The 72,089-nt window shown below is 38.5% G+C and overlaps 1 protein-coding gene and 1 long non-coding RNA gene across 3 annotated transcripts; one reads left to right on the forward strand and one right to left on the reverse strand.

Moving 5' to 3' along the window:
- Window positions 1-358: 358 nt before the first annotated feature.
- LOC139941261 (uncharacterized) lies at window positions 359-32,141 on the reverse strand. Of its 2 annotated transcripts, XR_011786584.1 has the most exons (19): window positions 32,036-32,141; window positions 27,705-27,891; window positions 27,181-27,360; window positions 21,468-21,611; window positions 19,707-20,688; window positions 13,904-14,007; window positions 13,353-13,462; window positions 11,843-11,950; window positions 10,447-10,558; window positions 9,891-10,043; window positions 9,122-9,230; window positions 8,203-8,310; window positions 5,980-6,088; window positions 5,602-5,786; window positions 5,047-5,155; window positions 4,486-4,592; window positions 2,968-3,076; window positions 2,407-2,514; window positions 359-1,813 (listed from the first exon to the last, which is right to left on the reverse strand). XR_011786584.1 is itself a non-coding variant. In XM_071937739.1 (5 exons), exons 3-5 carry the CDS (start codon window positions 27,317-27,319, stop codon window positions 20,555-20,557), a joined length of 417 nt encoding a protein of 138 aa, XP_071793840.1. In that variant the 5' UTR covers window positions 27,320-27,360; window positions 27,705-27,891; window positions 32,036-32,141; the 3' UTR covers window positions 19,004-20,554. The 2 variants fall into 2 exon arrangements, 1 of the variants encoding a protein (XP_071793840.1); XM_071937739.1 differs by lacking the exons at window positions 359-1,813; window positions 2,407-2,514; window positions 2,968-3,076; ... (9 more) ...; window positions 13,353-13,462; window positions 13,904-14,007 and having other exon boundaries at window positions 19,004-20,688.
- LOC139941308 (uncharacterized) lies at window positions 21,702-24,120 on the forward strand. Its single transcript, XR_011786594.1, has 3 exons — window positions 21,702-22,290; window positions 23,043-23,155; window positions 23,606-24,120. It is a non-coding gene; the product is annotated as an uncharacterized lncRNA (long non-coding RNA).
- Window positions 32,142-72,089: the final 39,948 nt, after the last annotated feature.

The raw sequence follows: 72,089 nt of genomic DNA on the forward strand, positions 1-72,089 counted from the left end.
CAAGCAACTTCAGTGATTTCATTAAACTTTATAAATCTGTTTGGGCTCTAGTCCAAATAGTATCTTTAAACAAAACACCTATTGTTCAAACTTTCATCAGTTGACAATTTATTGCTTTATGTCTTGATTTCAATACTTCTAACCATAACACAATATTTGTACAAAAAAGTACATAAAATAAGGAAATGAGAGAGAATTTTGCTACCTTTATAGAGTCTTTTTATTTGACAACTCCAAATAATTAATTACAAACAATATAATTTTTGAATACAAATATTAATTTACTTTAGCAAAATAACATCAAATCTTTTAAGAATGATAATTTCTATACTATCTTGACAAAGTTTTATTTGTCTATCAGTAAGTAATTGACACTACTAAGTTTCTTGAAACTTCAACATTTGTTTGGGCACGTTTTTAGGTAAATCCAAAATCTTTGTGCAAAAGTATATCCACCAGTAAAAATGTCAACAAATGAAATATAGTAAACCATAATCAAGTATTGTCCCAGATATTATGTGTAAATTCCTGGTTTTGATTTGTCTGTAAAATTAATCTTTTTTTTGCAATTACCAAAAATATGTAACACCCAAGTAAAGGTCAACATTTGCCCCTAGGGACTAATATGAGATTTCCATGTCACCATAAAGAGCATTCTAATAATGGAGAAATACAGTGAACCTTGTCACTTTCAAAATAAAGTATAAAACTATTGTCCTTTAATATTGGGTCAAAGTTCGAGGTTTTACCAGTGGCCAGTCACAAACAAGACCTACTGGCTTGTGAAGGACATTATTTTTTCACAAAATGTAGACTTTTGGGTTGATTTTTGTTTTGTTTTAACATTTCAAATGATTGGTCTTTGTCCATCAAGAAACCTTAACAGTTGACAAAATATGTGACCCCTTTAAAATTAAATTTGTGGAATAAATTAAGTGCACCATACAAAGTGCTGTTATTTTTATATAAATTTAATCATCCTGGTAAGGATTGTCTAATGCTTATTGATATCCAACTTCGGGAGTTAAAAATACACACAATGTGTTCTTTGTTTGTAAATGGTGAGCTTACTTTGTACAATAACATTCCTGAGATGTAAGATTGCATCAGGGATTTACGCTACATCATTAATTTAAGTCTTAAATCTTACAAATGAAATCAACCAGTATTCAAGATTACTTGATATTTCGAATGCCTTAACGATATTTTACGATGCCATTATTGGTTGCTCCCCTCTAAACCCTGAAGCCTTCAAGATTGTTATGCTTTAAAAGTTCCTAACGTATGTGCATGAAAATGGTTGAGTTTTTTTGAGAAAGGCCTGAGAAGTTCAGCAAACTTTCTGGTTCTTCAGCATAACATCTCAATAGTATTCATTGCAAACTATATAATTAGTGTTACACAAAACTGTGAATACTTTATTTAACATTTTCATCTTAAACTGATCTACAAAACATCCATATCTGTACCATACAACCAACTTTTGATAATTCACCATAGGCATGATAGGCGGTATGCTTTAAGGAAGGGGTGTTAATCAAAAAACATGTTTACTATTTTTTAAATCTGTAATCAATCTGTAGGGACCAGCCACGCAAAATGGGTTGGACTGGCGTCCGCATAATTTCCCCATTAATGTTGTGGCATGTGAGATATTATGTTGTATAAGTGCTGCAAAAACAGACCACTTTTTGATGTTAGTGAAAACCATCCACAGGGATTTAACATATACCTCTGTTCGGTTGAAAGGCACTTGATGAGCACTTGCAGGTCTCAAGAATCGACAGGTAGATATCATCTGCAGATGGCACACCTTCAAAATATAAATAAATTACATCAATTACCAATAAGCCAAACAAAACTTTATTTTATCAACTAATAAACCACAAGTGAAACTGATTGGGTTAGTTTGTAATCATTTTGGGTTGAACAAAGAAAAGTTGACTAAAGCAGGACTTGAAAATGTCGGCGCTACACAAACTGAGCGATAGCCATATTTTAGGCATATCGACACTCCAGACTACTGTTTTTGTTTCTACTAATCACTCTAGCCGATGTTTTTGATACAGTAGAAATCAGATTACAAATCATTTCTTTGCCTCTCAGTTGCCCTTTCCCAACCCCAAACATTTGAGTCAGGCACCGAGGCTAGTCAATGGTTTGAAGACTTTTTTAGTTAGAGGTGTTTTAGGAGAACTGCAATGTCCTTCAAGCATGTGTTAAAGAGAAATTATTCCTTGAATATCAGCCAAAACCTGCTCTTCATTGAGATTTCATTGTGGATTCACAACAGAGATTGGGCAGTCCAGAAACAAGAAATACCTGAACTCATTCTCAAAGCCTATTCTTATCAAACTATCCAAAATCTCTTGATCCATTTCAAATTGATGCTTTTCACAAATTTACCTGTTGATGTAGAAGACATCGTTGAATCCTCAGCTGGGCTGTATTCCCATCATGCATCTACTTCTGTAGAGGTAGACTTCACCAGACAATGGTGTGTCTGTAGCTAGCCTAAATAGGAATAAAGAATATGATACAATATTTTGTGAAAAGGACACTACTGTACAGGTCTATGAGGGGCTTGAACAAAGAAAACAAAAGAAGCTGGAGGATTTGTTGACAAAGGAACTATTATGTGAGCTTTCAAAGCATTCACTAGGGAAGCACATTATGGTGGCGCAACTTGCTGCCAAACTATACCAGAAACACAGGAACAAGCCCCTCACTTTCACTGGGAGTGTTCTGGGTTCTTTTACATGTAGAACAAACAAGACCTACAGCTGTATGAACCTTCCAGAGGATTAAGCAAAAGTGCCTTTCTCATCAAAATGACACGCCACAACCATGTTTTGAACCCAGTCGTAAGTGGTTCGTACATGTTGGCATATTTTTTCTCAAAGCCTAGTGTCATCAACCTTCCCTAAAATCTCTTCTACATTTCAAATTAAAGGTTTATAAGTGTACCTGTTGATGGAGAAGACATCATTGAATCTGGAGGCTTGGCTGTATTCCCATCGTGCATCTACTTCTGGAGTGGTAGACTTCATCTGACAATGGTGTGTCTGTAGCTAGCCTAAATGGGAATAAAATAAAACAATGTTTTGTGAAATAGGTGTGATTTGGCTGAGGAGAAGAGCACCAGACTCAAGCTCAGGTGTTTCTGTTCAGCAGAGTGTGGGTTCGAATCCTGGTCATGATATTTGTGTCCCTGAGCAAGACACTCAACTATAATTGCTTCTCTCCACCCAGGGACCCAGGGGTAAATGGGTACCTGTGAGGGCAGAGATGGTTCTTGTGGTTGGTTAGCTTAGTGCGCAACATTTTTGGCAGCACAGGCTGTATACTCCACAGGGAGCTGAGATGGTTTAAAGGCAGTGGACACTATTGGTAATTACTCAAAATAATTATTAGCATAAAACTTTTCTTGGTGACAAGTAATGGGGAGAGGTTGGTGGTATAAAACATTGTGAGAAACAGCTCCCTCTGAAGTGCCGTAGTTTTGGAGAAAGAAGTAATTTTCCACGAATTTGATTTCGAGACCTCATCTAAACACACACAACTTCGTGTGACAAGGGTGTTTTCTTATTTCATTATTTTGCAACTTTGATGACCGACTGAGCTCAAATTTTCACAGGTTTGTTATTTTATGCATATGTTGAGATACACCAACTGTGAAGGCTAGTCTTTGAAAATACCAATAGTGGCCACTGCCTTTAAGGAATGATTTAAGGCCAGTTGACCAGGGGTAATAATGTTGGAAGCGATATAAAAAGCCCTTACCGTGTGGAAATGTGATGTAAAAAACGATGAATATTATTCATGAGGAAATTCGTTCATCAACGTACTTGGATAAGTTTGTAATCATTTGGGTTGAACAATAAACTGGACTAGAGCGGGACTTGAAAATGTCTGTGCTACATCCAGTTATAATCCTATATTGGCCGTCTCCACACTCCAGACTACCAGTTTTGTTTCTACTAGTCACTCTCGTCTATGTTTTTGATACAGTGGAAATCAGATATATTCAAATGCCCAGTTGCCCTTTCCCAACCCCCAAACACTTTAGTCTGGCACCGAGGCCAGTCATAATTCAAGGTGTTTTAAGAAAATTGCAATTCCCTTCAAGCATGGGTCAAAGAGAAATTATTCCTGTAATTTCAGCCAAACCTGCTCTTCATTGAGATGTCATTGTGGTTTCGCAACAGGGATTTCTCACCCCAGGGACAAGACAACTTGAACTCATGCTCATAGCATACTATTATCAAACTATCCAAAATCTCTTGATCCATTTCAAATCGATGCTTTTCATAAATTTACCTCCAGAAGACGATCAGAGCATACTGATCAAAACGTTGAGTTAACCCAACGGTTCTTTTCAGAACCACCCCAACTCATTTAGAGATTGTTATTAAATGGTGTTACCGCAAACTCTTCTATATCTTATCTCCACCATGCAAAGTTTCAAATTCTACATAAATTTACCTGTTGATGTAGAAGACATCGTTGAATCCTCAGCTAGCTGTATTCCCATCATGGATGTACTTCTGGAGAGGTAGACTTCATCAGACAATGGTGTGTCTGTAGCCAGCCTAAATGGATATAAAATATACACAATATTTTGTGAAAGGGAAACTACTGATTAGGATTATAAGACACTCGAACAAAGAGAAGAGGGAAGCTGGAGGATTTGTTGACAAAGGAACTATTATGTGAGCTTTCAAAGCACTCACTAGGGAAGCACATTATGGTGGCGCAACTGGCTGCCAAACTATACCAGAAACACAGGAACAAGCCCCTCACTTTCACTGTGAGTGTTCTTGGCTCTTTAACATGTGTTTCATAACATACAAGACCTACAGCTGTATGCACCTTAAAGATTATGAAGCAAAAGTGCCTAGCTCATCAAAATGACACGCCACAATTGGGATTTGAACCCAGTTGTATGTGGTTTGTACATCTTGACATATTTTTTCTCAAAGCCTAGTGTCATCAACCTTCCCTAAAATCTCTTCTAAATTTCAAATTAAAGGTTTATAAGTGTACCTGTTGATGGAGAAGACATCATTGAATCTGGAGGCTTGGCTGTATTCCCATCATGCATCTACTTCTGAAGTGGTAGACTTCATCTCACAATGACGTGCCTGCAACTAGCCTAAATGGGAATAAAGTATGAACAATACTCTGTGAACACAGTGTGTCTTATCCGAGCAGGTAAAAGCACCAGAGCTGAGCTCTGATGCTTCTGTTCAGCAGAGTGTTGGTTCGAATCCCAGTTTTGAAACTTGTGTTCGTAAGCACCCACTCAACTATAATTGCATCCACCCAGGAGTAAATGGGTACCTGTGAGGGCAGAGATGGTTCTTGTGATTGATTTAGCACAGTAGCGCATCTTTGTTGCACAGGCTGCATACTCCCGAGGGAGCTGAGATGGTTCAAAGAATGGATTGAATGGCCCAGTGACCAGGGTTAATAATGTTTGAGTGCTTTGAGAAGCCCATCCTACTTGAAAAGTGTGAAATGAAAACCGCTTAATAGTGTTATTCAAAATAGAGTTAAAGGAATATTAAGTTCAAATCATAAGGGATTGGTTCAACGTACTTGTTCCTGGATGAACCATCCTCATCATCTTTAATTTTGGCTGGTAGCCTCCTCAATCTCAACATCTTCTTCATCATTGGATGAACCATCCTCGTCATCTTCCTCGCTGTCTCCCAGACCATCCAGATCTTTAAGTTTAGCCGATCCCTGAGAGCTCTGCATCATCTGCTGGTAGGCTTTGGTTTCTGTAAGAGACACAAGTTTTTTTTATTAAAGATTATGAAGCAAAAGTGCCTAGCTCATCAAAAAGACACGCCACAACCATGTTTTGAACCCAGGTAAGTGGTTAGTACATATTGACATATTTTTCTCAAAGCCTAGTGTCATCAACCAGTCCAAAAATCTTCTAAATTTAAAACTCAAAGTTTATAAATTTACCTGTTGATGGAGAAGACATCGTTGAATTTTGAAGCTGGGTTGCATTCCCATCGTGCATCTACTTCTGGAGAGGTAGACTTCATCTGACAATGGTGTGTCTGTAGCTAGCCTAAATGGAAACAAAATAAAAACAATATTCTGTGAAAGAGGTGTGATTTGGCCGAGGAGAAGAGCACCAGACTCAAGCTCTGGTGTTTCTGTTTAGCAGCAGTGTTAGTCCAGGAGCCAAACCCCAAAATTCAGGTAAAGCGTGACATTGCGTACAACTAAGATTTTTTTGCAGAAATATGTTCTTCAAGGTGTCTAGTATGCAATTCCAATGCATGCCCAGCTGGCAGGGTTGAGCATTTTTTTTTTATTGCAAAAAATTACTTTTCCCATATGTTTTGTGCACAAGTGCTCATCAATGTGTTTTATATGATAACAACAAAACTGTTCACATGTTTTCTCGACAAGGAATACTTTTAGGTGTGTACTACCCAGATATTTCACGTAGATATTAATTCAGACAAATGGTTAATAATATAACTTATTTACTTTCACCTCACTTTGGTGAAATTACATACTCAATAGGTTGCTTTGTTTCTGATCTGAACTTTGGCCTGGAGCAACACTTCCTAACATTTCTTTAAGGAACAGCCACAGTTGAATGGTAATTTTGGCTAGAGTTGATGGCATTTGGTTGAGACTTAATTTGTTTACTGAGATAGTTGCATCACTGTATAATCATAGTTAAATATGACACCACAAAACTGTTTTAGGTACACACACCCCAAAAACTGCAAGTAATGGCTTGATACATTGGCATATATCTTGTTATACTGAGAAGCAGGACGACTGGTGAAGGTCAATGAGAACATGATTTTGTCCCCTTTAGACAAATTTTTAAGGGTAAACCACTCATGTTGGACTATTTTTGTTAGTTTACTCATGTAATAATTACATAGAAATGTTGCGAAATGTTGCACCCAAGTCAAAGGTTAGATCATAAACAAAGTAACATATTGATTACATAATTTCACTAAAGTGAGGTGAAAGTAAATAAATAATATTATTAACCACTTGTCTGAATTAATATCTACATATGTAATATCTGGTATGTGCACACCTCAAAGTATTCCTTGTCGAGAAAACATGTGAAGAGTGCTGTCGTTATCATAATAACCAAAAATGCTCAACCCTGCCCCCTGGTGGACTCCTTTCAGCAAACAAATGTTAGTTGTATTCAATGTCACGGTTCATGTTCAGTTCTGCTGGACTAAATGGGTTCAAACCATTTTGGGTTGAACAAAGAAAAGTTTACTAAAGCAGGACTTGAAAATGTCTGTGCTACACCAACTGAACCAAAGGCCTATATTGGCCGTCTCCACACTCCAGACTACTGTTTTTGTTTCTACTATTTAATAGATGTTAAATTTGCATCGAGAATAAAGAATATTAATTTTTGGTTTTTACCCATATACACCGATGTGTGTAGCACTGTATACTCAGTACTTTCCCGAGTCCTGTGAAAAAAAATCACAGGCATTTTACTCGGGTGGGATTCGAACCCACGACCTTTGCAATTCTAGAGCAGTGACATACCAACTAGACCACCGAGAATCGTTTGCAGTGACCGCTGCTAAATCGTTTGCAGTACCCGCTGCTAAAACATAGGGATTCGAACTGCCTCTAGCTACCAGGCAATCTCGGTGGTCTAGTTGGTATTACACTGCTCTAGAATTGCAAAGGTCGTGGGTTCGAATCCCACCCGAGTAAAATGCCTGTGATTTTTTTCACAGGACTCGGGAAAGTACTGAGTATACAGTGCTACACACATCGGTGTATATGGGTAAAAACCAAAAATTTATATTGTTTCTACTAGTCGCTCTTGCCGATGTTTTTGATAGAGTAGAAAAAAAAGATATTCAAATGCCCTGAAATCTTTTCTTTGCCCCTCAGTTGCCCTTGCCCATAATATTTGAGTCAGGCACCGAGGCCAGTCATTATTCTGGAGATTCTTTTTTCAAGGTGTTTTTAAGGTAATTGCAATACCCTGAAAGTTGGGTGAAAGAGAAATGATTTGCCAAATTTCAGCCAAAACCTGCTCTTCATTGAAATTTCATGATGGTTTTACAACAGACATTTTTCAAGAAATACTTGAACTCATGCTCAAAGCCTGTTATTATCAATCTATCCAAAATCTCTTGATCCATTTCAAATTGATGCTTTTAATAAATTTACCTGTTGATGTAGAAGACATCGTTGAATCCTCAGCTGGGCTGTATTCCCATCATGCATCTACTTCTTGAGAGGTAGACTTTATCTGACAATGGCATGTCTGTAGCTAGACTAAACGGAAATAAAATAAAAAATAATATTTTGTGAAAAGGGAAACTACTGATTTGGTCTATGAGGCACTTGAACAAAGATTTAAAAAAAATGGAGCTGTAGAATTGGTTGACACAGGAACTATTAATGAAAGCTTTCAAGCAACCACCAAGGAAGGGAAGCACAGTATGGTGACGCAACTTGCTGCCAAACCATACCAGAAACACAAGAACAAGCCCCCCACTTTCACAGCAAGTGTTCTGGGTTCTTTAACATGTTTACAAACAAACAAGACCTACAGCTGTATGCACCTTCCAGAGGATGAAGCAAAAGTGCCTAGCTCATCAAAATGACACACCACAATTGGGATTTGAACCCAGCTGTAAGTGGTTCGTACATTTTTTCTCAATGCCTAGTGCCATCAACCTTCCTTAAAGTCTCTTCTACATTTTAAATTAAAGGCAGGGGACACTATTGGTAATTGTCAAAGACCAGTTTTCTCACTTGGTAAATCTCAACATATGCATAAAATAACAAACCTGAAGTTGCGATATATCAACGAAAGGAAAAACACCCTTGTAACACAAAGTTTTGTGCTTTCAGATACTTCATTTCGAGATCTCAAATTCTAAATCTGAGGTCTAAAAGTAAATTCGATGAAAATTACTTCTTTCTCGAAAATTACGTCACTTCAGAGGGAGCCGTTTCTCACAATTTTTATGCCATCAACCTCTTCCCATTACTCATTACCAAGTGAGGTTTTATGCTAATAATTATTTTGAGTAATTACCAATAGTGTCCACTGAGTGCCTTAAAAAGGTTTATAATTTACCTGTTGATGTAGAAGACATCGTTTAATCTTGGAGCTGGGCTGTATTCCCATCATGCATCTACTTCTGGAGAGGTGGACTTCATCTGACAATGGTGTCTCCGCAGCTGGCCTAATATGGGAACAAAATATAAATAATGTTTTGTGAAGGGAAGTCTATAAGGGCACTCGAATAAAGAGAAAAAGGAATAATAATAATAATAACTGAAGTCTTATACAGCGCCGGTATCCGCCAATGCAGGTGCTGGAGGATTTGTTGACAAAGGAACTATTATGTGAGCTTTCAAAGCATTCACTAGGGAAGCACATTATGGTGGCACAACTGGCTGCCAAACTATACCAGAAACACAGGAACAAGCCCCTCACTTTCACTGAGAGTGTTCTGGGTTCTTTAACATGTTTCATAACAAACAAGACCTACAGCTGTATGCACCTTCCAGAGGATGAAGCAAAAGTGCCTTGCTCATCAAAAGGAAATGCCACAACCGGAATTCAAACCCAGTGGTAAGTGGTTGAAAATAACATTACGTTCATGTAATGGTTCCGACTTTGAATATAATAAATTAAATGAATGAAAGAAAGAATTTTGTGAAAGGGACACCTCTCGATTAGGTCAATAAGGAACTATGTGAGTTTTTAAGGCACTCAGGAAGTATCTGTAGATTGTAATAGCTTCAATTTTAGGTTCTTGGTTTTCTATAAAGCATTTTGCTCTCGTTAAAGGCGCTATAAAAGGACACATTATTATTATTATTGATTTGAGTGTACCTACCTGTACATGGATTTGTTGGCAGAACTCTGTACGTGATGGTTGACTTGATTGAGGACACAGTCTAAACTCCACCAATGGTGAGCTGCCATCAGGTTGATGTCTCAGACATGTAATGGTTCGGACTTTGATACCAACACCACAAGTTACTGAACACTGGAACCAAACAAGATGAGAAAATCACGTCAAGTTATGAAGTTGATTAATGATTTAATAATGCATCAGTAGAGCCCACTGCATCATTTTAGAGCATATGTTTAATCAATTTTGGGCCTTTTTTTTCAAGTTTCAATTTTCCCCCAAATAAAGCTCATATCAAGGTTCAAGTTGCATAAGTTTGGGTTCTTTTACAAGTTTACAAACAAACAAGACCTACAGCTGTATAAACCTTCCAGAGGATGAAGCAAAAGTGCCTTGCTCATCAAAAGGAAATGCCAAACCGGGATTTGAACCAAGTTGTAAGTGGTTAGTACATATTTACATATTTTTCTCAAAGCCTAGTATAATCAACCTGCCCCAAGGTCTCTTCTACATTTCAAATTAAAGGTTTAGAATTTACCTATTGTTGGAGAAGACATTTTTGAATTCTAATCTGGGCTGCATTCCCTCCATGCATCTACTTCTGGAGAGGCAGACTTCATCTGACAATGGTGTGTCTGTAGCTGGCCTAACTGGAAATAAAATATAAACAATATTCTGTAAAAGGGGTGTGTCATGGCTGAGGAGATTAGAGCACCAATCTCAAGCTCTGGTGTTTCTGTTTAGTAGAGTGTGGGTTCCAATCCCGGTCATGATACTTGTGTCCCTCCCCAACCAGGGATAAATGAGTACCTGTTAGGAAAGAGATGGTTCTTGTGATTATATATATTTGGTTTACGGTAACACCATGTGTGTATCTACTTGCCAGGTTGAGTTTGTTCTTAAAGAACTGTCTTGCAGGTTTTTTGCGCCTGGTTTCTGATCGAGGAATTTTGTTTATTGGAGTTGCTAGAGCTGAGATTATTCAACTGGTAGGGGATACATCCCCTCCTGTGACACCATGGCCCAATGTCATAAAGCTGCTAAGCACAAAATCTTTCTGATAAGCAGGTTTTTCCTATTTTAGGCAAGTAAGTTTTGCCAACAGGAGTGTGAGTGTGGGGAACAAAGGCACGGAACACCAGGGCTCGATTTCATAAAGCTGCTAAAGCACAACAAGCTGCTACGCCTAACAATAACACAAAGCTTAGCAGAATTAGATTACCAGCTAAAATACCATTAACATGCACTACGTGTGTCACTGGTATCCTACTTTATGTTGTAGGCAGAAAATGTGTCGCAATCAGGGTGGTAGCTAGACCAATTTTAGTGGTGGACAATAAATCAAATTTTGTTGGAAGTCTACCGAGGACAAGGGGGTCAACATGTATTATTAAGAGCCATTATTGATGAATGGCCTTTTGATTGTGTTCTTTCTCCGTTACATGTGATACTCCTTATCATAAGCTGCGTCTCAGTTCAACGCAGTGGACAGTATTTCAAATGTGTGCTGGGCGGCATAATGTATTTTGCTCTGAGTGCTTTTTGAGTCCTGGGCAGACCCGCCCAGCACCGCCCACCGCGGCTACCATGGCTGTATCTGAATTGTTAGCTGTGCTACGGTTTTTGCGTTGGGCGTTCAATGAATCAATGCATGTTAATCTGGTGATTCAGACATATAAAACCATTAAAGCCATGCCAAACCATACCAGAAACACAGGAACAAGCCCATCACATTCACTGCAAAACAAGACCTACAGCTGTATGCGTCTTCCAGAGGATGAAGCAAAAGTGCCTTGCTCATCAAAAGGAAATGCCACAACCGGGATTTGAACCAAGTGGTAAGTGTGGTTAGAACATGTTGAGATATTTTTCTGAAAGCCTAGTATCATCAAACTGTCTTAAATCTCTTCATGCATCTCAAATTAAAGGTTTACCCATTGATGGAGAAGACATCGTTGAATCCTAAGCTGGGCTGCATTCACATCATGCATCTACTTCTGGAGTGGTGGACTTCATCTGACAATGGTGTGTCTGTAGCTGGCCTAAATGTAAACAAAATGTATACAAAATTCTGTAAAAAGGGTGTATTGCTGTTATTCTCAAGAGCAGCAAAAGTTTCATAATGATTTGACCAAAAGAGGATGCCATACAGTTAATCTCAAAACACTTGCTTTACAGCTTGTGTTATCAAACACTACACGTTTCAAAGATGGCATCATTTCCCCCTGGCTGCCACTGGGGGTGTATTGTTGGGTGGGGTTTCAGTGAGGATTTCATTCTTTACAGGTGAAGCAAAACATTGGTGTAGATTTTTTTATAACCTTTTTCAACTACAATTTAATGTACAATTTTTGGAGGGAAAGAAAATCTCCCCTTTTCTGGATACTATAGGGAAGTTATCAATTCTAGACCTTAGTGATACAAATGATTCTTATAAGAAATTAATAAGCTGTCACCATTGTATTCGGCATGGGAGGTAAAGGCTTACAACCAAGGCTTAGGCAATTCACAATATGAGTAAAGGAATTCCAAAATTTCTCAAACGAGAAAGGGAAATCCTGGTACAATGAATGAGAGCGTTTTTTTTGTCTTTGTATGGCGATGTCATAACTTTATTGTGACAAGCATTCTAAAAAAATAAATTGATTTCAAAATATTTTGCAGAATTTCCAGCGACAAGCAGTTACCTTCAGAAACAAACTTAGTTAACCGCGTAACATATTTTCCTCAGCAAAGACTATTATCATCGAACTAGATGACTGGATGTCCAATATTTTTTTATGCATCTCAAACTAATGCTCTGTCTTGAAGAAGGAGTAAAAATCCACTTGACTCCTTGAAATTGTAAGTTTCCCTTTTTACATTGTTTTCATTGAGTTCTCATCTAACGAGTGAAGCCTATATTCATTTTGTTTTGACATTGTTTCACTGTGTTGTGATTCTGAAAACAGTCCAAGGGTTATCTTGGGTGTGTGTGTATAGTCAGGTTTAATTCAATGAGTATTAACCTAGTTTTCACTGTGTCCTTGGTTAGGACCACAGCTGGATTATGGATAGATTACTGTTTAATGAGGGGAAGTCAACCTAATAGATTGTTAATTGCTCAGCCCTTTGGTTTGACCTTGTTTCAGGTCAGCAATGTACTGTTCAGCACATTGTGGATATAAACCCATGTTTACATTTAGAGTAGAGCCTAATAACCCCCATGAGACCATGGAGTGGGGGAAGTGGGAAATGACATCCCAGAGAATTATTCACCAATTAGAGAGGTCTGGGCTTAGATGGGGAGCATTCCCTGATGAAGTTAGGCTGAAATTCATGAGGCAGACAATGGTCTAGAGAACTTTTTTTCAAGAGAAATACTTGAATTCATGCTCAAAGCATAGCCTATATTATCAAAAATCTCTTGATGCATTTCAAATCGATGCTTTTTCATAAATTTACCTGTTGATGTAGAAGACATTGTTGAATCTTGAAGCTGGGCTGCATTCACATCATGCATCTACTTCTGGAGAGGTAGACTTTATGACAGTGGTGAGAATAAAGTCAATATTCTGCGAAAGGGAAACTATTGATTAGGTCTATGAGACGCCTGAACAAAGAAAAAGGAAGCTGGAGGATTTGTTGACAAAAAAACTATTATGTGAGCTTTCAAAATCACTCAGTAGGGAAGCACATTATGGTGGCGAAACTTGCTGCCAAACTATACCAGAAACACAGGAACAAGCCCCCCACCCCACTTTCACTGCTAGTGTTCTGGGTTCTTTTACATGTGATACATAATAAACAAGAACCACAGCTGTATGCACCTTCCAGAGGATGAAGCAAAAGTGCCCTGTTCATCAAAAAGAAATGACACAACTGTGATTTTAACCCAGTTGTAAGTGGTTTAAAATAACATGTCGTACACTTTTACATACTTTTCTCAAAGCCCAATATCATCAAACTGCCTAAAATCTCTTCATGCATCTCAAATTGAAGGTTTATAAATTTACCGGTTGATGGTGAAGACATCGTTGAATCTTGAAGCTGTGCTGTAGTCCCATGCATCTGCTTTTGGAGAGGTAGACTTCATTTGACAATGGCGTCTGTAGCTAGCCTATAAATACAAACAAAAAATACAAACAATATGCTTTGACCACAAGACTAGTGGACGGCGCCATTTTAAAAGGGATGTTTTCTACAATCATCATGTCAGTTTTTTGTTAATCTGTGATCTTAGACAAGTTTTTTTCTTACCAATTCTGAAATGTTCCTTGAAAGTGTTGATGTATTATTATCAAAGTCTATCATCAAACTCTCCCATTCTCTTAATGCATATCAGTGTGTGACAATGGCCCGTCGTTCTGTGTGGCTAGCCTTAATGCAAACAAAATAAAAACAACATTTTTTGAAAGGGGTGTTTTTCTTCAATATTGCTGCCACAAGTTGATATTGCTTGAAAATTGTTTTATTTGAAAACGCCCCCTAAACCCACACGCAGGGTCCTTAAATAGTCTGATGAACAGTCAATGAAGAATATAAGAACGAAAGTGTAGCTCCTTATATGTCCACATTAATAAAAAATAAAAAATGGATAACTTTCCGTTCCGTATGGCGCCACCAGTTTTTCATTCATTTTTACAAAAAGGGATATCTCATTGAGGAAAATTAGATAGGGCCTACTATATTATTTCATATCAAATGAAAAAGTGGTGGCGCCATATGGAAAATTTTCCATTAAAAATCTATTCGCACTGTAGAGTAAGCTTAATACCCCCTTGTCCTGCTTTCGAGGTACTATGCCTTTTTTCTTTGAATTGGAAAAAAATAATGATGCCAAATATATCGACTGATGCCCTAATTACCTTCATTTGTTCATAAGGAGTATGCAAACATATTTTTTTGTTTTTTTGTTATGCAAGTCGCCAGACACACAAGGCCGGAAGGCCACTTCAAGGTGTGGGCTACAATTATTTTTTTCAGGAGCCATTGCCACCTACTCCTAGGGCTGAAACAGGGTTACCCCTTTTACAGTCCATACCGATGTAGGGTTGGGTATCATCAGTCCGAAGCCTGGCTGGTAGAGCAGAAAGCACTACCTCCCCAATTTTACGTAGCAAGTGTCATGACCGGGATTCGAACCCACACTCTGCTGATCAAACACCAGAGCTTGAATTTGGTGCTCTTAACCGCACGGCCATAACACGCCACATATATATTAAACTTGATGGTCATTAAAATTTTCACACCACACACTGATCTTCAATGACTTCAACAGCGTCCCATTTGTTTTTAGCTTTTCCTGTTTTCGAGGCAAACAAAAAAGTATGGTTTCCCAGTAAAGCCATACGTGGAGAAAACATATGCAGTGAGTGACTACAAGCTTCTGTGAGACTTTGTGGTCGACTCTTAAGTCAGCAGTTGTCTTCATTTTACTCAAAATATTTTTTACTACATTAAAAAAAATACCATGGTAATTTGCAAAACCAAAAAAATATTTAAAAAAATTAATCAAAAGTGTAATTATTGGCTTTCAAATCTGATTTTTTTAAATTTTATATGTGTGTCTTTCTATTTTTCAAGTGTATCCTCCTCTTACCAGTTTTCATGCTATTATGCCTTTTTCTTTGAATTGGGAAAAAAATAATGATGCCATATATCAACCGATGCCCTAATTATCTTCATTTGTTAATATGAAGTATGCAAACATATATTAAAACTTGATGGACATTGAAATATTCACACTACACACCGATCTTCGATGACTTCAACTGGCCCCATTTGTTTTGAGTTTTTCCTGTTTTCACTGCAACAAGAAAGTATGGTTTCCCGGTGAAGCCATACATGGAAGAAACATCTGCAGTGACTACAAGTGTTCTTTGAGACTCTGTGTATGACTCTATAGCCAGCAGTTGTCTTTGTTTTGTTCAAAATATTTTTAATGAAATTTTAAAAATTACCATGGTAATTTGCAAAAAATAACAAAAATAAATAATTTAATAAAAAGTGTGAATAATTATTGGCTTTCAAATCTTATTTTTATTTATTTGTTTCCCCTTTTTTCTTAAAATGTATAATAAAGCGTATTAACAAACTGTGATAATTGAATCAACAAGCTGATGTTTAAATTTTAGTATTAATAATATTGATATGAGGGTTACAAAATAAAAATCTCCAAAAATATCAGAAAATGATATAAAGCACATGGCTTCTTTAAGTCTGTATTTTTTTTCCAGAATCCACAGCAAAATATTCAGTCACATGATTTGATCATCATGAATTGTGAATTGAAATAGTGTTTGATGAAACTTTTTGGGTGGGCAAATATTTTTATATGGCCTAAACATTATGACATATTTTTCGTACCTTGTAGAAATGCATAAAATACCAAACATTTTGCATTTACAAGTGCAAATAACCAGTGGAGCCTTGCGTGTTTCTAAGTTTTGGTCAAGGGAGAGGAGACTCTTTGCTTGGCAAATAAAGCCACAATTTCTTTTATCTAGGGACTGTTTACATCGCGCACAGAGAGGCAAAAGATTTGCCACGATTTTAGGGACACCTCGAAAACAGGACCTCCTACGATATAAATAAACCGTGATAATTGAACCACCAAGCTGATGTTTAAGTATTAACAATAATGATAAGAGGGCTACAGACAAAATTCTCCAGATAATAATAAAGGCACAAGGCTGTTTAAAAGGCAGTGGGCACTTTTGTTTTCAAAAAAGAAGTAATTTTCCACGAATTGGATTTCGAGACCTCAGATTTAGAATTTGAGGTTTTAAAATCAAGCATCTGAAAGCACACAACTTCGTGTGACAAGGGCACGTTTTTTTCTCTTTCATTATTATCTCGCAACTTCGACTACCGATTGAGCTCAAATTCTCACAGGTTTGTTATTTTATGCATATGTTGAGATACACTCAAGTGATAAGACTGATCTTTGACAATTACCAATATGGCAATAGTGTCCAGTGTCTTTATACATATAAGCCTCTGTATTTTTCAGAATGTTCAGTCACATGATTTGATCATCGTGAATTGTGGATTGAAAAAGTGTTTGATGATATTGTTGGGATGAAATTTTTTGGAGGGCAATTTTTGTTTATATGGCCCCCAACTTTATGACATATTTTGTACCCTTGTAAAAATCGCTAAAACACTAAAACTTTTTGTCTTTACAAGTGCAACCATGGTCACTATGGTGCAACTATACTAAGGAGCCTTACCATGCTTATGTGTTTCTAAGTTTTGGTCAAGAGGAGATAGGTGACACTTTGATTTTATATTTAATGGCAAGTCCGTCAAAACCACAAAAACGTTATCTAGGATTCTAGGAACTGTTTATATCGCGCTCAGAGAGGTAACAGATATGCCGATTTTAGGGACACCTTGAAAACAGGACGTCCTACATGTGCGATACACTGGACTAGTAGTAGACTACCATTCCAACCAAGTGCCGGGGTTTGGACACACTTCCCCGGCAGCGCACTCCGATTCCGCGGGCACCCGCGCTCCACAAGTTCGGAGTTTTAGAATTTGACAACGGGGTCACAGTTAGCCCACACATTATCTCAAATTCGTGAAGTGAAAATCTTTAAAAAGAAAATCAGCAACATCACAATCTAATAGCAACTCACCATTACAGTTGTGTGGAAGTTGTGTCCTTAGAACTCGGTAAAAACTTAATTTTGTTTGAGAAACAGCCACAGCAACTTTTGACACAGTCGAGTTTGTCTTTAAAAATGGCGGTGGAATCTGCATGCTGCTTGTGCATGTGTCATGTGATTGCAAGGGGGTGGGGCTTCCACAAACAAATTTGCATAACAAAACGCGACGTTCTCATTGGACAACTCTGGTCACTGACAGTTTTTGTTTCTTATCTGAATTAAACGATGCAGGTGATCATACGCCAAGAATTTTGGAAACTTATTTGCATTACAAGTTGCATAATACAAGTTCACCTCATTATTTAAAATAACAACAAAGAATAAGATAATTTCTTTTTAAAAGACATTGATCCAGTTTTTGCCACAATTGTTGATAGGAATCAGAATGTTGGAAGTCAGTCCTGTAGCTTTAAATCTTTTTTAACTAAATAAAATTTTGCAGTCAATCAATAAAACTGAGATGAGTGTGGGATTTGAACCTGGTACATCTACAGTGGCGTAACTAAGGGGGCGAGGTCATAGGGTGGGGCACACCCTCTCAGCAGCGGCAGCGGCACCAGACCTGTTACTCTGGGGGGGGGGGGGGGGAAGAGGGGGCAAACTTAAATTTAGGGGGGGGCAAAACAAATCTGTAATGTAATTTTTGTATTGCAGAAAAGCATCGACTTCAAATTGATCATCTGGGACGTGTACAGCAATATTAACTTCAATCCTGGGGTGTTTGTCTTTGGGTTCAGGATTCTCATCGCTTGATTCAGAATCAGATCTGTGCCATGCCTATCATGGCATGGAGGTCGTTTGGATTTCTTGCAAGACTTTCTAATATCCATTTTAACTAACTTTTGTATTCACTCAAGAAATAAGACTTTGCACTGTGAGCAAAACTGCATGTACAATGGCTGCGCACTGTGAGCAAAACTGCAGGTACAATGGCTGCGCACTGTGAGTAAAACTGCAGGTACAATGGCTGCGCACTGTGAGCAAAACTGCGTGTACAATGGCTGCTTGCGGTTTTGGGCAGACAATGCATTTCTATTTGTAGCAAGTTCACAAGCTTGTACAGATAAATAAATCCACATTTTATTAACATTGCCGGAGATGGAAAGTGTATTGGGCTTTTTTGGTGGTGCCAGCTAATTATAATGGATGAAATTGAGTTTATTATTTCCAGCACAAACAACATTGTAACAAATTGGGTGCAATGGTTTGGGATTAAACTCAATTTCCGCCATCGGGGAAAAAACTGGGGGGGGGGGCAAACAAAATAACTGGGGGGGGGGAATTTGCCCCCCCCCCCCCCCCCGTAGCGCCGCTGCTGCCTCTCAGTTATGTCCCCCCCCCCCCCACAACTTATGTCCTGGTGTGTCCCCCCCCAATTGATGTCCCTGATCCCTACCCACCCCACCCCCCCCCCACCCCCTCCCGGCACAATCTGCTGCCTTGTGTCATGTCAATTGGGCTTTTCATAAACAAATTTGCATAAAAAACAAGACGTTCTCATTGGACAACTCAATATTAATTGGTCACCAACAGTTTGGGGTGTTATTTTAAGCAACCAATCATAAAGAGATAATTTAAGTAGTTTTTCGTTTTGGTACATACATTGTATTCCTATTCTTCTGTACACAATAAATCAATTGGACACAATACATGTAACTCAGTAACAAATTGTCTGGGTTTAAGGTTATGCTATGTTGTCAGAAAACATACTATCATAATACAACTTAACACAGGTAAAACTCCTTAAACCTGTTCTTCAACTGTTCATCGGTAGATACGCACTGGGAGTGTAAACGACAAAATCGCGGCAGTGCCAGTAGCCAGTTGATCCGACGCTGGCAATGTTTCCATCGGAACCTGGTACACAGCTGGCTGGGAGGGGGAGAAATCATTGTGAACATTTTGCTAACAGTCTTGTTAACAACTCCCATTTAACATCTCTTTCCAAACAATATTTCACTTCCAATGATGAGAATCACCTGTTTCCAAAACAGTCCAGTTTCTTATTTTATTTTGTTGATGTATTGATATGTATTTCTTTATTTGAAATTTTAAACTTCATTCTCTGTACAGTCACATGCAATTTGGCCCTTGGGCCACAATTTGTGTTTTTTAATAAAATACAAATAATAACAATACTAACAGCTCAACCAAGCGTCATTGAGTGCTTCTGGTGGAGGTGCTGCATGTGGGTCTGGCACGTTGTCGTCGCTGTTGCTGAGCTGTAGTGGAGGCTGCTGGTCCTACTGCCACCTGGCATTGGGGTCTATCAGATATTCTGTTTTAAAGCCTTGGTGGGTGCTATACCCAAGCAGGGACTTCAGGTCTTCCTTCTTCTTCAACTCCATTGATTGGTCTGCGTCTAGCGTGGTTGTCAGTAACTCCTTCATGGCGCAGGAGCACCTCTGCCGTTCTGAACATCTGGGTTGCCTGGAGGATGTAGTCGTCACTGGTTATAAACTTCTTCTTTACAGTGGTGCAAGGCATGGCCACGATCAAGATTGAAAGGAAGGGCAATGACGAAGTGATGGATGGCCTCTGGTAGGGTGCCCTTGAAGATCGTTACTTCGAAGTGGAGGGCACCCAGCCTCCCCTGGTTTCCTTCCATTAGCTGAAGCACCTTCTTCATGTTTGAGAGCTTCTTCGCTGCTGAGTGGTTATTCACGGGCCGACTCATGCCATACTGGTGGGCTCCTCAGATGAAGTGATACATTTCATTCTAGACTTTGAGTCTAGGGGGCGACCAGATCTCCGCAGCTTAGCGTGAGAGACCCTCTGTGGTTCGCTCTGGGGGCTGGACGGTTGTCGGTGGTGTCATCATTGGGTAAAGTGTCCTGTAGCGTCCTGGGTGGTAGCAGGTACTGGATGCAGTAGATCCTCTGGGACATATGCTTAAAGCCTATGTCCCAGAGATTCTCTGGGTACCCCTCTTACGCAACAGGGGGCCAGCAATGGGCGGGAATTTGCCGACAGCCTGCTTCATTCCGTAGTTCACCAGACGGACGTACTGCACATTGGTGTCTCTATGAGAAGGGTCTCGGTGGGCACACTGATCTCATGCCCTGAGAGCAAATATTCTTGGTCGTCAGGTGTGATGGGGCAATGGTGACAGAGATTACAGAGTGCTGTAAAAACAACAAACCCAACAAACTGACTAAAAAAACACAGTTTAAAATTTGTCTCAAGTAATAAAAACTGTCAGCTGGTGGTCATTAGTTTTGGCATGATTTGGTACCAACTTCTAACAACAAAATACTGCCTGAAAAAATAAGTTTGCTAAGCAAAAAATGAGTGGAAACCAGTAACAACATGGTGAACTTAATAGAACAGTGCAAAAATTAAACCAACTTTGGCATTAAGGACACTGGACACTATTGGTAATTGTCAAAGACCAGTCTTCTCACTTGGTGCACCTCAACATATGCAAAAAATAACAAACCTGTGAAAATTTGAGCTCAATTGGTCGTCGAAGTTGCGAGATAATAATGAAAGAAAAAACACCGTTGTCACACGATAATGTGTGCTTTCACAAAAGCAAATATAATACACAAGAATAAATAAGTTTCAAGGTTGTGTTTGAAAGCTAAAACTGTTGGAGAAGATCTTATGGTATGTGGTAATTTGTTCCAGAGAGTTAATTCATAGGTAACTAAGAAACCCAAAATGTTAAATAGATTGACACAATCTAGAATAGCAAATAACAAACATCACAGGTGGTGTGTCACAAGACCCATGCTGGTATTGTTAGCAGCAGAGAGTGTGGGTTCAAATCCCGGTCATGAAACTTTTCCTCTTGAGCAAGGCACTTAACCATAAGTTGGGAAGGTAGTTCATTCTGCTCTACCAGCCAGTTTCCTAGTGGATGATCCCGTACCTGACATTGATGTACACAACTTCAACTCACCAGTTCCTTGATGATGCCTTGTACAGATGGAGGTATGGGATCGTTGAGTCAAAGTTAAACTGAAAGTTCTTGAGAACGTTTTTTCTTTTTGCTCTCCATCGATCCTTTCTACATAACTGGTACTTCTTAGGCTCCTTCTGGAAACTGATCAAGAAAAACAGGATTTGAGTTTTAAAGATGGACTATAATGGTACTCCTACATTAAAATCACTATCAGATCTTGTTTATGTTGTGTTCAGCTATCAATTCATTGTTGTGGTCATGTTTTTCTCCAAATAATTTTGCTACAATTTGACCGAAAAAATTTGACCTCGATTCTTCGATTTTGAAATTTCCCGCCCTGTACTGGTTCCCGGCTATTAAACCAACACTGAAATCCAAGCGGATTTGTAAACCAGCGGACGTCATGAACGCGGTCAAAAAATGGTGATGTCATACCCATGAAGCAACGAGAGTAAACAAAGATTACGCCATGTTACTCCGTGTGTTGTGTATGCATTTTCATCCACACTATAGGCGTGCGTGTGTGCTACGAAGCTTTTTGTTTCTAATGTATCAGCTATAAATACTGCCGATTATTTGGTTGTTTGTGGATGCACTAGAAGTTTCAAAGTTTGTGTAAGAAGCCTGGATCGATTCCGAAATTTAAACCTCTAAGCACTGAGAGAATTCAGGGGGATCTTCTACAACCAGGCCCCAGCCAGTGCTGCTTGTGCATGCTACGACGTCGGCGGGGTCCCTCTGCCGTGGCCCTGGTCGCAAGTGGCCGTGGAACAGCAAAAGAATCAAATGGCATTACAGAAAAGAGAGGGAGAAAAGCCTGGTAAGTACTTGTTAATAATTTTTACAAATCTACTACTGAGAAACTATCTCCATTATTAATTCAGGCCTAATACATGTACATGTAATTGTAATAAGAAAAATAGTAAACAATCTCTACCCTTTTCATGCAAGGAACAATCATCTTGTTGTCAAATTAGATCATGCTCTGAATCTGACCCGACTACCATAAAATAGCTACATAGTGTATTGACTCTGTTGAGTGATGAATCCATGTAGCCACCCAAGAGCTTTAGGCATGTTTATGCCCTGGTTTACACTTTCTGGCATGTTCATGCTCAACCATGTGTGAACACTATATTAATCCATTTAAAAAGTTGATTGTTACAGTTAACAGTTTATTGGCCTCGCTGACATGTATTTATATTGGTCTATACTGGATTGCTGGACATGTATTTATATTGGTCGATACTGGATTGCTGGACATTGTTTTTGCCAAAGCTGCCTAAGAATTGTTCGCTTTTTTTTTTTAAGGCACAGCTCAAAAATATGTTCAAACTCCCATCCATATAATTGCCCATCCATGGTCATTCAGAATTTTTCCCTCCTAATTCAGGAATTACCAATTCCAGAGAAGTTTAGTCTGAAGTTTTCCTATAGCTGTGTTTATTGGCTTGGCACGGTTAATTATGGAGTGTTTACTATATTTGCATTTGTAAAATAAGGCCAGTTCTTTTTCAGCACTAGTTTTTTTATTTATTTATTTATTTTTTGTTTTTATATTTTTTTGTACAGAAATAACTCGCAGCTCTACACTACAATGAGAATGCAGGACGAAGACAATGCAGTACGGAGACATGCTAGCCAGAACTAGAAATGGAGACCTAAGATTCTCAATAGCACTTTAGGTAAGTAGTAGGCAAATGCATGCAAATTTTCAGAGGATCAGATGATTTCTTCATTTTTAGTTTTTCAGCTGCCCCTTTGAAAACTGTTCACGTTGGAGGGGGGGGGGGGGATGGGGTGTTGAATCGCAAGAACACCCCCCCCCCACCCGATCTGTACCTGAACAGTTTTGTACTAGGTGTAGATCTGGGGGAGGGGGGTGGTTGGAGGTCATGTTTTCTATCTGACATAAAGAAAACCTGCCCCCTTGGTTTTGTTGCATGTGGACTCCTTTTGTACTGGTTTTGCGTTAACTCCTGTAAGGTTCTTTTTAAAACTACGCCAACTCAAAGAGAGATTGTCAGTACATGGTGTTACGTCAAACCTTCCGAGATTGTATTTCTGCCTTGTAAATTTTCAAGAAATCCCACATAACGATTATTTGGTTTTGTTTTTTATTTTTCATTAAACAGATAGGCATAGAATGCATGCACAATGCACTTGTTCATTGTCAGCAGGGTGACAAGACATGAAAACAACTCCATCCGCAGCTGATGTGTAACCCCCGTGTCATTGACATCAACCTTCACCAACCGGAAAAGGATGCAACAGCTTTTTTTTGGGGGGGGGGGGTGGGGGTTCAAAGGTAGTGGGTTCAACTTTGTTTGAAGAAAGAATGACCTGTGCCCAATTTCATGGATCTGTTCACCACCAAAATGTGCGCTATGATCACGGTTCTCTGCTTACGTCCAAAGGCTAAATTTCTGCGCTTAATACTTTGTAAGCGTAGAATGCCTGGTATAAACCAAGTATGCACCCATGACCCGCAAAAGGCAAAATTTGCTGGTAACCTGTGAAACACGCTTGACGTAAGCACAGAATTTCCTGCTTCCGCAAGTGTCGATTCTTTGTTTACAGTAAGCAGATCCATAAAATTGGGCCCAAGCTTGTACACATTGATGTGGGTTTTTATTTTATTTTTTATATATATTTTTTTTTTGGGGGGGGGGGGGTAACCAGGGTAGTACAATCAACTTTGTTTAAAAACAGATTGACATGGTCTGTACACAATGATTTTATTATATTCTTTTAATGTACAACTTAATTTACAATTTACAAAGAGAACCACAGCTAACTAGGTACATAACATGGCTTAGGTTTTCTTTTTTTTGGGGGGGAAGGGCGTTGACAGGGTTGTATAGTTAACTTTTTTTGATGATGGAATGTTCAGATGATTTCGCTATCCCTAGGCAACCTTTTTTCAATTTTGATATTTTAAACTCAAAAATAAACTATTGTCGTTTGCAAATACATACAGTTTTAGTGTTGTCGTTATTATGGAGGTGTACATGGCTTCTGTTTTTTTGTTTTGTTTTTATATTTCTGCTAACCAAGTTGAATGTTGTTACCATGTTAATCATAGTGTATTGTTGACAACAGGGGACAAGTTTATTGCACATAAGTGCTAAATTAATCAATTTGAACCACACACCTAATTTTATAAGTCATAGTAATTTACATTTGGTGTCTTTCAGAGGGGTGGGTGGTTCAAATTAAATTAATCAATTTGAACCACCCACCCATCTGAAAGGAACAAAATGAAATAATATACATGTACATTTATACGTAAATTATTATGGCTTATCAAATTATTTCTCACTCCCTCTGGATCATTATAACTTGGAAAATTGTTACGACTGAAGACAAATAAACCAAAGCAAAGCTGCCTAATCCGTTGGTGGATACGAAAATCCTTCCACTGTACTGTACACGAGGGTTTGGAAACGTCCTTCGTGTTGCTGCCATCAAACATGATGTCAGTGGCAGCGGTTGAACGGACAAGATAGTCCTAAGCTCACCACTTGCTGATAATCATCACTGCAGTGTTTTCTGTAAAACAAAACAAAGAATTCATACAAAATTATTAACAAAAGAATTCATACAAAATTATTAACAACAGATTTGTGGGTTGCATAGTGAAGTGTTAATATTGCATGTGTGTACCTGAATTGCTTTAAAACTATACCCATGCCAGAAGGCAATCATAATCTAAAGTAGCAGTTACATACATGTACATGAGATATTTGTGTAGATGCACATGTGTCAACCACCACGCAGTTACTTTGTGGAGAAAAACAACAACACAGGTTATCTACAATGTCAGTTTAAATTGATAATGTATGAATTTTGCCAACAAAGTATAAAACGCAAGACAAAAATTACCCCTCCCCTCACATTTCTACTGCCTAAGTCAGTGCATGTGTTGTTCACATACATGTATTATAACGTGAATTGAGGTAAACAATAAACCTTGTCCATCATGTTCGTTCATGTTTTAATTTAGTCAAGGATAGCCTTCAACTATTTTTGGGAGCAGAAATAAACTGATCAAACGAAGCATCATTCAGTATAATTCATGAAACGTTTTGTGGCCTTACCAGTCTGTCTTTAGCCGTCGATCATCAGGGTTTGGCTCATCGTCTTCGGCCTGACGATCATCGTCTCCGGGCTGGTTAACTACATGTACTCATAACACGTCTTCGGCTTCTCTCTCGTCCGGTGAGCTCCCCTTATCGCTAGAGCCCTCACTTTCCTCTGAAGTGCCTCCCTGAAATGCCTTTTCCTCATATATACTGTGGTTTTCCCAAGACCCGCTGCCATCGGACAGTTTCGCTGTTTTTTGTGTCAAAAAAATGCAGCCTATAGTGTCCGATGTTATTCCACATTCAATGTACATGTAAAATGCACGCACACGATCGACCTGACACACTGTGTACAGAGCTTCGGTACGTGGTGTGACGTCACACACTGTGTATGAATGGTTCGTGGGTCACCGGCTTTTGCCGAAACTGAGTTTTCTGGGTCGGAGTACGCCGCGCGAATTTGTGTTTTTTTTGCATGAAGGTAAAGGTTTTATTGAATACTACTAAAATATCAGTCCTTATTTTACATTTCTTGTACAAAAATAGTAATATTGGCTATATCAATAATCTGTTATAGTCCACCTTTAAAGATTACTCTGCACAGCCACTCCTCCACTCACACAAATATTTGCCCAACTTTTGTTCCGCTTCTTATAAATAGAGGAGCTTGCACTGGTGCTGCTGTCTGTTACTAAGGAAATAAAAGAGTAGCCGACGAGTTCTTAAACGGCTGTTTACAACCGGCAGGGTCATGGCCATGTGACAAAGGCCTGAACCGAAGGCAAGGGTTTTATTGCACAGCCAGTTGCCGTCAGCCACGACCCTGCGAGGTCTTAAACGGCCGTTTAATAACGAGTCACTACTTCTATATTCCCATTCATAAATGCCCTAATGTTAAAAAGCGAGATAACTTCACAAATACACAATTTCTGACACTTGTTATTTTTGCGAGGTTTTCAAATTTTAAAAAACTATTGAATAAATGTTTGGATCGGTCGGTGTGTATACGCGCTTGAACACACATTACGAATTGCTATGAATTGCGTTCCACGTAACTTAAATTGGCGAACATTAGCTTACGCACCCAACACATGGAGCCAGCCGGTCTTAAACAGCTGTATCTTTATCAACCGTTTAAACACCCCACGTGACGCGCTCTCCACCAATAGGAATAGCGAAACTGTCTGAGGTATTTACCCTCTATGGCCATTGGATGTCCAGAACAATAGTTGACGTTTGGAGCAATGCCACGACTTTAGCTTTTTTTTTAAAGTCCATATATATCCAAATTGGCGACTACAGCTACGACTACAACTGTTGCTGAGGTTGATACATAGAATATACTATATTTCAATACTTGCCGTAGCCGCTAATTTGTATAAGGCCTCAGTGTTGTTTTTAAAACTCAGAAATGCACTTTGGAAATAACTACACGAAACAAACAATCCTCCCAACCGTTTTGCAAATGCTTTGGAAACATTTTCTACCTTCAACCGTTTAGCAAACAGTCTGAAGCATCTGCTCCATTATGTCTGTTGATTGAAGATTGAGGAGGGGGTAGCATAATAATGTTATTTACATCATCCTTTGGATGGTTTCAATGTGTTATCAAAACTTATATATACCTGGTACTATGGAAGACGGAAGCATCCTGCCAATCTTGTCACTGCTAAGCAAATTGAAGTTCATGCACTTCAGGAGCACTGGACACATACTGTACTGGACCTTTTGATGATTAAAAGGGTCGAAGTAATCTGCACTCATCTTGAATGTCAGGCAGCGGTTGTCTCTCTTGGAAACGCCATCTATATGTCATACAAATTACAATAAATAAAAAAACTTTGACCAAAGTACAACATTTACCTGATTTCAGCCATACACAGGGTCCATGCAAGTTTTCCTCGGATCAGCTGATATCCTTTTTTTTAATCTCAGTTTTGCCGTTCAAAAATACTATACAAAAACCATTTAAATTTTGTAATTTTCTTCTTTTTGGTGAAGTTACATTTGCATGCCCGACTATACTCCACAAAATAAATATTATTTGTATGGGCTTACAGCTTACTTCAAGAGAGTTTAGACGACCCTAAAAGTTTAAAAAAGGATTAGAAAAAACACAAAATATCAGGCATTCAGTACTGAATTATACCTTTTGCATGTCCATTTTCATCCAGGCAGGGGACATGTGAAGGTCATTCAATGGATACTGTTCTGGCACTGACTTGTATTGCTGTAAGATACTTGTAATAGCCAGGATGTTAAACCAATGTAGAGGCCTTGGGATAAGGGGTGTATATGAAAAGTCCTTCTCCAGAACCTTTGTACCATCCTTGCACCTTTCAAATGAAAAAGGGAAAAGCCAACGACTTAATAATGGTTTGCAAAGAGGCAATATTCAATCCAATCTCATTTCTTTTTTTGTCAAAGGGAATTTGCAAAATGTTTGGGTTTTTTTTCCAAATATTTTTTGACTTGGAACAACTACATGTATAGGGAATCGTTACAACGAGGGTATGTCAGTTGATAAAATTTTTTTTTTAGCAACAGCCCCCTTTGAAGTTATGTAGTTTTAGAAAAAAATGGTATTTTTTTCACAAAGTTGAATCTGAGAAAGGCTTCAGGCATGAACCTTTCTCAAGCATCTGAAAGCATCGTTAGCAAAGCACGACCCCCTTCGAAAATGTAGTCTTAGGCATTAACCTATCTTAGGCATCTGAAAGCAAACCCATTACCCTTTTATTCAACAAGTGTTTTTTTCTTCTTTCATTGTTTATTTGCAACTACGATGACCAAGTAAACCAATATTTTACAGGTTTGTTGTTGTGCGTATGTTGGAATAAACCAAGTGAGGACACTAGTCTGTGATAGTTACCCAAAGTATATCATGCTTTTAATGTATGTAATTATTAAGATAGGGCATTGTTCTAGGTCACAGTTCTTTCCATCAAACACAATGTGGTCGTTTGGACAAACAGAGAGTCTCTTTATCGGTATCAGAAAGTTCTTAACCAATGCCTTTGCAGAAGTAAATGTGCTAAGCAGCACATTCCCTGAAGGGTTGCAGCTAGCCTAAATGTAAACAAAATAAAAATAATATTCTGTGAAAGGGGTGTTGCTACCAATAAAGTATTCAAGGCGCTGCAACAAAGAGAAACATTAAGGTATGGGCACTATATTATGCAAAGCATCAAAGTATAAGGGATGCAAGATGAACAACTTGCTCCCAAAAGCAGTCTTTTGTCTTTTCCAGAGGATGAAGCAAAAACTCCATGCTCAAGTGCCACAAATAGGATTCAAACCCAGTGGTTAAGTGGTTAAATTAAAAAGTAACATTACATGTTTACATATTTTTCACAAAGACTAGTATCATCAAAGCCAAACTGTCTCAAATATCTAGATGTATCCCAACTTAAAGGCAAAATAATTATTAGCATAAACCTTACTTGGTAATGAGTAATGGGGACCTGTTGGTAGTAAAAAAACCTTGTGAGAAACAGTTCCCTCTGACTCTGAAGTATTGTAACTTTTGAGAAAGAAATAATTTGCTTTTGAGACCTCAGAATAAGATTGATGTCTCGAAATCAAGCATCTGAAAGCACACAGCTTTGTGTGACAAGGGTGTTTTTTCTTTCATCTCGCAACTTTGACGACTAATTGAGGTCAAATTTTCGCAAGTTTGCTATATGAGCATATGTGGAGATGCACCAAGTGAGAAGACTGGTCTTTGACAATTACCTATCTTTAAAGGAACATTACAGAATTGGTTATGCTAGCAAAAAAGTTGCTAGCAATGTAAGCACAATTCACCATATACATAAACTGTAGAAGTTTGAGATCGATCAGCCATCAGGGTCACGAGAGAATAGAGAAAACCGATTACAAATCTTGCATTGTATCAATGCCGAAACAAAAATGAACCAAAAATGAACTCCGAACGCGAAATTTCATTGTTTATTTCTCATCAAATATGAAATTTCAGACAGAACAGAAATATTTCAAGGGATGTTTTCTACTATAATCATGATTAGACCGTAACGGTGTAAGTTTTATGTAAATCTGAGATATTCACGATTTTTGTTTCTTACCAATTCTGTAACGTTCCTTTAAAGGTTTGGAATGATAAATTTTGCCATCCTGCAATGATATTATGTGGTGAATGCATCCACCCTGTCCACACTGTACACATTCAACCCTCCTACTGTCTGACAATTTTATCTCAGCCACTACTAAAAAAATACAGTCAACCCTCCTACTGGGTGTCCTACTGTGACTGTCCGACAGCAGAAAAACAACAGTGAATACCGATCAGAAAATTGCATTTTTTGGCGATCATTTTTTAATTTCACTCAACAAAAAGGAAATACAAGCATTATGAATGTAATTGTGTATGTAGGGAATGTTTTGGTAGTGTAGCACAAAAAAAACTAAAGCTATTGCTGGGTAACGGTCGTAAAACTTTCACCTATCAACGTTGACTTGAAAAAACGTATAGCATTAAGTTAAAGTAGGCCCAAAATATTAGACCCCTAAAGGCTCACAGGGGAATCTTATATAGTTAGTTTAGTTGCGATAACGTAACCCTCCTGCCGATAGAGTAGCCGGAGGATACGAAGCTTTCACAATGTGTGCAGGGCGAAATGGTCTAGCTAGCCTAGGAACACGAACTCGATCCTCAATGTCTAATAAATCCTATTTATCACTCAAATCAAAACACCATTGACTCAATGATTGAGGAAATAATTTGAAGAAAAGGGACAAAAACTTACCAGATCCCCGAGCGAAAGAGTAAAAAATGTCCCAGGTTGTCACACACAACCAACGTTCCGATCTATGCACGGCAAAAACTGTACATATCGTAGCGTCATACGTTATCGACCCTCATATGTTTTCGGTCCCAAACTTTGATTCCCGTTTACCGCGAGATTGTGCAAGCTGCACCAGTGACAGAAGCTATGCAGTTTACTCACAGTCTGTATTTTCATCAGACTTAATCATGCTGAGAAAAAAGTTTCCTGTCGTTGGTTATGCTCAAACATTTATAAAATGATTGATTTTTGGTACTAATCACTAGTACATTATTATGCCAACATTCAAATGAGTCAAAGAAACATCATCCAACCTCAAATGTTCAAAACAAAATTACTATCTGCTAGATTGAGTTTCATTCTGCTTTAGTCACTAGATGGATCACGTGAGGTGGTTACTATTTGGGATTCTATGGTGTGCCAATATGGGGAAAATATTAAAATATTTTAAGTGAAAATGACCCCAATTTTTTTTTTTGATTTACTGAATACTGTAATAAATTCCGATAAGCGTAATAAATATTAAGTCTACATTAAAGAGAAAATATCATAGATTGGTTTCTTATCTCCTGAAACCAAACATCTCCTGAAATGGTGGAAAACGGATTGTTATGAAGTGTGTGTGTTTCAAGGGGGGGTGGGGTGTTTTACTTTCATGCCTTATGATATCTCTGGATTCTAATATAGTAGCCAAAATGCCTTTGGACAAAAATGTAATTAAATTTGTTAAGTAGTAATTGAATAATATTTTTGATTTATTTTGCACGCCATACTAGCTTCTGAATATTCAATAAAATACCAACCAATGAAAGGTGTGAAAACATGCACAAGCACTGTTAATGGCGGACTGTCTCTCGCAACGTATTAACCAAAACTTGAAAAATTTCAACACACCATGAAGTGTAAGTGTTAAAGCCATTATACACTTTCGGTAAACAGTATTGTCCAAGTCCCACACTTCGTGTATCACAACTTATATATAAAATAACGGATAACTTTCCGTATGGCGCCACCACTTTTTCACTCATTTTTACAAAAAGGGATATATCAATCAGGTAAAGTAGATACTATGTTATTTTATTTCGAATGAAAAAGTGGTGGCGCCATACGGAAACTTTTCCAAAATAACAATCCTGTGGAAATTTAGGCTCAATCGGACATCGGAGTCGGGAGAAAATAACGGGAAAACCCACTCCTGTTTTCGCGCGTTTCGCCGTGTCATGACATGTGTTTATAACAAATCCGTAATTCTCGTTAACGAGAATTTATATTGTTTTACCGTTTTCTCAAAAAGTAAAGCATTTCATAGACTAATATTTCAAGAGAAGTCTTTCACCATTACCTTCTGTAAACCCTGTAAATTATTTGTAAATCTGTGAACTTTTTTTTTTTTTTCTGTACCGAAAGGGTCCAATGGCTTTAATGTTAAAAAATTGGATAGATGATTTGAAAAAAAAAAAATTAGTTTTTGATTAAGTGAACAATTTTCCTGTTATCCTACTGAAAACACATGACACCAGGATACATGCATTGAATTTGAACAGTGTTTTTCAGACTACACAAATTGCAATGCCATAGTCATTGCACATGAAAATTATCCCTAGCCTAGCAAGCGTCATAAGTCACTATTCCATACGTATTTGTACGATCGAGTAAAATAACACAAACTACTTACAAAACTGAAGCGGTTTTAAAAAGCGAAGAAACACAACAGCGCTCAATATTGTAGAATGTTCATGAACGCTGTGAACGTCAAAATAATGAAAGTCAATGTACTTTTCTGATGAAAATAATTGACATCCTCGGACCTATGCTTTACTCCGTAACGCGTCGGACAGTAAAGTGGGGTCGAACGCAAGAAGGAGGTACGAGATGGCTGCAAAAGAATAGTCGGGTTGCCCTTCCACACAGAGAAAAATCACACACTAATTGTCATTGCAAAATAGCGTACTACGGCCTGCGATTTCACGTGCTGAGGGCTACGTTGCGGTCGTCATTGAGCAAATGCACGCAAGTTTTTCATGTTGGTGGGAAGGGTTGAAAAGTAGATTATTCTAGAGACAAGTGTAGACAACCTGGGCCTGATTTATAAAAGCAGCTTAATCAGAACTTTTTGTTTGTGACATGGTACAGTCGTTTGACCAGTTCTGGATCACTTTTTGAATTCACATTGTTTTTTGTTGCAATCTCTTTGATATCTTAAACAAAAAAGTTTATCAGTTTACCTAAACATGACATAAAACTCACCAAGTATTCACTGACAAAAAAAGATTAGTTCTTTTGAAGAGGCTTTAAGAAAAGTATCGTCACCGGTTTGACCAGTTCAGGATCAGTTGAATCTATTCTGAATCAGTAGAGTGCCCTTTATTGCAAACCCATACTCCCATCCATAAAACTGTCTCTCAAGGACACGAAACTTCAGAGGTGTGTTGGCATGGACTTGGACTTCCTTTCTTTAGTGAATGTCATGCAAGTGTCTTCAATAGCAGCGCAAAAACCCAACGACAAAACCACAAAACAACAGCAAAGGCAAATGAAAAAGTGAAGCGAACCTAAAAATCATTATTGGCCCCTCCAGGTTTAATTTTCTCACAAAACAAAAAATCTACAAAAATTTGTTGAAGTAATGTTTCTCAAAATCAACTAAATAAACTTTCTACTGCAGTAGTATGATTTTACCTTGCTTAGTAAGTTAGTGCGTCACCATTTGACGCAATGAGATGTTGAGTGATCCCGAACTGGTCAAGGGTAAGTTGCCCCCCCAAAGAAGATTTTGGTAACTTCGTCTCCTCAAAACAACAAGATGACTGCACAGTATTTACAGGAATTTGTTTGAACACATTCTTATCATTTTACATAAATATTTTTTGCCCCGGCACTCGAATTCTGAAGGTAAGAAGTTTTAACAGTGTTTTTCAACCAAAATTTTTAAACAAAAAAATGATAAATTTCGCAGACAACCTTCAGGAAAACAGCCAAAACTTATTTGCTGGTGATGTTTGGCACCTTATTTTGGGTTTGTTGGTTTAATGGGTGTTAATCTTCACATTTATCAACAGAAAGTGGTATTAATGAGAGGTTATATAACTATTTGGTTATTGCAAAGTTGAAGTGTTCCCGAACCGGTCAATGATCCCGAACTGGTCAAGTGACTGTATTACTATTTTGGCTGGTAACCGCATTCTGGTGAGCGAATTTTGTGTGTGCTAAACCACTTTTAGCCCATGCTTATAAGGCATACGCTTCCTTACACAGACCATACCACGTTCTCTGTGCATATACCTACGCGGCCCCTACACGCTTCAGTTGCGTATAATAAATGTAAACACTACAAAAATCTTCGACAAAACTTCTCTTGCATCTTTAATACGGGTTGTCTGCGCAGACAACCTGTTTCACACCGAGTGACAAGATTATCGTCTGCTAATTGCCGTTCCTATTACGTCATTGGGACGCGTCACAAGTTCTAACCAATCAAGTTCAACGAAATTGACAGAATAACCGCATCACTACTATCCGACCTAAACAAAACAGAGCAGTGGAAACGCACTCAAATGTCACATTTCGGGACAAAACGCCGATCATACTACTTTTAAATGACATTTTATTTATTATTAAATAATAAGGTGCAGTAATATCGCCAAATATAGTCAGGAATACGACAAATATTTGGACGCGGATTAATTTAAATTAATTAATTATTATGTTTTCTTCACACATATACCTACGCCACCTGTTAACAACGAGGTTGAAAATTTGGCAACATTTTCCACGTGCTTTCGCCATACTTTAGCTGAATTTCATCGACGGAGGATCTGTGCCAGTTTTGCTCCACCAAATTTCAATTTTTTACATTTTAGGAACAAAGGTTTGTAAACTCAAAATGTGTTCTAGAGTTGTTCGGTTCAACTTGGCGACATGAACGGGGATTGTTTTGTGACTAAGAGGAGAATTTTCTGCCGAAAATAATTACTTTTCCATGGAATTACGGCTGTGGAGTGGATGTTGTGAGGCTCGCACCGAACTTTGCAGTATCAAAAGACATGTCACAAACTGTTTTGCCCGTGTAAACTTTTGCCGTGTTTGCAGACTGAAAAGTGCTACTTTGTCAAATGACTGAGACGGTTGGAGGCAAGAAAGGCCCGCCCTGAAGTGGTCGTCATTCGTGAGTAAAAAAGACAAATGTTTTTCATGTAAATTAAATAAGCATTTTGTTTTCATTTATCTTTTCCAGTCAAAAGTGCATAACCGCTGTGCAAACGCTTTGTCAGAGTTGAAGTTGGCCTTTTCTTGAATTCGCCCTACAATCTGACAATGGGCCTACATCCGAAGGGGGAAAACGAAACAAAACTCTCAAACAAACCATTTGAACTACAGACGCAATTTATAAATTTTAATTTCCCATCTCCAATTGACCCATAGTTAATTATGACTGACTGAGGTCACAATATTATGAACATTCAGCTTGTTTAGTTTAGCCATGGTTTAGCGTACCGTTGTACTGATTAATAAACGTCAGTGTACACACAAGGAGAGCAATTTCAAAGAAGACTGTAGAAAAGAATGTCTCTTCCCAAAAGGGCCCGGAATTCAGAACAATTACATGTAGCCTGCGTGCGTGCCTTCAATATTCAGATACTCAACTTTCACGTTATTACCACACACCTATTTGCATACCACACCTTTTGTGGTTTCCCAGACATACAGTATTTCTAAGACCTTGGAATGTGTACTCATTGTAATAGACTAGTTGACCTATATTTGTGACCTTTCGTTCTTGGCATTCAGTCAATAAGGCTTGTGAAATGATAAGGCTTGTGTCAACATACTTACAAGTCGAGAGCAACATTTACTAACTATACTGTTTTTTGGGAAGCTTTATTTGTGGCCTGTCCAGTGGCGTAACTAGACATTTTCATTTGTTTGGGCAAGTGGGGGCAAAGATTAAATTTGGGGGGCCAAAGAAGTGCAAGATTATTATTAAACATGTTAACTGATATATAGTTGATACACACCAATGCAGTTCTAAAACAGTCTATAGTCAGCATGTAACAAAAGATTGCGAAAACAACAAAATCGTAGAGAACATGTCATTTTGTATAAGATAAAACTTTTTGACTGTATAAAAGGATTAAATTACCAACTGTGGTCAACAAGTACCAATTTAGAGTTGTACACGGTATTCTCAACTAGGCTTTGTGGGTGTGTAAATACCCAAAACATAATAATATTAGGCCAAGTAAAAATAGAAAAATAGAAATGTTTAGCGTCCCCGCCCGCTTCCTTTTTACAGGACACCTCTTTTTTTTTCTTAAGTTTTTTTATGCACATTTTTTTTTCTTTTTTTTTTTGAAAAAGGGTTATTTTAAATGATCTCAGCAAAAAAAAAAAAAATCTGAATGTCTTGTCTGAATGCCTTGACCAAACTGTTTCATTAATGTTTTGTGTATTTCAGCGGCAGAAAAAAACCAGTTGATATTTGACATTCATGGCGACCATCTTGAAATAAAAAATAAAAAGCCCCTCCTCCTTCCTTATTTTTGAGAAACCCAGACACTTAACATGTTTCTTTTTTTACTCGGCCTTATTGTAACAAGTGTAAGCCCAAAAATACTGGATCGAAATTGTGGGTGTTTAATAACGTCCGTCGATATATCGAAAATACTCAAAAACTCGATATTTTTTTTACATCGAAATCGCCGATATCACTTTTATAATCATATCGTAATATCGGATTTTCGATATATCGAAAATAATTTCGATGTTTTGAAAATTTCGATGTTCCTAAATGATATCAAAAATACCAAAAGAGTGTCCGATTATTTAAAAGAAATCTGTGTTTGAGTATTAGAAAAGCCGTCGTCGTTATGTAGTTTCATCATTTTGAGTTGCCCTATTAAATAAAATACGTTTTACAACCAAGTATGTCTGCTTGTTCTTTGTGTTTTCGCCATCAGCCGCCGGCCCGCCGCAGAAGTTCATGACCCCGCGGCGAGCGCTCGGTAAAACCTCAAAAGAAACCGCCGCTGCTGCCCCATCGGCTGTTTAAGATGCAACTTCCCATTGCGCATGTGATCAAAATCAATGCGTCTTCACCCCGCAAAAACTTCCCCGAATCAACAAGACAAAACAAAACAAGGAAGAAAACAATCTTACGTTATATAGTAAAATAATCTTTCTAACAATCCAAGGTTTCGTAATGGCGTCATTTTGGTCAAATAAAGCCTACACGTTGTGTTGTTTTCGGTAACAAGCTAACATTTCCGAGGAACTTTATGCTTCGCAGCACAGACCACGCTGTCGGCGGCTATTGCGTGCGTACCAGCGAAGACTATGCTTTTGTACGGTTTAAGCGTGCACACCAGCGTGTATGGTTATTGCAATTCGGGGGGAAAACCCGTTTGCCCAAGCATGCACAGACACGTGCAGTCTTTGGTCAAGGCGGTAACGCGTGATGCACTGCGTTATTTCGACAGTAGAGGGCGTTCTAGCATTCAATGTTTCTTGCCTTTGTTATAGAATGCAAAGTAAAAAGACTACGAGCCTTTATTGGAGACTATGTGACTGCATGCTGCGTGCGTTGTATATTGTGATCGCGGAGTGGTAGGTCTGTGTTTTGCGGGACTTTCTAGTGATTTTTTTCGATGATTATCTCAACCATTTTCAACCGTAAAGGTAGTCCGGGCGCCCGTTGGACAACTTGATTGACACTTCTACGTCAATGCATCGGCAACTGACACCTTAATGTCGGCGAGTCACGCAACTCACAAAGGCTCTGTGTCATTTTGAGACGGCCAATCATGGCCAATCACGAATCGAGAATTGTGGTAAGCGTTCACCAAATGGCCAAGCCAGCGGTAGCGGCGATCATACTTTGTTGTAAAACCAGAAATAATCGGGGCGGGACTACGCAATTTGAAATTGTTTGAACTACAAACAAGTTCGGGGGATCAGACAAAAACAGGTTGAAATGTAACCCTATTAAACTGTCAGTCTACGGTATATATATTTCTACCTTCATGAGTATACCAAGTGCTGTTTTTAGGCTTCCATCTTGCGCGCGGGAAATACTCGATATATCGAGTATACTCGATATTAAATTTTCGATATATCGGTTATGGGAAAAAACCGACATCGACGGACGTTAGTGTTTAATAATCACATTTTAGTTACGAAACGGATATTTAAAAATAATAGGCCTACCTCTCAATTGCACCGCTTGCTTCAAAGGAGAAGAAATGGTCTAAGCAACCTTTTTCGCTGGCCATTTTTGTGCTGTAGTAAATTTCTCTGTAGTGCATCTGACCATGGAGGTAGAAATTTCTACCTCCATGATCTGACTTTGTGTTTACGGAGCTATTGGTCTGCGTTCAGACCACCACGTATTTAACAGAACTTTGTCACATCCTGCACTCTCTGTAACCGCGAAACCACAACAAACATTTACCGCCAATACGATCGCGCGCGCGTTTCCACGCATTTTTCATGTTATAGTCCACATAGGGCCTACTGATAATGAATAAAAGTTTTCCGTTTTACGGCAGCATTTTGTGCAGCCTCAAACGATTTATATATAAGGCCTATAAGAATATACTTATCTCTGATTTCATATGGGGGGGCAAGAGGGGGGGGCAAGGGTTCTGAGCGGGGGGGGGCGTCGGCCCCCCCTGCCCCCCCTCTGGTTACGCCACTGTCAACACAGTAGGGTGAGGGATTAGGGGTGGCAGGTTTGCAGGAGTTTTCTAACCTTTTTAAATTATTTTAATAATTAGGAAATCAACCTAAACATGGGATTATTTAACACTGTGATAAGTTGCTTTTGTGCAATTAAAACTGAACTGCATGTGTTCACGTTTTGCCAAAATAAATGCTTTTATATTAATTTTTGTTATAAGTCTGGCACCTCTTCTTTTAAAACTTAAGTTTACTGGTTTAATTTCTACAAAAAAGGCTTTCTCATTGAGGTAAATTAGATACTATATTATTTCATATCGAATGAAAAAGTGGTGGCGCCATACGGAAACTTTTCCAAAGGGAAACTTAACTGTTTGCTTATGGGACAAAATATCTTAAGATACCAGATGAAGAAAGAAGAAACAAACAAAGTCTGCAAATTTTCCTTCAGTATAGGTCTAGTTTATTCTCAATATCCAAGACCTTTAATTGAATTAAACCTACCATTCGCTTGAAGATAACTATCTCCCAAGACAGGAAATGAAGTATCCGTCGTTTCTCCGTTTTAAGTGTCTGTTGCATAGAGGTTTTACTCTTCAGTGCATGGCTCTAGCACTGATTTTCAAAGAGTTCCGCTTGCTAAAAACAGATTAATAAACAGGATGGAATAATCAAATGTCTTCATCTTTATCGGCCAATTGTCTTCTTCAAAAATGTCTCCATCAATTGAAGCTCTCCTTCAGAAAATGGCATCTAGTGTGCACCATTCATCTGCTTCAAACACCAACATTCTTCAGACAACAAGTTTTATGGGTCAACTTTTCCCTCGGTATCTAAGATCTTCATTGCCCCTCTTAAAAATCAACAACTGATGTCTCTGTCTCGCTCCTCCTCTTAAAAGACACTGGACAATATTGGTCATTGTCAAAGACCAGTCCTCTCACTTGGTGTATCTTAACATATGCATGAAATAGCAAACCTGTGAAGTCGTCGAAGTTGCGCGACATTAATGAAAGAAACACCTTTGTCACTTGTAGTTGTGTGCTTTCAGATGCTTGACTTTGAGACCTCAAATTCTAAATATAAAGGTCTCAAAATCAAATTCGTGGAAAAATACTTCTTTCTCAAAAACTACATCAGGCCTACTTCAGAGGGAGCCATTTCTCACAATCTCGTTACTAAAAAGCTTTTATGCTAAAAATTACTTTGAGTAATTACCAATAGTGTCCACTGCCTTTACGTGTTTATTGTGTTGCATAGAGAATTTGACTAGCGAGTCCACCGTACCACCCCTTTTGGGTATTTGGATCTGTCACACGTAATAAAGGGCAAACTCATCGATGAAAAAGTGCTACATATACGGCGCTTTATTTGCTCCAAAATACCGAATTGTGATAATTTCTTGTTTTGTTTTTCAACTTACGTGCCCTTAAGATGAGGAAATTTTCGATTAACTTTCACCTTTCAGACAACCACTGCTAACGTGGGCGCATCTCACGTGACGATGTGTTCTCGTTTTCGCCTTAATATCTTGTGAGAGGATGGTGACACAAGATTTATATTTCACACAAATGTTGTAGAGAAATAAGTGTTCTTGATCGTGAGAAAATTTGCCTCAAACATGAATCCATAATTTTTGTTGTAAAGGCTGGCGCATTTTAGCGCAAGCCCATCTTTTGGAGGCAGGTCCAGACTCCATTTTATCATTTTGAGTTTTCCATTTCCTGTTCTATTATTTGTCGTCTAGCCACCGTCAACACAACCACTACGCAGATGGCAGGTTTTGATTAGTCTTGGCAGAACACGTTAGTGAGCAAATTACAGGAAGCGATGTATAATACATATACACAGCTGATCATTTGGGGCCCTCATAATAAAGTTACAGTAATAGATAGTTCCTGCATAACTAGTTGACTAAAAAGTGCATCAATTAATCACAACTACGACACAAGTCTCAACTTTTTTGTTTAGTTTTAGCTGCTTAGCCATTGCATGGTTCCTGTGTTAAATTCATTGATAATATATTTAACAACTTATTGTCACTGACATACATTGTTGTTTATCCTTTTGATAACATAGAATATAATTGATTTGATGCCAAGATACAATCCTTGCAGTCGGTACTACAGGCAGTCTCCGAACAGCACCAAAACGCTCTCTCTATATCAGGTAAGTAAGATACAATGGTAAACAACGAGGTAAAAAATAAAATATTCAAACAAATTGATGAACTAAAGAATAACAGCACTATGACAGGCATTGAACTTCACTCTTGAAGGGGCAAAGCAATTCCTCAATGAGGAAAATGTAGAGGGCACCACATCAAAAGCACGGAGCACCAAGGCACATGCTGTGGGTGCTGTGATGGAGGCCTGCTATGAACTTGATTTGTTATTGTTTTGTTGTAAATTTGTTACTTGATACGTATATATACACTTCGATTACTTTATTGAGTGGCATTAATAAACTAATGATATATTTACACATTCTGTAGGTTTGAAAAGTGTTGTTGTATCTCTTTATATGAGAGTAAGTTATAGTTATTATTTCCTTCCTTGTTGTAGATACGTACAGCATATTTAGGCTGAGATGAATTTGGTATTTTCCGTTAACTTAAAGTTTGGAATAATTGAGCTTACCTTCGCTGTGATGCTTGAAGATTGTTTGGGTTCGATATGTTTTAACTAAGACACACTGAAAACAACAACAGTTTCTGAGCAAGGCTTTAACCTAAAAAATTTGAAATAGTTAAATAAATAACTATAGCTGTTGCAAACAAGTTGGTTGCAAAACCTCATGTCTATCAATATTCAATTCAATTCATTTCATTTTTCAATTAAATAAATATGAACCTCATCCTCAGAGCCTTGTTGTATACGACAAGACAACAGATAGTGGACTACCCAGACAAGGATCAAGCTTTAGTCATGGTGATATCTTACAGGTAACCAATGCTAGCGGTGATGAATGGAGGCAAGCCAGACAAGTCCTTCTTTCTGGAGAAGAAGGGGAGATGGATGTCATTCCCAATAAAAGGAGGTAAGAAATTAAAAAACTTAAACTCTTCGATATTACCTTCACTTTGATGAGAAACACTCAAGACCAGACTTATGTGTCTTAACCAAACAAGAGGCTGTTTCTGAGCAAGGCTTGACGTAAAATGTAAAGTTCTTCCCACTATTTAAAGATGTGTTGTCTTTGATGTGAGTGTAGGATTTGAACATCGGGTGTGTGGTCACTCTAATGCTCTCTGCACCAGTTATAATTCATTTCTTTCTTTTTGTAACTTGTAACCCATCCCCTTTGAATCTCCTCTATAAGCAGCCTATAGACGGTTTTATAGACACAGTCAGGACACTATTGTGATCAAATCTATTTAGTTATGTCTTGGCAACAAACAATGACTAATCTATGCGGGGCATTTGTGTTTGTCATCACTCCATTCTTATTTTGGGGTGTTTTTTTGCAGCAATCATAATAATCCTGATTTGCACTAAGTTTTTCAAAAACTTTTGTTTCCTTCATTTGTTTCCATTCTCCATTTATTTGTGCTTCAGGAAGACTATAACCATTTCCATCTCAGAAGTGATCTACCCGTCAACAAGTAGATGTCAAAGAGAGAGCTGGAAGATATGAGCTGCAGGCACTTTCCATTACAGTTAAATTTCTAAAAAGCGAAGTTTTAATGTAAGTTTTAATTAGCTCTCTGTTTAAAAGGGCTGAAGTCGCTACAATCAGAGCTTGAAGGTGTGTACGGAATTATGAACTCTCACCTAGATATTGCATGCCCTGTGCTCTCCGTAGAAATCATGCAAAGGGAGGGCAGACACGTAAAGGAACTTTGTGAAATTTCATAATTCCATGTACAGCCACAGGTGCCTTGATCATGACAACAGTGCCCTTTAAGCCTGGTTCGAACTTCACACGAAAATAAGAAATGAAAAGCAAATTTACAGAATAACAGAAATATGATAGACCTTGAACTTAACTCTAGAAGCGTCAAAGCAATTTCCCTCTAGCACCTCATGAAGAAACTGGAACTTTGCAAAGGGCACCACAGCTAAAAAGCACAGACCACCAGGCAACTGCTGTGGGTGCTGTGATTGAGGCCTGCTATGAATGTACAACATATTCAGCCCATACAAATACAACCCCTTACAAAGTCATCCCTTAACAAAGTCACCTCTTACAAAGTCACCCCTTACAAAGTCACTCCCTTACTAAATCGGCCCCTTAACAAAGTCAGCCCCTTACAAAGTCAACCCCTTACAAAGCCGCACCCTTACAAGGTCACCCCCTTACAAAGTCACCCCCTTACAAAGGCGCCCCCTTACAAAGTCGCCCCCGTACAAAGTCAACCCCTAACAAAGTCACCCCCTTACAAAGTCACCCCCTTACAAAGTCAACCCCTTACAAAGTCAACCCCTAACAAAGTCACCCCCTTACAAAGTCACCCCCTTACAAAGTGAACCCCTAACAAAGTCGCACCCTTACAAAATCGCCCCTTATTACAAAGTCACCCCCTTACAAAGTAACTCCCTTACAAACTCGCCTCCTTACACAGTCACCCCCTTATAAAGTCACCCCTTACAAAGTCAACCCCTTATAAAGTCACCCCCTTACAATATCGCCCCCTTACAAAGTCACCCTCTTACAAAGTAACCCCCTTACAAAGTCACCCCCTTACGAAGTCACCCCCTAACAAAGTCAACCCCTTAACAAAGTCACCCCCTTAACAAAGTCAGCCCCTTACAAAGTCACCCCCTTACAAAGTTGCCCCCTTACAAAATTGCCCCCTTACAAAGTCACCCCCTTACAAAGTCAACCCCTAACAAAGTCACCCCCTTACAAAGTCACCCCCCTACAAAGTCAACCCCTAACAAAGTCAACCCCTAACAAAGTCAACCCCTTAACAAAGTCACCCCCTTACAAAGTCACCCCCTTACAAAGTTTCCCCCTTACAAAAATGCCCCCCTTACAAAGTCACCCCCTTACAAAGTCAACCCCTAACAAAGTCACCCCCTTACAATGTCACCCCCTTACAAAGTCAACCCCTAACAAAGTCACCCCGTACCAAGTCACCCCTTACCAAGTCACCCCTTACAAAGTCACCCCCTTACAAAACTGCCCCCTTACAAAACTGCCCCCTTACAAAACTGCCCCCTTACGAAGATGCCCCCTTACAAAGTCACCCCTTACAAAGTCAACCCCTAACAAAGTCAACCCCTAACAAAGTCACCCCTTACCAAGTCACCCCTTACAAAGTCGCCCCTTACAAAGTCACCCCTTTACAAAGTCAACCCCTTACAAAGTCAACCCCTTAACAAAGTCACCCATTTACAAAGTCAACCCCTAACAAAGTCAACCCCTTAACAAAGTCACCCCTTTACAAAGTTGCCCCCTTACAAAGTCACCCCCTTACAAAGTCACCCCTTACAAAGTCAACCCCTTACAAAGTCACCCCCTTACAATATCGCCCCCTTACAAAGTCACCCTCTTACAAAGTAACCCCCTTACAAAGTCACCCTCTTACGAAGTCACCCCCTAACAAAGTCAACCCCTTAACAAAGTCACCCCCTTAACAAAGTCAGCCCCTTACAAAGTTGCCCCCTTACAAAGTTGCCCCCTTACAAAATTGCCCCCTTACAAAGTCACCCCCTTACAAAGTCAACCCCTAACAAAGTCACCCCCTTACAAAGTCAACCCCTAACAAAGTCAACCCCTAACAAAGTCAACCCCTTAACAAAGTCACCCCCTTACAAAGTCACCCCCTTACAAAGTTTCCCCCTTACAAAATTGCCCCCCTTACAAAGTCACCCCCTTACAAAGTCAACCCCTTACAAAGTCACCCCCTTACAATGTCACCCCCTTACAAAGTCAACCCCTAACAAAGTCACCCCGTACCAAGTCACCCCTTACCAAGTCACCCCTTACAAAGTCACCCCCTTACAAAACTGCCCCTTACAAAACTGCCCCTTACCAAGTCACCCCTTACCAAGTCACCCCTTACAAAGTCACCCCCTTACAAAGTTGCCCCCCTACAAAATTGCCCCCCTTACAAAGTCACCCCCTTACAAAGTCAACCCCTAACAAAGTCACCCCCTTACAAAGTCACCCCCTTACAAAGTCAACCCCTAACAAAGTCACCCCTTACCAAGTCACCCCTTACCAAGTCCCCCCTTACAAAGTCGCCCCCTTACAAAGTCACCCCTTACCAAGTCACCCCTTACAAAGTCACCCCCTTACAAAGTCAACCCCTAACAAAGTCACCCCCTTACAAAGTCAACCCCTTAACAAAGTCAACCCCTCACAAAGTCAACCCCTTAACAAAGTCACCCCCTTACTGTTTCATGGTTCCCTTTGTTAAATTCAATGCTAATTTGTACAACAACTTAATGCCACTGACATACATTGTTATTTATCCTTTTGATAACATAGAATATAATCGATTTGAAACCAAGATGCAATCCTTGCAGTCGGTACTACAGGCAGTCTCAGAACAGCACCAAAACGCTCTCTCTATATCGGGTAAGTAAGATACAATGGTAAACAACGAGTTAAAAAATAAAATATTCAAACAAAAATGATGAGCTAAAGAATAACAGCACTATGACAGGCATTGAAATTTCTCTCTTGAAGGGGCAAAGCAATTTCCCTCTGGTAAAGTGCGCCTCTATGAGGAAATATAAAAATAGAACGTTGCAGAGGGCACCACAGCAAAGCAAGGAGCACCATGGCAATTGCTGTTGGTGCTGTGATTGAGGCCTGGAGGAACTTGATAAGTTATTGTTTTGTTGTCAATTTCTTACTTGATATTTATATTTAGCCTATTTGTTACTTGTACAATGTAAGGTTCTTTCCACTTTTTAAAGATGTAGACAATTTTTTGTCTTTGTTAATTTAGGATTTGAAGATGGGGTATGCGGTCACACCACTTAATTATCCCTAATTTCTTTCTGTAAATTGTAACACATCCCCTTTGAATCTCCTTTATGAGCAGCCTTGAGTAGGTTACTAGAGACACAGTCATGACCCTTCGTGATCAAACATATTTAGGTATACGTCTTGGCAACAAAAAATAGCTCTTTAGTTAATCTAAGCTTGGAATTTGTGTTGTCAACACACTATTCTTGTTTTGGTGTGGTTTTTTGCAGCAATAATAATAATCCTGCATGATTTGCACTAAATTTCTCAAAAATTTGTTTCCTTCATTTGTTTCATTTATTTGTGCTTCAGGACAACTGACCATCTCCATATCCAAAGAGATCTACCCATCAAAAAGGATGCCAAAGGCTGGCCAGTAATAAATGAGCTGCAAGCACTTTCCGTTACAGGTAAATTCCTAAAAAAGTTAATTTTTAATAAATACACCTAAAATAGATCTCTCTGTTTGAAGGGGCTGATGTTGCTACAATCAGAGCTTGAAGGTGTATAGAATTATGAACTCTCACCTAGATATTGCATGCGCCGTGCTCTCCATAGAAATGATGCAATGTGAAGGAACTTGGTGAGATTTCATAATTCCATGCACAGCCACAGGTTGGCTTGGATCATGACATTACAGTGCCCCTTCAAGCCTGGTTCAAACTTAACACGACATTAAGAAATGAGAAACAAATTTACAAAATAACAGAACTATGACAGGCCTTGAATATCTCCCTTGAAGGGGCAAAGCATTTTTCCACTGGCACCTCATGGGGATAATGGAAAACTGGAAAGGAAACTTTGCAAAGGGCACCACAGCAAAAGCACAGAGCACTACGGCATTTGCTGTAGGTGCTGTGATCGAGACCTGCTGTGAACGTACAACATATTTAGGCCGAGATGGCTTTGGTATTTTCTGTTAATTTAAGGTTTGGAATATTTGAGCTTTTAATGCCTTCGGTGTAATGATCAGTTAGGGTTAGATCTGATGTGTTTCAACCAACTAAGACACACTGAAAACAACACAGGCAAGGCTTTAACCTAAAATTGTTAAATACCTACTAGATATAGCAAAGTCTCATGTCTATCAATATGAAACTCATCCTCAGAGCCTTGCTTGATTATGACAAGACAAAAGATAGAGGACTACAGTCAAGGATTAAGCTTTAGTTTTGGTGATATCTTACAGGTAACCAATGCTAGCGATGATGAATGGTGTCAAGACAGACAAGTCCTTCATATGTATCAATATTAACCTTTGCTCTTTATATCTAACCGTTTGCATGTCATTTTGTTATAAGGTTAATTGAGACAGCTCACTGATAGTTAAGTTTATACAAACACCAATCCTTTCGCGAACTGTTTGACATCTCTAACGACAAAGTGTTTCTTGCTATTTTGATTGCAACATTCTGGTCAGCACAATTTTCTTCCAAATCTTGTTCTTTTGTCAGTATTGGTTGTCTTCATTTATTTTGTATTTAAAGTACAACAACAAATCTTAAGAAAAGCCATTTGTTTGAATCTTACGGCTTTAACGATGGATACTGTTTTTAAATACTAAAGTTTAAAACTGCATTTTGTTTGTGTTGCAGTATCTCCAAAGAGATATACTTGTTTCAAGTAGATGTCCAGACTGGCCTGCTATGAAGGAGCTGCAAGTACTCTCCATTAGGAGGTAAATTCCTAAAAAATAAAATTTGAATAATTACCCCCAAACAGAGGTTTGGGGATTACCCCCAAACCTCTGTTTGGGGGTAATAGTTAAGCATAAGGTTCTACTTAAGCATATGGTTCTTCACACCTGGGAAGCAACAGCAGAAGGATTACATTGTTCAGTCTTTTAACATTGATCACCACAAACCCCATGCTCTTTTGTTTTGTTTTCCAGCTTTAAATCCAATCTTGATGTGCTCAAGTTTTTACCCCCACAAAAAAATCAATGTTTGTCTACTTCATTTGTTTTTTATTAAAAGGCAAGTATACCTCTTCTTTGTGAACTATTCGATTGTTTTATTTGAATATAAATGAAGTGCTCAATAAAAATAACATCTGAGTTTAGCATTGCAAAGGGTGATTGCATTTTTGAGATATCACCGAAAATCTGATGAGAGTACAGTCCGTACAAGAAAATTATCCATAATAGGAATTTACAATCTGAGAAGCGTTCTCATTCTCACAAACTTTTGACTTAATCAAAAAGTCTTAATTGTCTTTAACTTTAAGAGTGATTAAAGACAATGGACATTGTAAGCAATTACTCAAAATAATTGTTAGCATGAAACCTTAAATGGTAACAAGTAATGGGGAGAGGTTGATAGTATAAAACATTGTGAGAAACAGCTCCCTCTGCAGTGACGTAGTTTTGGAGAAAGAAGTAATTTTCCACGAATTTGATTTCAAGACCTCAGAATTACATTTTGAGGTCTCAAAATCAAGCATCTGAAAGCACGCATCTTCATGTGACAAGGGTGTTTTTGTACCATCTTCTAACTTCGATGACAGATTGAGTTAAGATTTTCACAGGTTTGTTATTTTATGCATACGTTGAGATACACCAAGTGAGAAGACTGATCTTTGACAATTACCAATAGTGTCTAGTGTCTTAAACAAAAGTATACATTGCCTTTATACATGCAGACAAATCTTAAGTTCAAGGCACTTGATCAGAATCTAAATGTTTCAATGAAGGATAAGTGTTTTAACAAAGTTTGCAAATTGTGCATTGCAGTCAGTCTTCGCTCCTAAAGAGATACCTACCGGCCAACAATATAAATGTCCAAGACCGTATTATGGTAAAGGAGCTGCTCTCCAGTAAAAGGTTAGTTCCTACAGAGTGAAATGTAACTAATTGACATCTAGTCCCCATGTGTATTTTGTTCAGCAATCTTTTCAGCATAATAAGGCTGGGAACTTTTCAGTCTGGCTTCAAATGGAAGGTATTTGTCTGGTAATCACTCTTGAAATCAGTTGCAATAAAAACCTTTGGTAACTTGGATCAAACTGCAGCGTTTCATAGATAGGTCTACAGTTAAAACAAAAACAAATGTATACTTTGCCTTTTAAGGGTTTGGGAAAGCTTCTTGGGATACTTCATGTCTATCAGCACATACTCCATGTTTATCAGCACAGTTGTGCTGATAGACATGAAGTATCCCAAGAAGCTTTCCCAAACTCTTAAAAGGTAAAGCTTTAATAGTTTTAAATTTGCATGCAATTCACTTGATAAATTCATCTGAGAGCTTATGAATAGTTCGTTGAGAGAAATTCTGCTAAGATGAGTTTCTGAGAAACATTTTTCTGTATGTAGGTAGGGGATAGTCCATGGAGAACCTTGAATGTCAGAAGGATGATCTTGTATTGGATTCTGGAATGAATGGGTAACCAGTGGAGATGTGTGAAGATATTTTGGTACCGGTCAGTAATCTTGCTGCGGCATTTTGGACAGATTGTAGGCGATGAAGTGTGTTTTGAGGAAGGCCGGCCAGGAGACTATTGCAGAAGTCAAGCCTACTAGTGATGAAAGCATGAATAAGCTGTTCTGCTGCGCTAGTAGTGAGAAAGTGTCGAATTGCAGCTATACGCCTAAGGAACATGTAAGAGGTCCGACAGGTATTAGAGACGTGCTTCTTGAGGTCCATGCTTTGGTCAAAAAGCACGCCTAGGTTGCGGGCATCTGAGCTTGGTTGAACATGAGCATCCCCAACCTGTATGTCCTGTATTTGTACCTTGTGTCGGAAGTGAGGGGAAGATATGACAAGAAACTCAGTTTTGTGAGGATTGAATCTCTAACAATAATAAGGGTTGTTTTTTGACTCCACTATCAAAATAATACTGTTAAGTTCACTGATAATGAAGTCGATACCGTACTTCTCCCAAAAGCCCTGTTGCTCAGGTTATGTTGCAGCAATCAAAATAATTCTTAAGTCTTTAATTTTGTTTACTTCATTTATTTTTGAGGGAAAATTAACCATGAATCTTATTTTTTTATTGACCAGCAGAAAAAATCCTTAGTTAAAAGCAAATTATCTGACATGTGTAAATGGTGGATAATTATTATTATTGACACTTTTAAAATTCTGCGAATTGCACATTTTATTTTTACTGCAGGCTTACCATCTCCGAAGAGATCAACCCGTCAACAAGTTTTCAAGCCTGTTCCATTATAAATGAGCTTCAAGTACCTTCCAGTGAGGTAATTTCTTAAAGTATACCATTAATGTTTACACCCAGTCCCAAATTGATTTATTTAGTAATTGTGCTGAATGTCTACCTGATGTTGCTGTGGTTTTATAGTTATTATAAGAAAATGCTGTTGTAGAAAAATGTTTGTATTCAGTCAGGGCCCGATTAAAGCCTGTAAGCGATTGCAAGCCTCAGAAAAATATTTCTGTGCTGAAAAAAAATTACCAGAAAAAATGTCAGGATAATTACATTGTTGCCACTGGTTCCTACCACATTTTTGCCTAGAAAAGTAACTATATAAGCAGCTAGTATTTTCTGCTAAACAGCTTTATGAAATTTGCCCCTGCTGAGAAATAACAAGGGCATGGCCCAAATTCATAAGCTTTTTAAGCAGAAAATACTGCAAAGTTGATTTATTGTCTAAGCGAAACATTGGTGGGGCTCCAGTTACAACAATGTAAACCTTTTGCAGTTTCTGCTAGGGAAGATTTGGCTGTGCTTAGCAGGTTTGTGTGCTTACTGACTATGGAACTGGGCCCTTGGTTGTAACTAATTATACTACTGGCCAGGCAAAAATACTGTGGCCTTGACGGAGGTTGTGTACACACAGCCTTTTAATGACACAAGAATACTAATACAGACTGTCCCTTGTTCCGGGTCTTGATTTACACTCAACAAGTACTGACTTTTACACGAAGAAGAAGGCCTTAGCCAGAGGACGCCCTCTCTGGTAAGCTGGTTCCCCAATCGGCCTGCAGGGAACACCAGCAGTGCTCCGACGGGGAGTTGTGCCGACACCGCCTACCGGACGATCGGCATCGCCGCTACCAAAACCATAGATTACCTGTGAAAAATAAAGGATAAGCATTTAAATAGCACTGGCCTATTACACATTATTCTTAACTTAAATTATTCCTGCAATAGAGAATTCTACTCCAAATGAAAAAAAATAATAATGAAAAAGTAGTATTCTTTGTTGCTCAATTACAACAGCTCTGACACAATTTTTTTCAAAATTTAAACAAGCAGAGATTTGCTATAATAAATAAATTGAGTTTTGCAATCTCCTCAGCAGTGATGACAACAATCTTGTCTCAGGAAAAGTTGGAGGTGGGGAAATGCATCATTAGATAAATGGTTCTGCTTTCCTGATTATACAAAGACTTACTTTCGTGGTCCTGGGATAAATAAACTAAGTTACTTCTGTTTCTTTGATTTGCCTACAGATCCGCAGTTTCCAAAACATCAACATGTCAACAAGTAAAGTCTGAGAACCACTTATCATGATACAACCTGGCATAGAGAACCACCTTCTCAGTAAACAGGTAAATTAAAACCCTTACAATCCCAATTCCTTCTTCAGTATCCAAAATGAAGAGGAAGGACTTGGGTCAGTAGGCTCTAACTGAAGTTGCATATCGTGGGTTCTTACCAATCTTGTAAAGTACAATCAACTTGGAGTGAAGCGGCGTAGAAGAAGAGTACATAGAAAGATTGTGGCCACATGCTGGCAAAGATTCCTAATAATAATTTCTCTTTGTCATCACTTCAACCGTGAACGATAATATGCATTGTCGGGATTCAAAATGGCCAATGTATGCAGCAGCCATCTTAGATTTTTTTTTATTTCAGCATGAGGGGTTCAAACTGTTGAAGAAATACTTAAAAAATTGTCAGTTAGGCCCTATATTGCACACTAGAAAAATGTGACAGACCAATAACTACAATGCCAACAACACTGGTAATTTAATACACAAAGGTGCCCTGTAATAATTAGTGCTCAGCGAATAGTGAAACTTTGTTATTCGGATACCGCTGGCCAACTATCCGAAATTAACCGGATATTCAAATAGTTTTTTTGCTGCTAGAGGGCGCTATTCAAAAAAATTATTTTTTTTAAATTAAAAAATGTGGGTTTTTTGCCGCTACGGGGTGCTGTTCGTTTGTGAATGAGATCTTATGGGCGGATTGATATTTGGGCGGATTGATATTAGTTTAAGACAGTGTCACTCGATTCATTAATAAAAATGACCGGATCTAATTTAAAGATGGCGATTTGCTTTTTCTTTTGATCGTGATTGACTCGATATGAAGGAAAACTTTTGAAGGAAAACTTAGGAAAACCTGTTCGCCATTAACCGGATATTCGAATAATTCGCCCAGGCCTAGTAATAATAAATGTTTAAAACTATAAGATGCCTCAAAAGCATTACATATCTATGCCATTGCAGAACTCAGTGAAACATACAATTTGGAAAGTTTCAAAAAAATGACTAAATAACTTCAAATAATATGAAGGGGGCCACTATTTGCCCCCTCTCCCATGTAGGTCTGAAAAAGCCTGTTCATGTTTGGGTCAAGTAAAACTTGTTTTAGGGAAGAATCAATTTGACCAAAATCATTAAATAGCCTACAAAATTCATGATTTGACTTAAAAGGCTGGTTTGTTTTAAACTAACAATAAAATTCAACCCCCCCCCCCTCCCCCTCCAATCACTGGTAATCTTGATCTGAACATTTTCCTCAGGCAGTTTTTCTTCTAAATTGTTGGTTTTCTGCAAGTATTTTTGGCAAACATATTTGCTATTTGCTATTAAAAAGGTTTGCAATCTCCAAAATTGATGACAGTAGAACTGTTTCAGTAACAGTTTGTTGGGTCAAAAGTTGCTCTTTGTAGCTTTACCTACCTGATTTCTTGATAGACACAAAAAATGACTTTCATTGGGCATAGATGCCAAGAAAGGTTAATAAATACTTGTTTTTAACCCTTTCAATACCATTGTCAAGTTTACTCGACCGCGCAATGCAAGCGCTTCCTTACCATTGTCTAGAAAACTCGACCTTGCGTTGTGTAGTTGCTCCGTACCAGTGTCGAGAAAACTCGACAGAAAAAAGCATTGCCTTTGAGAGATTGTATTTAATTTGTTTGGCACCCTCTGTTGTTAGGTTTTATATAGACGAGTTGCTTGTTTACCAAGCATTGCAATGGTATGTATTGTATAGGGGGTCGCCATTATGATTTTCCGAGAAAAGTACACCTCAAGATTTCACGCTTCCGTTTTTTGTTCGTCAAAAATCACCATCATGTCTGCTCATTGCACGGAGGTTTTGGCTTATATGTTTGCCTATAGTGACTATATAAAAAGACTTGGGAAGTTCTACCAAAGTGTCTAGTGAACATTTGGCATCAAATCGTGGTATTTCGTCGCCAGACATGCAGTCAGATGATAACAAAACCGGACTATATACCAACGGTAGCTAACTGGACCGAGCGGGTCACCCGTTCAACGCCGTGGGCTTGAAATGCATGGCGGGCGGGCCTGGACCCACTCATGCTGGACGAAGTGACCGTGTTAGCTGAACACTTTCAAAACAGATAAGATTTTTCAGCAAAATAGGTTCCGGTTATGGTACAATTGGAAATAGAAGCCTATAATAAAAACGGTTATATTTTCTGAGAAGTTTTTACAAACTTTTCTTGAGGAAAAATAGGTTAAAAATCTTGTTGTTTTTCTTGAGACAGAAATCCCAAATAAAAATAGAAGTATTTTTTTTTCAGCCAGAAATCTTGCAAACAAAATTAAGATAATATATACAAATTTGACATCGTAGGAAAGGTCATTTCATATGCTACAAATGGCATGCACAAAGTTTTTCAAAAAAATAATGTCTTCCCATAGAAAATCAAGATTGAAAACAGTACACACTGCAAATTGCGTTATATTATTTTTATTGTGAAAAAATACGGTACACAGCATTGTGACCTTTGTCAACAATGCGGTATCCGGTTGGGCACTTGCAATAAACAGCTTGGTATTGAAAGGGTTAACAAAAATGTTTAATTTTTATTTTTTGCCTGCAGCTCCAGTCTTCAAGACAATTGAATGTCTGAGACCCAACAATCATCATACAGCCTGACATCTACCTTCTCTGTAAGCAGGTAAATTGAAATTCTCCCAATTCCATCTTTGTGAAAGATTCAGAAGGACTTGGCCAAAAGGCTCAACTTATACATGTTTTTATGTAATTTTAGGCCACCTGTACAAAATAGTAATTTATAGACAGACAAAAAAAAAAAAAAAAAAAAAAACAAACAAGTAAACAAACAAACACCCCAAATTTAGCCCTTTAATGTTTTAATGTAATAATAATGTAAATTTGACTAAATAATAAATGTAAATCAACAATCAACTATAGGGCTATGATGTTTGGTAGTTAAACGAGCAGAGACATGCTATAAAAAAGTTTTGCAATCTCATCAAAATTTATGTCAGCAGTATTGGAAAAGTGGAATGTGATCAAAAATGTGTCTTTAGGTTTACCTACCTGTTTTTTCTTGATTAAAGCCAGTGGACCCTTTCGGTACAGAAAAAAAAGTTAACAGATTTACAAATAGTTTACAGGATTTACAGAAGGTAATGGTAAAAGACTTCTCTTAAAATATTAGTGCATGAAATGCTTTACTTTTTGAGAAAACGGTGAAACAATATAAATTCTCGTTAGCGAGAATTATGGATTTGTTATAAACACACGTCATGACACGGCGAAACGCGCAAAAACAGGAGTGGGTTTTCCCGTTATTTTCTCCCGACTCCGATGTCCGATTGAGCCTTAATTTCCACAGGATGTTATTTTAAATATAAGTTGTGATACACGAAGTGTGGGACTTGGACAATACTGTTTATCGAAAGTGTATAATGGCTTTAAACAAACAATGATTTTCATGGGGCTGGATGTAAGTAAGATTCATAATTATTTGTTTTTAACAACAAGGTGTGTTTCTTTTGTTTGCCTGCAGCTCCAGTCTCCAAAACATCTACATGTCAACAATAGACCGATCCATTACGCCCCGCCTCCTTACCAGTTGACCAATCACAGCCGCGAAACCCGATCACCATTAGTGCAAAGATCACCAAACGGTTCAAATGGTGATCAGATTTCGCGATTGTGATTGGTCAATGATAATTGGGCCTGGCTTAATGGATGGGTGTATTGAGTGTCTGAGACCCACTTATCATCGTACAGCCTGGTATAAAGAACTACCTTCTCTGTAAACAGGTAAATTGAAATTCTCCCAATTCCATCTTTTTATGCGGTATCCAAAGTGAAGGATTCAGAAGGACTGGGGCCAAAAGGCTCAAATGATAGTTGCATATCATATGGTCTCATTCAAAACTTATAAAGTACAACCAATTTGGAGTGGAGTGACATAGATGATCTTTTTGCATCACTTACACCTGGAAAACTCTAAATTAAACAAAGCTCTAACAGGAAGGTGGGGGTGCACACAATGCCCTCGATGCCCTCTACCATTATTTATGCATGTAGCTGTTTATTGCTGCATTTAACCACCACCCAATTGTATGACTTTAACCAATAATTATCTAGGGTCATCTTGTAAAGTTGCGGTGAGTCATTTTCATGGAAACCTTTTGTGATAAACAAATGATTACAGCGCCCTCGCATGGTCAATGGATGCCCTTTAATGTTTGACGAAACTGAAGAAATGTCATCATGTAGAGCTCGGTGAAACGGACAATTATTGCACATTTCATAAAAAGTAATTCTAGAACACAACAGGGTCAATGTCATCCCCTTCTTGTTCATATTTTCAGTCTGTGAGAACAAAGGGTTTAGTGAAACTTGTTTGAGAGAAAGTATCATTTTGACCCAAATCAAGTCAACAAAACAATACAACACTGGCCTTAAAAGGTTGGTTTGTTTTAACTGATAAAACAGTTCACACCAACACCATTCCTAAAGAAAGCTGTTTTATGATGTTTACCTTCTCCCACTCAAATTTGCTTATTTTGATTGCAACAATCAAAATAATGATATGCACAAGTCACTTTCAATAGTTTTTCCATTGTTGATGTTCTGCAAGAAATTTTGTTACAATTTTAAAGTGAAAGCAATTCATTTGAAAATAATTATTTGAAGTCTACCATTTGTTTTTGTTACATGAAGGCTTGCCATCTCCAAAGACGTCTATCACACCAACAAGTAGATGTCTAACCCTGTGATAAAGTAACTACACTCTCAATAAAGGTAAACTCAAAAAAAAAAAAAAAAAAAAGTGTTACACCTAAATTGATTAACATTCCAAAAAATAATTAATGTGAAGCATTGACTAGAGTGGGAACGGAACCAATGACCTCCAGGCTAACATACTAGAGCTCTACTCTACCAAATGAGTTTAGTAGCCTGATGCAGGGGGTCACACCCTATTTTGTCAATATATTTGTTCGGGTGCCAGTCAGAAGCCAGAAAACCATTAGCTGGCATGTAGTCAGGGATCACACCTAAGTTTACGGTATAACCTGGGAAGCGAGAGCCATGAGATCTCCTTGAGGGGATTTTAATTTTATTTCAAATATTAAGTTGTAAACCACATATGGCAAATTGACTGACTAACATTGCAATCTATCCAGGATTGATGACAGCTGAAGTGTTTCCAAAAGAGTTCAAAGTGAGCAAAAAACCCTCATTTGTCTTGTTTAAACAGAATTACTTTCAAGGCGCTAGAAAGAAATAAGTTTCAGAAATATTATGTGTGTTTAACCAAAAGGTTTGCATATTTTGAAGAAGAATGGCTTGGACATCAACTCATTGCAAAACTATCGATCGGTATCAAATCTCCCTTTCCTCTCCAAGGTTATGGAGAGGGCTGCATTCTCCAGGCTCACAGAGCATTCGTCTGATAACAACATACTAGATAGTCACCAGTCTGCATATAGGAGCAATCACAGTGTTGAAACCCTTCTTGTGAGTTTGACAGACCATATACTACGGCAGATGGACAACGGTAACCTGACGGCTCTGGTTTTGCTTGATGTTTCCTCGGCTTTTGATACAGTCTGTCACACAACTTTGATCGAGCGCCTTCAAACCTTTGGAGTAACTTCTAATGCCATTCGGTGGTTCTCGTCTTACCTTAGTAATCGCTCTCAGTCTGTGTCCATTGATGGAGTCGAATCAGAGCCAACACCTCTGACACATGGAGTCCCTCAAGGCTCTGTGTGTGGACCGTTGCTGTTTTCTGTATATACACAACCCCTTGGAGAGCTCATCTGCAAGCACAACGGTCAGTACCACTTTTACGCTGATGACATCCAGCTTTTTATTTCCTTTCCTCCGTCAGATGTGAATCTTCTTTCTGTTCTCAGACGTTTAGAGGAATGCCTAGCTGAAATTAAAATTTGGATGTCACGCAACAATCTTAAACTCAATGGGCTCAAGACGGAGTTCATGCTGTTAGGCTCGAAGGGGATGCTAAACAAGGTCACTGAGCCAGTCTTCAAAACTGACGAAGCAAACCACAGTCCAAAACACAAATGCAGGAAACCTTGGAGTAGTCTTCGACTCTACTCTGACGTTCAACAACAACATATCACATACATGTATCGCTAAATCTGTCAGGTACCAGCTTCGCAACCTCTCCCACATTCGAAAGTTCCTCTCTCGCAAAGCTACAGAGCAGGTTGTGCATTCTCTCATAACATCACGACTTGACTTCTGCAATGCCATTCTCAGCAATATGCCAGAGTATCAGATCAAGCGTCTCCAACGACTCCAAAATTCGGCCGCCCGACTTGTCACCCTTACTAAAAGATCAACACACATCACTCCAATCCTCAAGGCCCTGCACTGGCTCCCGGTTCAAAAGCGCATCCACTTCAAAATTCTCCTTCTTGTGTATCAGTCTCTCCAGGGCACGGCACCAACATACATCCAGAACCTGCTACATCTTCATGCTCCACCCAGGCACCTCAGATCATCGTCCACCAAACTTCTAAACATTCCACGCACACGCCATTCATGGGGAGCCCGCTCCTTCTCACACTCTGGCCCATCACTATGGAACGAACTCCCCCCTAAACTCCGACAACTCACTACATATTCCAGCTTCAAAACCCATTTGAAAACTTATTTGAGTGCTTAACTATATTCTTTGCAATCTGGCTTCGGCATCTCTCCTGCGCCAGGAGTGTCTTTTAGACAGACATGGCGCATTATAAATTGCCACTATTATTATTATTATTATTATTATTATTATTATTATTTTGTTTGCCTACAGCTCCATTCTCCAAAACATCAAGGTGTCAACATTTAAATGTGTGAGACCCACTTATCATCAAACAGCCTGGCAAAAAAGAACTACTTTCTCTGTAAACAGGTAAATTGAAACCCTATGATCCCAATTCCTTCTTCAGTATCCAAAATGAAGGATTCAGAAGGACTTGGGCCAGTAGGCTAAAATGATAGTTGCATATCACATGGTATCATTCCAATCTTATAAAGTACAACCAATTAAGATTGGAGTGATATAGAAGAAGGGGATATGGAAAGGTTGAGGCCACATGCTGGTAAAAATCCTAGTGCTGCTCTTTCTGTTTCATTCACCTTGAAAAGTTCCTGTTTGAATCTATATTGTTCATGTCAACATGTAGAACTTGGTGAAATGGACAATTGTGGCAAGTTTTATATCAAAACAGTGACTCTAGAACATTTGAAAATAGAAAGGGAGCACAATGTGCCCCCCCCTTTTCACTGAATTACAGGATTAAAGGAAACTTGTTTTAAGGAAAGTATCAATTTGACCCAAATCAAGCCAACAAAATCATCACTGACTTATAATTAAAATGTTGGTTTGCTTTAACTGATAACAAAGTTCACACTAACAATTTTGTTTAAAGCAAACTGTTTTAGAAATTTGCCTCCAGGGACCCCTCCCAAATCACTGTTTATTTGATTGCAACAATCATAATAATCTTGATCTGCAAAAGTTTCTTGGATTAGTTTTTCCAAATTGTTGGTGTTCGTTCTCTTCAAGTTTACAAATTCTCAAGTGAACGTAATTAAAAAGTAATTATCTGAATTCCACTGTTTGTTTTTTGTTACAGAAAGGCTTGCCATCTCAAAGATGTCTTCACATCAACAAGTATGTGTCCAAGACTGGCCTGTGATTAAGGAACTTTTCTCTCTATAAAGGTAGATTAAAAACAAAAATATGTAGTAGTAATAATAATAATAATAATAATAATAATTGTGGCTTCTAATATAGCGCTCAGGTCCGTGACACTCATGGCGCTTCAACATTATGTACATTTATGTACACCTAAATCGGCTCCTAGTTGGGCCTGATGTGTACTTCTGCTGTATTCTACCAACTGAGTTTGGTAACCTGGTGCTGGGGGTCTCCCTATTTTTTTTGATATCTTTATTTGAGGTGCAAGTAAGAAGCCACACAACTGTTAACTTCAGTGTAGCCAGGGGTCACACCCAAGTTAACAGTACAAACTGGAAAGCGGCAGCCATGAGATCACCTTGAGGGGATTTTGATTTTATTTAAAATGTCAAGTTGTAAACCACATTGCAGGATTGATCATAGCTGTAGTGTTCCAGGAAAAGTGGAAAGTGAGCAAAAAATGCCTCTTTTACTTTACATACCTGTTTTCTTGTTTATACATAGTGACTTTCAATAAGATAGGACGAAGTACCTTTCAGAAATATTTGTGTTTAACAAAAAGGTGTGTTTGTTATGTTGCCTACAGCTCCCGTCTCCAAAACATTAACATGTCAAAAATTAATGTCGAGAGCCACTTATCATCATACAGCCTGACAAAAAGAACTACCTTCTCTGTAAACAGGTAAATTGAAACCAGTCCCAATTCCTTCTCCAGTATCCAAAGTGAAGGATTCAGAAGGACTTGGGACAGTTTAGGCTCATATACCAGCTGCATGTCAAAAGGTCCCATTCCAATCTTATAAAGTACAACCAATTTGTGGAGTGGCAAAGAAGAAGAAATTGCGGTCACATGCTGGCCAAGATTCCTAATAATAATATCTTGTTTCTCATCACTCCACCTTGAAGCGTCATCCTCTAAATTACAAAGCCCGAGGGGGGGGGGACATGATCTTTGTACCAAATTTGTGCCTGTGGCTTTTTTTTTGTCTGACACCACCACATCTTATGCCTTTTGCCATTAAAGGAACACGTTGCCTTGGAACGGACGAGTTGGTCAAAACAAAAGCGTTTGTAACCGTTTTTTATATAATGCATATGGTTGGAAAGATGTTTTAAAAGTAGAATACAATGATCCACACAAGTTTGCCTCGAAATTGCGTGGTTTTTCTTCTACTGTGCGAACTAACACGGTCAGCCATTTATGGGAGTCAAAATTTTGACCCCCATAAATGGCCGACGTGTTAGTCGACGAGGTAAAAGGAAAACCACGCAATTTCGAGGCATGTTTGTGTGGATCTTTGTATTCTACTTTTATATCATCTTTCTACCCATATGCATTTTATAAAAAAAGGTTACAAACGCTTTTCAAAGACCAACTCGACCGATCCAAAGCAATGTGTCCCTTTAATTACAGTAGGAAAATATTTGGGCTTTATTTGGGCTTATTTACTACAATTTACAAACTTCCACATGTGTTGTATAGGAATTTAAAATGGCAAATATATGCAGCATCCATCTTAGCTTTTTATTATTTAGTTCAGCATGTATTGAGGGGTTCCAACTGTAAAAGAAATACTAACAAAATTATCAGTTAGGCTTTATATTCAACCCATTTTGGCCCTCAAAGTTAACTGGAATGTCAACATTTTAAGATGGGAAAAAAAGTGTTTTTTCTGAAAAAATGTGATAGACGCTTAATAATTACAGTGCCAACAACAGTGGTCATTTAACGGTCCCCTTAAATTATCCATTTTTGAAACTAAAACTGTTTGAGGGAAGAATCAATTTGACTAACAAAATTTATGATTTGATAAAAAAATTTGGATTGTTTTAACTGATAGTAAAGTTAACACCAGTTCGTCAGAATAATCTTTCCTGGTCTCAACATTGGTGTTCTGAAAGTATTTTTTATAACAATTCTTAAGTGAAACCATTTCATTTGAAATTAATTCTTGTCTACTATTTGTTTTGATACAGGAAGGCTTCCGACATTCCACATGGACAAATACACTTCACTGTTATTTGAGCAGTCCTAGTGTTACTTTTTTTCTTGAGCTTTAGAAAATCAGTTTTGTTAAATTTTTAATCTCTGCTTCGTTTTGCTGTTATTTAAAGTTTTGCTTGCAATTTGTTTGTGTTTGTTGATGTTTTCCTGTCTGTACGCGTGCTCACATTTATTGGTTTGAGAATGCCTCGCCCTAAGCGCACTTCCAACCGACTAAAAGTCGATTGCGGCGGTTGGTAGACCTAAGCGGCAGATACGCGGCCGATTTGGGCATTATGTTAAAGTCCCCACGATCTTTAGGTTTTCAACCTCTACTCCTGTTGTCAACATGGACCTGTTTTGGGACAGCAACTGTCTGTCACTTCTGGAATTGGTGAGTTTCTACTTTCAATTTTGATTTAGTAACTGCACTCTCTAGTAAAAGGTACATTCCTAAAGGGCAATTAGTCATATTTACACCTAAATTGCCGTTTAAGTTAGACTTTACACAAAACCAAGAAATGGAAAGTAAATTAACATGATGCAAATAATCAGAATGCTTTGTTTTTTTAACTGTTATAGTCTTTGAACTTAATCTTTCAGAGCCAGGCATGCAGCTGTTCCCCAAGTGCAATCAAGTGCAGAGAAATCAGCTCTACTGACATCGCTGAAGACTACACATAAGGAAAAAGCAACTTTTATGAAAACATCAGCATCTAGTAATCAGAACACACTATAGCTGTTCATTGTCAAGTTATGAATGAACCACCCTGTAATTTGTCTTAAATTTTTAGATGTGTTATTAGGCCCGACATGTTTTAATGGTGTTTTTCAATTAGGTTTTTAAACTACTTAAAACATTTCTGTAAATAAGTACACCATTGCAAGCAAGCACATTATTATGCGTTTTTATGCGCTACTTCTGGCGATCTTAGGGCCTTGGTGGTGCGGCACTAACCCTAACCCTAACCCTAACCCCAACCCCAACCCTAACCCTAACCCTAACCCTAACCCTAACCCTAACCCTAACCCTAACCCTAACTAATTGTTTGGAATCCGGAAGTACAAAGCATGGGAAATTCCAGACTTATTGCGAAAAGGGACTTGGACACATGCACGTGGCATGTGGGGTCTTAACCCGGCCGGTTGTTTCACATCTGGTGGTTGATCTTAAAGGTGCACCATCTGGTGTTATCACAAATATGGTTGACCAAACGGGTTAGTTCCTAGTCTAGGCCATGGGACTAGGGACCACGTCTCTGGAGTAGGGGGTGCCCCCCTCAGACGGGGGCATGGACCTGGGCGCTCTTTAACTAGAGTATGAGGGACCTGATGATCTCCTGGGCGTGTTTTAGGGATGTCTTGGTACTAACCCTAACCCTAACCCTTACCCCATCCCTAACCCTAACCCTAACCCTTACCCTAACCCTAACACTAACCCTAACATTGTTTGGAATCCGGAAGTACAAAGCATGGGAAATTCCAGACTTATTGCGAAAAGGGACTTGGACACATGCACGTGGCATGTGGGGTCTTAGCCCGGCCGGTTGTTTCACATCTGGTGGTTGATCTTAAAGGTGCACTCCGGTGTTATCACAAACTATGGTTGACCAAACGGGTTAGTTCCTAGTCTTGGCCATGTGACTAGGGACCGCGTTCGGGAGTAGGGGGTGCCCCCCTCAGACGGGGGCATGGACCTGGGCGCTGATTTAATATAGTATGAGGGCCCTTATGATCTCCCGGGCGTGTCGGGGCTGGTATCCTGGGACCTGCACGTGGTGGCCCTGCTTTTAACTAGCCTTACCAGGATGATATAGCCAAAATTAAGAAGTAAATTAATTAAATTGCTTGCAATTGTGCATTTATACCAGAACTTTACTTTTATTTAATTAACAAACAATAAATGTTATTATGCAGATGCAACTTTTGTGGCTGAAAGAAGCTGCCTCGGTTTTGATTTTACAACTGTAGCCAAGGTCCCTACTGCCATTAAAAATATAAACCTTGGTGTACAAAAAAGGATTCCTGTGCCTGCCATGGCACCGGCACTATCTCCTTATGAAGTCTTGCTGATTTTTGTGTAATAATTTTGCTAAATAAAATGATATGGAGTCTAGCTGTGTTTCATTTCTTAAGTTGGAGTACATTGGTTGGTTAAATTAAGCAGCCACTTTTGTCATAAACTGGCAGACAGTCCTACATTCATAATTAGACAAATTAAAATTATCTTTTTGGGTCGGGTGGGGTTAAACAGGGCAGTTATAACAGCAAAATAATGTAAAGTTCAGTCAAAAGAGGGCGCTGTAACCAAACACATTTTCCCGGTTGCCTAAAAGTCTTCGTTATAGCGCCCTCCAGTGGTCGTAAGTATTCGGCCTCCAAATAAAACATTTTCGGAAAATTTGATTGATTAAAAGTTTTCGTTATAGCGCCCTCTTGTGGGCGGAAGTACTTGGCCTCCAAAATACTTGGCATATGTAGAGCGCCCTCCCCGGCTTAAAATGATCCCAAATCGGTCAAAAGAACAAGTTTAACCCCTTGCAGTTTTTTTAACAAAAAATCCTGGCTTAACAAGGCGAATTTTTAAAAACTGGCCAAAAAATAAAATGGATCCAAATCGGTCAAAAGAACAAGTTTAACCCCTTGCAGTTTTTTAAACCGAAAATTCTGGCTCAAAAAGGCCCATTTTTAAAAATTGGCAGAAAAATAAAATGGATTCAAATTGGTCAAAAGAACAAGTTTAACCCCTTGCAGTTTTTTAAAACCAAAAATTCTTGCTAAAAAAGGCCCATTTTTAAAAATTGGCCGAAAAATTAAATGGATACAAATGGGTCAAAAGAACAAGTTTAACCCCTTGCAGTTTCTTAAACCGAAAATTCTGGCTCAAAAAGGCCCATTTTTAAAAATTGGCCGAAAAATAAAATTGTTCCAAAATTGGTTAAAAGAACAAGTTTAACCCCTTAGAGTTTTTTAAACCGAAAATTCTGGCTCAAAAAGGCCCATTTTTAAAAATTGGTCGAAAAATAAAATGGTTCCAAATCGGTCAAAAGAACAAGTTTAACCCCTTGCAGTTTTTTAAACCGAAAAATCTGGCTCAAAAAGGCCCATTACCTCATTTTAAAAATTGGCCGAAAATAAAATGGATTCAAATCGGTCAAAAGACCAAGTTTAACCCCTTGCAGTTTTATAAACCAAAAATTCTGGCTCAAAAAGGCCCATTTTTAAAAACTGGCCGAAAAATAAAATGGATCCAAATCGGTCAAAAGAACAAGTTTAACCCCTTAGAGTTTTTTAAACCGAAAATTCTGGCTCAAAAAGGCCCATTTTTAAAAATTGGCCGGAAAATTAAATGGATTCAAATCGGTCAAAAGAACAAGTTTAACCCCTTGCAATTTTTTAAACCGAAAATTCTGGCTCAAAAAGGCCCATTTTTAAAAATTGGCCGGAAAATTAAATGGATTCAAATCGGTCAAAAGAACAAGTTTAACCCCTTGCAATTTTTTAAACCGAAAATTCTGGCTCAAAAAGGCCCATTTTTAAAAATTGGCCGGAAAAAAAATGGTTCCAAAATCGGTCAAAAGACCAAGTTTAACCCCTTGCAGTTTTTTAAACCAAAAATTCTGGCTCAAAAAGGCCCATTTTTAAAAATTGGCCGAAAAATAAAATGGATTCAAATCGGTCTAAAGAACAAGTTTAACCCCTTGCAGTTTTTTTATCCGAAAATTCTGGCTCAAAAAGGCCCATTTTTAAAAATTAGCCGAAAAATAAAATGGATTCAAATCGGTCTAAAGAACAAGTTTAACCCCTTGCAGTATTTTTATCCGAAAATTCTGGCTCAAAAAGGCCCATTTTTAAAAATTGGCCGAAAAATAAATGGTTCCCAAATCGGTCAAAAGAACAAGTTTAACCCCTTGCAGTTTTTTAACCGAAAATTCTGGCTCAAAAAGGCCCATTTTTAAAAATTGGCCGAAAAATAAAATGGATTCAAATCGGTCAAAAGAACAAGTTTAACCCCTTGCAGTTTTTTAAACCGAAAATTCTGGCTCAAAAAGGCCCATTTATTGGCCGAAAATTAAAATGGTTCAAAAATCGGTCAAAAGAACAAGCTTAACCCCTTGCAGTTTTTTAAACCAAAAATTCTGGCTCAAAAAGGCCCATTTTAAAAAATTGGCCGAAAAATAAAATGGGTCCAAATCGGTCAAAAGAACAAGTTTAACCCCTTGCAGTTCTTTAAACCAAAAATCCTTGCTCAAAAGGCCCATTTTAAAAAAATGTCCAAACAACAAAATGGTCTCAATCAGTCGAAAGAACAAGTTCAACCCCTTATGTAAATAAACACCATACTCCATATGAATATAAACTTATTGAGCAATTTGTTTACACACAACAAGACTTCAGATGTAGATGCTAATCTCATTCATAGCAATCGCCCTGCAACAGGCATGCAACCAAAATCACTGAGAAAAAGAGTAAATGCCTGGCACAGCAATGTACTACTTTTATTTGTTTTCAATCAGTACAGCTTAAATAAAAACAATGAGTAAATAAGCTGATGAACTGAAAGGTTGTGCCTGTATTACATTAGATATTATATCATGAAAGTCAAGTGTTAGGTATTGTATAAATGCACCATTTCAAGCAATTTCATTAATTTACTTCTTAATTTTGGCTATATCATCCTGGTAAGGCTTGTTAAAAGCAGGGCCACCACGTGCAGGTCCCAGGATACCAGCCCCGACACGCCCGGGAGATCATAAGGGCCCTCATACTATATTAAATCAGCGCCCAGGTCCATGCCCCCGTCTGAGGGGGGCACCCCCTACTCCCGAACGCGGTCCCTAGTCACATGGCCAAGACTAGGAACTAACCCGTTTGGTCAACCATAGTTTGTGATAACACCGGAGTGCACCTTTAAGATCAACCACCAGATGTGAAACAACCGGCCGGGCTAAGACCCCACATGCCACGTGCATGTGTCCAAGTCCCTTTTCGCAATAAGTCTGGAATTTCCCATGCTTTATACTTCCGGATTCCAAACAATTAGTTAGGGTTAGGGTTAGGGTTAGGGTTAGGGTTAGTGTTAGGGTTAGGGTTAGTGTTAGGGTTAGTGTTAGGGTTAGTGTTAGGGTTAGTGTTAGGGTTAGGGTTAGGGTTAGTGCCGCACCATCAAGGACCTAAGATCGCCAAGTAGCGCGTAAAAACGCATATGTGCTTGCTTGAAATGGTGCACTTATTTACAGAAATGTTAACTATATAGTTACAAAATGAAATATTTTACACAATTAAAGAAAAATTACTGGGTTGTTCATTAATGTCACTTCAAAAATACAAAACAGCTAAGGTGTCCTAAAGACTAGATGCTAATGTTTGCAATTGCAATGCTCTCCTTTATACTGTGTAGCCTTCAGCGATGTCCGTAGAGTAGAGGTAATTCCCTCTGCACTTGATTTTGTTGAACAATTGGCTGCATCTCTGGCTCTGAAAGATCAAGTTAACAGATAAGACACTTTATGGATGCCAAACAGTTTAAATTCGCAAAATCACTTGGAGATGTTTCTTGCACCAGAACTAAATCATTTTCTTTGTTCAACCCAAAATTATTATTATTCACATTCGTTTATAACTTGATATTTGAAATTAAAAAGTTACATCCTTAAAGATGTTCCCCTGGCTTTTGCTTCCCAGGTTGTATTATGGTAAACTGTGTGCTTTACACAGCTTAAAGTTGTATGGCTTTTAAATAGCACCCCAAAACAAAATAGGGAGAACGTCAGCATAGAGCTAGATAGCTCAGTTGTCAGTGTTTTAACCTGATAGAGGCTGTTGGTTCAAATCATGCCGTCTTGCTAAGAAAAAACAAGTTAGCTTCCCATCTCTTGATTTTGTGTAATGTTTAGGCCTAACTATGAGCTTTACTAAAATTTAAACAACTGATAGTAATTTGCTTGTTTTAAGAATTTACCTTTTACGAGAGACAGTTCCAGTCAAAGTTAAAAGCAGAATACAACTCGCCCATTCCAGAAGTGATTGGTGGGGAGGCTTACACAGTGACAGACCCTCGCTGTCCTAATGCAGGCTCCACATTGACAACAGGAGTAGAGGTCTAGGTTTAAGCCGAAGCAGACATCGATGAACTCGCATGCACCCTAGCAGAATGCCCTGATGGGCCGCGTTTCTGCTTAGGTCTTTTTCGCTTCGTTTGCAACATTTTTGAACAAATGTGTGAGCACAGCAAAACAACAACAACAACAAACTCAAACAAATTGCAAGCGTAACTCTAAATAACAGCAAAATGAAGCATAGAGGATTACCAAAAACTTTGTTTTTCCACTTACAGATTGACATTCCCCTTCCTATGAGGGCCCATGGTGCAAAATAATATTGGTCAAATTGCAAGCGAAACTCTAAATAACAGAAACCGAAGCAGAGAGAAACTTAAAATTTAATGAAACTGATTTTCAAAGAAAACAAGGGCTGCTCAAACAACATTGAAGTGTATTTTGCCATGTGGAACATCGGATCACTGCTGGGAAAAACAAGCAGTAAATCAACTAACACAGCAAAGGCCAATCCGACGTATATTTGGCTGCATGAGGGCGCTCTCAATAGCATTTTTTTCACTTTTGGGGGTATATGCTGTTTGTCCTGCACAGTTTTAATCAGCGTTCTATTACTTTTGTTGCGCACTATAGTTTTAAGTTGCTTTAAGTTGGTTTATAATGGCTCCTTTAAAGGTCTTATTGTCCATGATGGATATGATATCTGTGGTGGTAATGTGTTCCAGTCCATCCATACCCAAAACAGGTACTAAAATAACTGTTTTGGGTATGAATGAATGTACCATTGGAAGTGATACAAATATGTTTGGGAGCACCCTCATGTTGTCAAAACTACGATGCATCGGCAGTTAAATTGTACCAACATCCAACCACAAGCAAACTATGCCCCATGCCCCGGGCAACCAACCATACTGTCTTGATGGCAATAAACGATTTGTTGCTCAAAGTATTGGCATCAAATCGAGTATTACTTGTTGACTTGTAGACATCTTTGGAGATTGTAATCCTCCCTGTAATAAAAAAAACAAACAGTAGACCTCAAATTATTTACTTTCAAATTAATTGCTGTCACTTCAGAATTTGTATCCAAAGTACTTTTAGTACTTTTACCAAGGAATTTTTATTTTGAGAAACTTGTGCATATCAAGATTATTTTGACTGTTACAATCAAAATGAGCAACAGTGATTGGAGGGGAAGTCAAACTCCCAAAAAGGTTTGCTGGAAATTTTGGTGCTGGTGTGAACTTTATTATCAGTTAAAAAAGAAAAAGAAAATTCAATTCAATCAGAGTTTTGTAGGCTTGATTTGGGTCAAATTCATTCTTCGGATACCCTCAAAAAAGTTTTACTTAACCCTAAAAGGAAAAGGCTTTTTTCAGATTTACATGGGAGAGGGTGGGGCACATAGTGGCACCCTTTGTAACTTCCAAAGTTCTAGAGTTATTTTAATGAAACTCCCCGCAATTGTCATTTAACCAAGTTCTGCATGATGACAAAGATATGTAATGGATTTAAGGCACATATTTATAGTTTCAAATAATTAACATAAAAGGGCACCTTTGGTAGTTAAATGACCACTGTTGTGGGCACTGTTAATATGATTCTATCGCTTTTGTTTAAGAAAATAAAAATTGTTTTTCTACTTAAAGGTTGACGCTAACTGTGAAGGCCAAGGGTGCATTATAAGTCCTAATTGATGATTTTTGTGGTATTTCTTTTGACAGTTTGAACCCCAAAGTACATGCTGAAGTAAACTCAAATGAAAGATGGCCACTTCATATGGTTGCTATTTTGAATTCCCAAAATGCATTCAACACTATCTTGTGACAATTCACTTCTTCGTTCTTGAAAAAAACAAAAAAACATAAGGAAAGTTTGTAAATTGAGGTTAAATACCTCAATATTAACCACAATGATAAAAACGAGATAAAAATCACTTCACCTGAGCTCAAACAAATGGTTGCCATGGTAACAGCTAACCTTATTTTGTTTACAATATGATCCTAGATAACTATTGGTTAAAAGTCATAACATGTGGCGGTGGTAAGATGCAGCAATAAAAAGCTACAGGCACAAATTTTGTTATGGGGATCATGTCCCCCCTCCCCTTCAAAGTGTTTCAATGCAGTTTAGAGTTATCCTTTCAAGATGAAGGTGATGGGAAAGAGCAACTATTGTTAAACATTTCTGCCAGCATGTGGCCTAAACCTCTCCATATCATCTTCTTTTATGTCACTCTACTCCAAATTGGAGTTCTTGATGGCAGGCTGTATGATGATAAGTGGGTTTCTTACTTGTTGACATGTAGATTTCTGGAGAATGGACTCTGGAGCTGCAGGCAGGAAAACAAAACAAACACACCTTGTTGTTAAAACAAGTATTTCAAGCCCCACAAACTTCATTTTTTATAAACAGGAAAACATATTTTGCTCACTTTCTACTTTTCCTGAAGCACTACAGCTTTCATCAATCCTGAGTAGATTGCAGTTGTACCCAGTCAGTTTGCCATGTATCGTTTACAACTTGATATTTGAAATAAAAATTTAAATACCCTAATAGTGATCCCCAGGCAGCCACTTCCCAGGTTGTATCATAAACTTGGGTGTGACCCCTGGCTGCACGGCAGTTAATGGTTGTTTGGCTTGATTTTATTAATGTGTGCATCAGGCCTAACTTGGACCGCGTTTACACTAGATCCAGAAAGGTGGATAGAGATTCTGCATTTTTTTTACTACTGCAGATCACGATCCAGTGTCGCATTTACACCAGTGCTTAATCCGGCTCCGATCACACTTTCGAATAGGATGTTTATAGGCAGTGATGACGTCACCGCTCCTCAGAAAGAGCTCATGAGTCACGATTTTAGCGAGACATATTTTCTTCAAGGTTCATGTACATCAACAAAGATAAATGACGGAGCGATCTGTTATGTTGTTATGTGAAGATTCTTGTACTCGGCCGGGCGACGAGTAAATCAGTCTGGTACCAACTCAGTTGTAGCAATCGATCCGACATGTTTTTATAATGTTGTTCAGGAAACACGACAAAACGTAGTTTTCGTACCCAAACGTTTGTACATGTGCTCGATCCCGTTATACGTAACGTTGCAAATTATTTGTTCGAGCGCAATTATGAGAACATGTGTACAACTTCTTAAACGAGCTATAGTTGTCAAGATTGTTGGGATATTTTGAAAAGTTCACTCTCCAAAATCATTTGATTTACTCCTAAAACGTGTAAATGTTTCAGACAACAATGACAATGGAGGTAGAATAGATAGCAACTTTAGCCAAAACCAGCAACAAGGTAAGCTCCGAAGGTAGCAATGTATGTATTTAGTGACCATGAAAACAACAAAACTTTTCACACACACACAGTCCATGTGCACTGTGCATGCCATCCATCACGCCATCCAACAACGAAGACGCTCACAAAATAATCCACCTCGAATTGCCGTGTCTAATCCACCTCCCTGTTTACACTTGTATTTGAATCCACATTGCCGGACCTTAATCCACCAATTGCCGGATTCAACTCTCCTCGAAAAGTGGATTGAAATTGCTGGATACAGACCCGGGTCTGGCCAGGCATTTTTGCGTTTACAGTAGCCGTTAATCCACCCAGCTGGATTTGATCCAGGTCTGATCCGGCTTTCGGGATCTAGTGTAAACGGGGTCTCGTGTTCAATTGAGATGGAAATAGTGAAGAATTTGACTTCTTTAATTTCTTACCTCCTTTTACTGGGAATGACACCCATCTCCCATTCCTCTCCAGTATGAAGGACTTGTCTGTCTGACACCATTCATCATCGCTTGCATTGGTTACCTGTAAGATATCACCAAAACCAAAGCTTAATCCTTGACTGGTAGTCCGCTATCTTTTCTCAAACAAGGCTCTGAGGATGAGGTTCACATTGATAGACATGATGCTTTGCTACATATATTCATTTAATTACTTTACCATGTTTATGGTAAAACCTTGCTCAGAAACAGCTGTGTATAGTGTGTCTTGGTTAAAACACATCAGACCTAACCCTAACTGATCATCACAGCAAGGTCTGTATGATGACATGTATATAGTTTCTGACATTAACATTAAAATTGCACTTTTGATAGATGACCATTAGAAAAAAAAATTTCTTATCCTTTTCTCTACAGATTCGCACTCCGTTTGACTGCGAGGGCCAAGGATGCAATATTAAGGCCCATGATGATTTTGAGGTGCCATAATCATTGGTCCGTCATGTGCTTTTAAACAAAAAAAAAAAACTTCTTTTAATTTTGTTCCCATAAGTTGACATTACCTCCATCTTTTAGGGCTAATAAAAAGCTACATGCACAAAAATGGTGCCATGTGTCCTCCCGCCCCCTGTTAGGGTTTTAATGCAATTTTGAGTTAACATATTAAAGTGGAAGTGATTAGCAGTTATTATTAAGAATCTTTGCCACCATGTGGCCACAATCTTTCCATATCCTCTTCTTCCATATCACTCCAGTCCAACTTGGTTGTACTTTGTAAGATTGGAATGTGACCCTGTAATATGCAACTGTCATTTGAACCTACTGGCCCAAGTCCTTCTGAATCCTTCAATTTGGATACTGAAGAAGGAATTGAGATTGTAGGGTTTCAATATACCTGTTCACAGAGAAGGTAGTTCTTTATGCCACGCTGTATGATGTTAAGTGGGTCTTCTACTTGTTGACAAGTTGACATGCTTTGGAGACTGGAGCTGCAGGCAGGCAAAAGAAACATTTTTTTTTGTAAATAAAAAAAAACTCAAATATGTCTTGCTCGACAGAAGTTGAGAAAACAGGTATGTATAATTAAAAAATATATAGTAGTATTTTGCTCACTTTATACTTTTCCTGCAGCTGTGATCCACCCAGAGGAAATTGCAGTTGTACCCAGTCAGTTTGATATTTAAAATCAAAATTGAAATCCCCTCAAGGTGATCCCCTGGCTGTAGCTTCCCAGGTTGTATGATAAACTTGGGTGCGATCCCTGGCTACTCGGCAGTTAACGTTTGTATGGCTTCTGACTGGCACCCCAAACAAAGATGTCAACGAAATAGGGAGACCCCCAGCCTCAGGCTAGTAAAGTTCAATTGGTAAAGTACACTGTTAGCACATTAACCTGGAGGCTGGTGGTTCAAATCCCACTCTAGTAAACTTTCTGTACTTAAAGTCACCTGGAAGTGGTATTTTGTCCAAAAAAAGCTTTTGTCACTTAAATATGTGTTTTGATGAGTGGAATATGAATACAAATTAACTAAGGTTTAAAAAAATTAGTTTCCATGTTATTTACAAATTTGAAAATAAGCCCAACCCGAGAGGGTGCTGTTCATGACGTCAATCAAAGGCACGATGAATCGCATGCAGTGCCAACACAAGATAATGACGCTTGGCGCAAGCTAAAAACATGCCCTCAAAGTTGAAATAATACCTGATTTTTTTTCACGTTAGGCAAATGCTCCATTAGGTTTGTTACGTCTTTCAGGTACCTTCTTCGACTTCCCCACTAGCTGGAAAAAATGTTCATGTCATGTTTTAGAAAAGAACTTTTCTCCTTATGTAAAAATGTATAGTGTATTCCCGATTCTCAAAGCCTGACGGCTCGAAGTGTTTGCTGCACAGCACTGGAAAAGACTTGCAAACTGACACCATCTTTAGTTGTTTTGCTGCATCCAGCAGCAATACACCTGGTGGACATTGTCGGGAAATTGCAAGAAACAAACTTTTACTAAACGTACAACCTCTATGACTACGACTTGAATGTACTTACACGTCTGGTGTTCAATGTTCGATCGAGGCAAAGTCTGACCCGATTGACATCATATAAGGGGTAGGCGGAGTCACCCCCCACACAACTTCATTTTTTTTTCTTTACATATAAATCGATAGCAACAATTACTCAAAAAATTGTTTTATCGTTCAGA

This window comes from Asterias amurensis, chromosome 1, assembly GCF_032118995.1.
Source record: "Asterias amurensis chromosome 1, ASM3211899v1".
NCBI classification, from domain to species: domain Eukaryota; kingdom Metazoa; phylum Echinodermata; class Asteroidea; order Forcipulatida; family Asteriidae; genus Asterias; species Asterias amurensis.

Excerpts from the sequence above, each read along its gene's own strand:
- LOC139941261 (XM_071937739.1), bottom strand. The coding sequence starts at position 27,319 with ATGAGTGCAGATTACTTCGACCCTTTTAATCATCAAAAGGTCCAGTAC. Across the intron at positions 21,612-27,180 it reads TCCGTCTTCCATAGTACCAG|TTTCCAGAAGGAGCCTAAGA; the intron begins GTATATATAAGT and ends TTTCTTGATCAG. Across the intron at positions 20,689-21,467 it reads AAGGCATCATCAAGGAACTG|CACTCTGTAATCTCTGTCAC; the intron begins GTGAGTTGAAGT and ends TTGTTTTTACAG.